The sequence below is a fragment of the Apium graveolens genome, chromosome 8 (genome assembly GCF_009905375.1).
Source record: "Apium graveolens cultivar Ventura chromosome 8, ASM990537v1, whole genome shotgun sequence".
Classification (NCBI taxonomy): Eukaryota; Viridiplantae; Streptophyta; class Magnoliopsida; order Apiales; family Apiaceae; genus Apium; species Apium graveolens.
The window spans coordinates 46,117,514-46,189,602 of record NC_133654.1 but is presented as its reverse complement, the minus strand read 5'-3'; the positions used below and the strand labels follow the sequence as shown (position 1 = coordinate 46,189,602).

Below are 72,089 nucleotides of genomic sequence, written 5' to 3'. Positions count from 1 at the left end.
ACTTAACCTTACCCTATGCCTGATATGAGGTCTATTGTAGCATCTAGCACAATTATGGCTCATGTGCTTGTGGAAGAACAAATATATGAACATCAACAAGGGCCTTCACAAACCGAGACCCCTTCTTCTTTACTATTAGAAGTTAGGAAACCAACCACTTCATCCTCTCAAAAGGGTGAGGTGAGTAAAAAGAATAAAAAGAATGTACCATTAACATTTATTATTGAGAATGGTGAGGAACAAAAAAAACCTGAGTCTCACCTGGTCAGAAATCCAAAGAAGACCAAGAAAATTGAGTTGACCACTCAGTTGGCCACCTCTGCATCTTCCCAAAAGGATGTAGTTGTAAAAGAGAGATTAAAAGAGACTCTAGAGGCATCCTCTCAATAGGATGTCTCTATTGAACAAAGCACTCTCCCGAGTACATCTTTTCCGCACCACAACTTGAGCATACTCAAGTTTATGAAATAAGAAATAAGGATGTCACACACACTGAGAGCACATCTTTTGAATTTCCCTCATCTATTCATGGGGAGCTGCCAACACTCAATTATCAAATCACAAATCTTATCTATCAAATTTCTTTTACCTATAATGAAATACTTAAATCTAATTCTCAAGTGTTGTAAAAATCTAGTGACACAGTTCAAGAGACTGTGCTCACCACCATTCTGTTGGGGAGAGGCTACATTCTGGGGTGGACCTTGATGACACCAACAAAAACACAGGGATTTCATCAATTTTTACTTTAGACCCTGTGGTAGTACCAAATGCACCTTCATGTGTAAATCAATCTTCACTGATAGAAAGGTTTGAGGTAGTACTTCTGGGGGGAGCTATCTAAATCCTCTCCAATTTAATTGGAGGTTCCTCATGTAGAGACAACTCCCCTTAAAATCCTGGCTGAGATTACTTTGTCAACTGAAGCTAGGAGTCCAATTGTCAATGAACCAACCATTGGGAAGATAAGTCAAGCATATTCAGGTGCCAGTTCTTTGCAAGAAGAATAAGGGTTTGAGGCCATGGTACATGATAGTAACCTGATCAAATCCCCCCAATTTAAATAGAGGTTCCCACTCTTGGTGAACAACACACTGTCATAACCACAATTTCTACTGTGAGTTCACTTGTGATTCCAATCACAGGGTTACCCATCAACTCTCAACCCTCCACCTCAAACCAAACAAACATCCCTTCTAAATCCAACGCTACTCAACAACCTTCACACCTCATCTCACAGTGGCTACAAGATGCTCAAACTCACCCAATTTCAATGAATAACCTCCTTGTGGACTAACTCTCTGGCCTTGCCAACATTACCCAACAGTTACTTACAACTGATATGTCCAATCAGGATTATCAGACAATCTAGCTGTCCTACAAAGAAGATGTTGAAAAACAGCAATAGAAGATTGTAAATGAAGCTGAGCAGGATGACAATGTTAATGTTTTGATGTCTAAAGATTTTAACTTGAAAATGGATGAGGTTTTGGCTAGGTTTAGAGAAGAGTGTGTCACTATCTTAGGAAGCAATGCCAAGACTCTCAGTCCACAGGAAGTTTATGATGTTATTATAGAAGTCTACAAGGCACAGCTCAAGGCTTTTTACCTTATTGGTAAAACACTACAACATACTCTAAATAGTCATCAAGACATAATCAGGAGATTGGTGAAGGACAAATTGGATGACCTTGTGCCACTCAGGTAGAAATAAAAAATAAGTTCAACAAATTTGCTGAGCAAATGGCAAGGTTTGATGTGACTAGTATGGAGCAGAGTATTAAGAACCTAAAGCAATCATTTCCAACTCTTCATGAAGTTGTCCAAAATCAAATCACAAACAACAATGACAGAAAAGTCAAGTTGGATCAACTACATCAAGCTAGATATGAACCCTCAACATTATTGATGGAAGACATCAGGGAATCTGTTCAAGCCACATTTGGTGCTCCTCTATCCTAGTAGACTCCCATAAATATCTACAAATACAGAATTTTGTTTCTTTGAGAGCAATTATAGGGGCCTTGAATGTTCCATTCCCAGCCTTTCCTGAAGCTGTTAGGCCAGAAATTCCAACTCCTCTACTCCTGCCTACTACCAAGACTAAGGGGGAGATAAAAGCTAGAATTCAACAATCCAAAGAAGCTGGTCTACAATCAAAGGAAGCTGGAAAATCTACTACTCACTATGTTCAAAGCTCTACACAAGTAAAAATCTTCCATGATGTTGGAAAAGACAGACTTCAAAAAGCTGCAGAAGGACCCTGTCAAGACAAGGAGTTCAATGAGCTATTAACAGTTCTAAGAGTTTCTCTTCACAACAACTACATCACTTACAAGAGAGATTTGGCCAATAAAATCAATTTTCTAAGAGTGGTGATAGTAAAGATTGGAAACTTTTTGGAGAAAAGAATAGTTGCCAATGTCAATGACTATGGTTTGGACAGGTGTCTACAGGTGGCTCTCCCAAATCTTCAAACCATGAGAGCATCTGAGCTGGATGTAATAATTGATAGAGTTAATCCAGTCATTCCAGAGGACACCCAATTGCTCAATGAACTCAAGATGCTCAGATAACTGCTTTTCCTGAAGCCTATCTCCAACCAAGCAAAGGGGTGGCTTACATATGTCCACAAACCAAAAAGTGCAAATACTTTACAGACCCCAAAAATTGTATGAGGGGAAATCTAATATTGATTATGATATTGGAAACTGATCTAAAGACCAAGAAGAACAAGACAGTTGAAGATGAGGAGATGATCACGATGTTGGGAAGATATCTTTAGAATGCTGAAACCATGTTACCAACTACTCAATTCAACACCAAAGATGACTTGGATGATGATGATGAGTATAAGAATGATGAGCAAAAACCTTTTGGCTCAAATCCAAGTCAATCTACTAAGGCAACTGACAATAAGGTGGATAAGAAGAAGAAGGATAAAAGGAAGAGAGAAGATGATAGCGGAAGGAGGAGAATGGGAGAAGAAGAAGAAGGAACCAAGAAACATGTTCAACAAATCCAAGTCTCACAAACTTAAACCACCAAGCCTAGCCAAACACTATCATAACCAAACCTACCTCAAAAGCCAAAATACTTGTATAAAACAACTGCAAACACCCTACTCAAGATACCAATTAGATCAAGCCATGTCACATTAAAGAAAATCACAAACCTACCTTCATTCAAGCCTCCAACCATAACTCACTTCAAAACTGTTGGAAGAAAACCAAGGAAAATACAAGTTGGTGATAGGGTCATCTGGAACTGTTTCAATCAAACTGACTTTCTGCCCCTAAACATGTGCATCAAAGATGATGACTTTTTCCAACAACTATATGAAGAAATTATCAAAATTTGTGTTGTATCTTTAGCAGAAGTCAGAATCTACTACATGGATGGATCCTTCATTTTGCTTAGCAGGACAGTAATGGAAACATTTTCAACTACAGAACTAAAGAGGGTGATCATATTAATGAAGGATAAGGACACAAGTATAAAAATGTAGAAGGCTGTGATGTCTGAAAGGTTAAGGGAAATGAATAAAAGACATGCAAGATTGAAGGCTAAAAAGGAGGAAAGTTACAAAAAATATATAAAAGAGATAGAGATGTTTGAGTAGAGATCAAATGATCTCAAGGCAAAGGGGTTCAGTATAATATCAAAAGATGGATATTTCCTGAACATTCAAGTTGGCAGATTCTCAAGATTCAGAGTTGGTTACTTAAATGGTGAATCATTGGATGATTGGCTCAAGCTTGTAGAGGCTCTAAGAGGGACTGAAATAATAGAGGAACTCCAAGTGCTTGTAAATAAAAACGATCTCATTAGAAAATAACCAGGCTATGAGAAATTCATTTGATGGCTGTAATTATTGAATAAATGTAATCATCTAATGTATAAAAGTTGTATTTGTCAATTTGTCAGTTTTTATGTAATTATTTTTAACTAAGGGTTAGTCTTGTTATCAGCCATGAATTTGTGATAAGCAATCTTCTCACAAATTGGGGGAGTTTGTTGTGCAAGACATGCATGTATAATAACAAGACTAAGTCACATTGACAACCCTAAGACTTAGTTATTTGATAATCAACTTTGTATTTTGTATTGTATTACTTGAGTCTGTAAAAAAGTTAGAAGATTAGACTGGAGTATTTTTCTGTAAACAAATTCAAGCTAATGAATAAACTCTGGAAGAAGATCAATCCATAATCATGCCTCAGAGAAAAGTGAAGAAGCTTGGAGTTAAATAAATTATTTTATGAAAAATGTTCTAAGTCAAGATATTGACAAGTCACAGATCAAGCAATATAGAGAAATCATTCGAAAAGTCCAGAATCACTTATCGAGAAGTCCATAATGGCTTATAGAGAAGTCTTAGAGATATCGACAAGTCAAATGAGGATGTGAATATTGGAGATATCGATAAGTCATTTCTGCATGTAGAGAACTCGGAGATATCGACAAGCCAAAATGAAGATGTGAAGATTTGTGATATTGAAAAGTCAATTTCTCATTACAGATCTCAGAAATATTGACACGTCAAAATGTATATAAAGATCTCAGAGATATCGACAAGTCAATTCTAAATTTAGAGATCTCAGACATATCGACAATTTATTCAACATGCAAAGATCAAGAGACCTCGACAAGTCAAATATACCTATAGAGAACTCAAAGATCTCGATAAGTCATTATAATTATTGAGATGCCACTTCTCTATAGAACAAACTGGAGATTTCGATGTGCCTATCTGTTAGTCCCTTAACAATATAACAAGAATTACAGAAGGGGGGTTGAATGGAATTCTTGAAACTTTTTCTTGAAATAAAAATGTTCTAACTCAAATATATATATATATATAAGTGAATTGATTAGCACAATACGGAATAAAAACTTAAATGAATCAAATCACAAGTAATTAAAAATAAGAGTCTTTAAAAACTTTCTAGTGGATTTGAATGATTCCACCAGAGATATAAAATATATATCGAGAGAACCCTGTGTGCAAAATGCTCATAGCTGCTTACAATAATTGAACAACTAAGGCTACAGAGAAATACTAAGAATTCTGCTTATAAATGTTTCTCTGCTATGTTGCCTAGATCGATAGTTTCTTAGTTGCTGCTTCTTGGTTTATATATCACCATGATTACAAAGTAATGAGACAGTATAATAAAACAAAAACTATATAGTCTATTATAATGCTACTTCATTACTCTATTCCAACATCTTTGAATATCTTCATAATAGCATGGAAATGGCAATGCTTCTTTGTTCTCGAAAACCCAGTTGAATAGGCTACCACATTCCATTTGCATCCACTCGACGCATGCGACTGTGTTGTCCCTCTCAACAGATGTTTGAATTCTTTATCCGTCGGGTTCATGATCATCCGCCGAGTTATTGATCATCCGTCGGGTTGTCTAATTGATCAGCCGTCGACTTCATTGTAGTTTATCCGTCGGGTAGCAATCTGGCACTTGACTTCATTTCATTTATGCAGAATTACAAGACATCATCTATGTACAATTAATCAACCTATTCTACATATCTAGTTAAAGTCAATATGACTTGAATACTATTTACAGAATATTTACAATGGTGTATGCAGAAATGTGCTACAGACTTATTGTTACATAAGCTACTCACTCGATGGATAATAAATCATCATCCGTCGGGACTATAATGAGTCATCCGTCGGGACTATAAATCTTATCCGTCGAGTGCTACATAATTTCACTAAGTAAAATCTATCAAGGTGTTTTGTTCATGAAATCATCAAGTACATAAAATATATACACAACAATCTCCCCCAATTTATGTCTACTGGAATTGTAGCCATAAATTAAGAGATACTTGATGATAACAAAACACCCTAAAAATATAACTTTAAAAGAAAGTAGATATTACTGAAAAGTGCTTCAATTAACAAAATGTACAAAGTTTTTGCTCACAGTCATTTTCAAGATGCTCCTCTAGCCTGAGCAGATTTATCTAGTTCCTTGAAGGTCTGGATCTCTTTCTAAGCTTTCTGTTGTTTTCTTCAATCTGATTTTGGAGCTGCCTGTGGAATTCCAGTTCATCAGATTTTGAGAGATTTAGCTTTCCTTGCATTTCCAAAAGAGTCTCATTGCTAGAGATGCTTAATTGGTCTTCTAATCTGAAGAATCTTCTCACACCTTTGTCATCCATGAACTCCATCAGCCAATAGGGCCTTAGATGCACTCTTCTCCCTGTGTAAGGGATGATTAGAGTCTTTGGGAGTGCATCTTTAGCTCTAACACTCCTTATCTTTTCAATCTTCTTCAGTACCAATCTTCTTGCAGTAATTTTGAACCCAAAGTTCTTCTTGAAGGATGAATAAACTTTAATCAGTACAGCTTAACTTTCTTGAAGGATCCTGTGAAGTGGCCACTGAATCTCCTTACCTCCTTTGTACTTGAACACTAACCTTTCAGGTAGGTTTCTGTATGCATCAATTCTCTCACTTCATCTAGTTCATCTAGATAGAGGTTTAGATCAGAAAATTCTTTGATGTCACACAAGTACATGTAATCTCCCTTACTGACTTTAGATTGAGCTTTGACTAGAGATTTGGATTTGAGAGGTGACAGCTTCACTTTCTTGACAACTATTGACTTTGTTCTTCTTGGCTTGCTAAGGATTGGTAGATTGAAGTCAGGAATTGGTATGTTCTCCCATTCTATTGGCTCATCCTTGGGCACAATAGGTTCACCATGAATATTCCTGTAAGGATCCACCACCCTGATATCTTCAAAAACCACAGAGGGCTTTGATGCTTGAGTTGTAGATGTTGTGAATTCCTTAGGAAATTGATCTTCCAATTCCTTGTCAGCAATATCCAGTTTCCTTTTAGTTCTTTTAGCCAATACCTTGATTCTTGGAGATTTCTTCTGTTGTTCAACTTGCTTCTTTGATTCAGTAATTTCAGATGGCTGAACAGGAATTTGTTGTGATAAATTTACAGCATGTAGCTTGGCTAAGATAGTAATTTGTTCCTTCTTCTGTTTATTATTTTTAGCATCCAGAGCATCTTTCTTCTTTTCTTGCTTCAATCTAGCCTTTTCTTCTCTCTTTGCTTGAGCAAATTGAGGATGTCCAGCCATCACACAAATTTATTTCCCATTCCTGAAAATTTTAGCAATTCTTCTTTTTGAAGCTGAATCAGCTGGATCTTTGTTGAAAATAATTGATCTTGACAGAAGTTTCTTCTCATCAGGCTTAGGTGTCTCATACACAGTATCCAAAGGGTTCTTCAATGATGATTTTGAATACTTTACCCTTGGTTTTATAATTATTTCAGCCTTTGGAGATTTGATAAAGGAAGGCTGTCCTCTTTCCAGATAGTTCATGCTCATCTCATTCATACTAATTTGCTTGACTTGAAAGTGATGAATGGATGATTTAACTGGCTCCTTGACAAGTTCAAACTTCTTCTGTATTTCCTCATCAATCTTCTCCCAGTTGACTAAACTCAACTTCTCCTTATCATCTGCTCTTATGTTGGCTGTTGCTGCATTGATCAGATTTATACTATCAGTAACTGATGGCTTTGAGATAGTAATTGAAGGCACAATTACTTTGCTGATTTGAATTTGAAGCCTCTCCCCCTCACTTGGTCCTTTCTCCCCCTTTTTGTTATCATCAAGTTGAGTAGATGAGGGGGTTTGAGCAGCCACTAGTTTGTGAAGTAGATCTGTCTGTTGGGCTTGATGAAAATGAATGGCAGTTAAAGATGCTTCCATGGCTGACATTATTGTGTCGAAGGCATCTATCTTGGTTGACAGATCAGAAGTTTTCCTTAATTGCCTCTTGATGTCAAGCATTGTGGCTTCTGGAAGTTTGGAATCTATCCTGTCTGAAAGAGCCTTCTTCATCTCCTCAATATCACCCTTCATGGTGTTTACATCTCTAGCATGCTGGAAGCCCTGGATTTGTTGAAGTTGCAGGGAGGCTAGATGTGCCTGAAGGAGCTTCTTGGTACTGGCATTGGTAGTGGTTTGAAGAGCAGTATTAGTCTGATTGATTAATTGGATCAGGGTTGTCTTGAAGTAATGCTCATCATAGTGCTTTGAGAAGGCCCATGATGGCATACCTGATCTTGAACTTGAGCCTACTTCTCCCCTATGTCCATTGCTTCATATTCACTATCCCCACTCCCATCTCTAAAGAAATCAGCTGAACCACAAGTCTCATAGTCCACATCACCAACTGTAGAAGGCAAAGCTGTGATGGCATCCTTAGCTTTCATCATAGACTGAGTGGTATGCACCAAATTCAGCATCCTTTCTGTATTGTCATTGCCCTGTTCAGCTAGAAGTTGATAAGCTGGAACAGGGTGAGTAAATGCCTCATCATCAAGGGAAGTGGAATCTATAACAGCTTTAGGATGCTGAGATAGTCCTACCCTGTCTGCATCCTGGACATTCATTGACTCACTAGCAATGACATTCATCCTTATTGCTCCAGTACCTGCATTTCTCTCGTTTTCTCTCTTTTGTTGCATCAGGGTCTCACCCTGGCTCCCCATCCTCACACCCTCAGCTTAACCTACTAAGGTGGGACTCCTCTCACTCTCTTTTGACAATCCTGAAGAAATGGATTGCAGAGTTTCACTCATTTCCTCTCCTTTTTCCTGGGAGCAACCCAGACTTTCACTCAAAACACTCTTCTCTCTCAATCCTAAGAGTGACTGTACAACCACTAAATCTTCTGCACTTGAAATAAATGAAGTTTGAAGCTGTGCAGAGATACTCGACGGATGAGTGATATCCATCGAGTGAGTGGTTTTGCTATCCGACGGATAACTGCTGTCAAGCTTATCCGTCGGGATACAATCACTGCTCGACGGATGAGCAACATCCGTTGAGAGAGTAGAAATGAATGAGCTGGATATATAAACTATTATTGACTCTGTGCTGATTGAAATTATTTTGGGCACATATGATACAACAGTTCCTGAAAGAATTGGCAAGTGAGCCAACAAATCATCTAAAAGATGATGCTCACTTACACTAGATTTTGGCTTCCTCAACAGAGTTAAAGAAGGGGAATCAGGAATTGATGTGTTTATCATATCCATATCCAGAGAATTTGTTGGTGAGTTGGGTGTTTGAGGTGCTTCTATAACTAGAGATTTTGGCTGTGACTTCACTTTTCTGGGAGCCAAATCAAACTGAACTTGTGAAGGTGCAGTGACTGTGTCTGTTGCGCCAGTTTGCACTGTGTGTGTACCCTGTGCATCCCCAATGGTTTTTGATTTCTTCTTTATGGCATAAGTTTGGGGTGAGCTTGTGTCCCTAACCCTCTTAGCCTGTGCTCTTGGTTGAGAGCTTTGTTCAATAGCTACATCCTTTTGGGAGGATGTAGCTAGAAATGAGCTTTTGTCCTTTTTAAGCACTGCAGTTTGTTGGGAAACTGTAGTGTCGCTAGGCTGGGATTCACTCAACTCTCCAACCTTATTCTTGGGGTTTTTTTATGTTCACCCCTTCCCTCACCTAACACCCTCCTTCACACTCCCCTCTTTGGCTTTAGTGGATTTTTCAACTGGCATCTTTTGGGAGATACCAGAGGGGGCTTTCTTTGATTTGGATTTTGAAATAATTGTAGGTTTGGTAGCTTGGGTAGGCAACTATTTGGTCATTGACACAGTTTCCACGACCACACTTAAACTCAAAGAAATTGTTGAGGTTGGAATAGTTGTAGGGATAGGTGAACTTACCTCACTTACCTTAGGTGCTTGCATTACAGGAAAGTAGAACATTGGCACATCCTTGTGATGATTGGCCCTGTTCAAATCTGCAATGAGTCTTCTCTCTTGAACCCAACAATCTAATTTGTTGTTAGGGTTCTCAAGCACAATCTCTTCACAAAGGTGGTTAGCTAACATTATAAGAAATCTAGCATAATACACATTTTTACCTCTTTTATTTAACTCTCCTAATTTAAAACCTAACTCAAACAAGACAAGGTCACTAAAATTAAAATACTTATTTGTAACTAGCATGTAGAGCATGTTAAGCATGGAAATATTCACTGAATCAAAATTACTGATCTTTCCTGAGAAAACCTTTGTAACTACTTCACACATGAAACTCCATTCTTTCCTAAGACCCATTCTCCTAATGTCACTCAGTTTAGAAGTAGGAAGTGCATAGTTCATGGAATTAAGCATATTGATTATATCAGTGTCAGTGTGTAGTGAGGTCACATTGTCATCAGGAATTTTGAAACATGCTTTTATCACATCACTATTGATACATAATTTTTTACCTTTAATGGTGAGTGTGATGGTCTTATCTGTAGAGTTTTAGGTAGCAGTGGTCCACATCTCTTCAACAACTTCACAGAAGATTGTGGGTGATTCCAGCATGGCGTAATTGAGCTTGCAATTCTTCACAAAGTCCATCATCTTGTGATAATCACCAGAATGCTGAATACCCTTGTTCACTAGTGTAGTGAAATTGTTCTTCTCATAAATGAACCCAGTTTGAGACATAATCTTTACAACAGGTGCCATTGTTAGAGAATAAGAGCTAGAGAAAGAGAGTAAGTGCTTTGAGAGAGAATGAAATTAGAGCAGTTGAATTGAGAATGATAAAAGAAAAGCAATTGAAATGAAATAAGCTTTTATACTATCTCAAAAATAACTGATAAAAATAATAAAGTAAAATAAAGTAACCAATAGAAATTGCCTAAAATAGCCGTTTAAAAATAAACTGTAAAAATTCCACCCATTATCCGTGTTATGCTTACAAACTGTAAGTATACTCGATGGATAATGTACAGGGAATTAACGGCTGAGATTAAGACAATTCGACGGATGAGGATAAACTGTTATCCGTCGAGACATAAAATATTCCAGAAAAATAATTGATTTTTATTAGCAAATAATATACCGACGGATGATCAAACTCGATGGATAAAGATTATCCGTCGAGATGTAAATTTTGATTTAGCCAAAATTTCATCTATGACTGAAAAATCAATTAAATTTTTGGTTGCATTTCAACTTGCAAATTAACTCATATAGATTTAAGAGTAATTAAGCATACCTAACTCACTTACCAACCTTGAAAAGGTGGATTCATCCAGTGGCTTGGTAAAGATATCTGCAAGCTGCTTTTCACTTGGAACAAAATGTAATTCTACAGTACCATTCATTACATGTTCCCTTAGGAAATGGTACTTGATATCTATATGCTTTGTCCTTTAATGTTGTACTGGATTTTCAGTGATGGCAATTGCACTTGTGTTATCACAGAAAATAGGAATCCTCTCAACTTGCAAACCATAGTCTAGCAATTGATTTTCATCCATAATATATGTGCACAGCAACTACCAGCAGCAATATATTCAGCTTCAGCTGTAGAAGTAGAAACTGAATTTTGCTTTTTACTGAACCAGGACACAAGCTTTTTTCCTAGAAATTGACAGGTTCCTGTTGTACTTTTTCTATCAATTCTACAACCTGCATAATCTGCATCTGAATAACCAGTTAGATCAAAACCAGAATCTCTAGGGTACCAAATGCCAAGTTTTGGTGTTCCCTTGAGATATCTGAAAATTCTCTTAATAGCTATTAAGTGAGATTCTCTAGGATCAGCCTGAAATCTAGCACATAAACATGTAGCAAACATTATATCTGGCCTACTAGCTGTTAAGTACAGAAGTGAGCCAACCATGCCTCTATAACTTGAAATATCCACAGACTTTTTAATAGTGTTTAATTCAAGCTTAGTTGCAGTGGTCATGGGAGTTTTTGCAGATGTGCAATCCACTAGATCAAACTTCTTTAAAAGATCAAAAATGTATTTAGTTTGACTAATGAATATTCCATCACTAACTTGCTTAACTTGTAAACCAAGAAAGTAAGTTAGTTCTCCCATCATACTCATTTCATACTTACTTTGCATCAGTTTGGCAAACTTTTTGCAAAGTTTCTCATCTGTAGAGCCAAAAATAATATCATCTACATAAATTTGAACAAGTATACTAGAGCCATTAACATTTTTGAAAAATAAAGTTTTATCTACAGTACCTCTTGTGAAATGATTTTCCAAAAGGAACTTTGATAAAATGTCATATCAGGCTCTAGGTGCTTGCTTCAGTCCATAAAGTGCTTTCAAAAGATAATAGACATGATCTGGAAAATTTGGATCTTCAAAACCAGGAGGTTGACTGACATAGACTTCTTCCTCCAAATCTCCATTCAGAAAGGCACTTTTGACATCCATTTGATAGACCTTGAAATTGGCATGGGCTGCATAGGCTAAGAAGATTCTGATGGCTTCAAGTCTTGCAACAGGAGTAAGTGTTTCATCAAAATCTATTCCTTCTTGTTGACAGTAGCCTTTAGCAACCAATCTAGCTTTGTTCCTGACAACTATGTCATTTTCATCCATCTTGTTTCTGAATACCCACTTGGTGTCTATTGAATTCTTTCCTTTAGGCTTGGACACCAGCTTCCATACATTGTTCCTTTCAAATTGGTTTAGCTCCTCCTGCATAGCTAAAATCCAATCAGGATCCAACAAAGCTTCTTCTACCTTCTTTGGCTCTTCCTTGGAAAGAAAGCTACTGTATAGACATTCTTCTTGATTTGCTCTCCTTGTTTGAACTCTAGAAGAAACATCACCAATAATGAGCTCAAAGGGGTGATCTTTTATCCATTTTCTTTGTTGAGGTAATTTAGCTCTAGATGAGGAAACCTCATTGTTGTCTTGATGTGTGATTGAGTTTTGATTGTTAGAAACTCCTCCTGAGTTTGTGGATCTTTGATATGAGAAAGGGGAACTTTCCATAGGTGATCTATCTTGACTTCCTGCTCCTTTTGATAACCCGACGGATGGTGAATTTTGAGTACCGACGGATGAAGCTGGTTGTCTCCCGACGGATAACGCAGATTGCCTCCCGACGGATGAAGCATTGTGCAACTCGACAGATGTTGAGTTTTGTGCTTCATTGGTAGTAGATTTGTCTGCATTATCCTTAAACACTGTTTCTTGATCACTTTCGTCATCACTATCATCACTAACCATCTCCACATTGTCGAATTTGAGGCTCTCAATGTAATCTCCTTCCTTCAGTCCTTCAATCTTTTTATCATCAAACACAATATGTATTAATTCCACAACAATGTTGGTTCTTAGATAGTAGAGCCTATATGCTTTACCAACAACATATCTAACAAAAATTCCTTCATCTGCTTTAGCATCAAACTTCCCATTTTGATCAGTTTGATTTCTCAGAATATAGCATTTGCAGCCAAAGACATGAAGAAAATTTAGAGTTGGTTTCTTGTTCTTGAACAATTGATAGGGAGTCATGCATCTTGCTTGATTAACCAGAGAAATATTCTGAGTGTAGCATGCAGTATTTACAGCTCCAGCCCAGAAATAGGTTGGCAGTTTAGATTCTTCAAGCATTGTCCTTGCAGCTTCAATAAGTGATCTGTTCTTCCTTTCCACTACTTCATTCTGTCTTGGAGTTCTTGCTGCTGAAAATTTATGCAGAATCCTATTTTCCTCACAAAATGCTCTCATGACAGAATTTTTGAACTCAGTTCCATTGTCACTCCTGATTCTTCTAACCTTGAAATCAGGATGATTATTGACTTGCCTTATGTGATTGATGATGATTTCACTAGCCTCATCTTTAGACTTTAGGAAATATGTCCAAGAGAACTTTGAGAAATCATCTACAATTACTAGGCAAAATCTTTTCCTTGAAATGGACAACACATTGACTGGTCCAAACAAATCCATGTGTAGCAATTACAAAGGTTCTTCAATTGTTGAATCAAGTTTCTTCCTGATGATGCTTTAATCTGCTTCCCTTTTTGGCAGGCATCACACAGTCCATCCTTAGAAAACTCCACTAGTGGAATGCCTTTAACCAGTTCTTTTTTTACTAGCTCATTCATGGTCTTAAAGTTTAAATGGGATAGCTTCTTGTGCCATAGCCAACTTTCATCCTGACTTGCTTTACTGAGAAGACAAGTAACAAATTCAGCATTAGATGAGTTGAAGTCAGCTAGGTACACATTTCCTTTTCTCACACCAGTGAGAACCACTTTGTTGATTCTATTGTTAGTCACAACACAACACTACTAGAAATATGGGATCAGACATCAGTTCTGAATCGATGTTAAAAAAACTGAACCGATGTCTTCACGTGTGATGTTAAATGTCATCAGCCTTTGACATCGGTTCACAGCCGATGTCTATTACAGTGCTATACATCGGTTTTAAGAATAATTCTGATGTCTATGCAACAAATTTCAGCTTATATTACAGTATTTCTAGGTGAATATGAGTATATTATGGGGTAATTATCCATTAAAACATGAAACCTACAAGCTCTAAAAGACATTTTTTTTAAAATCTTTCAAACAAACCGATGTGAAAGTCTAGATCAGACATCGGTTATGTTGTCTGACCGATGTGAAATGGTCCATCAGACATCGGGTACTTTTATCAACCGATGTAAAATACTGGGTTAGACATCGGTTTCGTTCATTTGGTGATGTTAAATCCTTTTGTTTAACATCAGTGTTTTTTTCTAACCGGTGTTTAATCTTTAATATTGTAAAATTTAAGACATCGGCTATTGAAAATTCGATGTTATTTGGCTTAAAATACATTGATTTTTTTACAGAACCGATGTCAAATGACTATTTAACATTGGTTTTTGTAGTTCTTTTTCTTTTAATATTGTTTCACCTGATGTCTTTTGTTCATTTTTACATCGGTTTTAAATTACCATTCTGATGTTAATGTACTGTAAATTGCATATGCCATCTTGGTACTATTAATAGCCCAGGGAACCAATTGCATTTTCAACCAGAAAAATACCAACAATATGCAATACATCCAACCAAATTTGTAAAAACATAGAGGTATACATTGATACCAAATTTACTAACATTCAATCCAACAAGAGCTCAATTCGGACATTACTTTCCAAGTCTAAAATAAACATCCCAACTAAAAACAATAAAACCTAAATTCCAAAGTTATTACATCCAACATTCTAAACATATTTGACTAGTTAATATGTACCACTTGTCAAATTTCGACAATTCCAAACATAAATCAAAAAGATGGATGTAATTGTCACCAAACATCCGTTAATTAACCACCAACCACTAGCAAACACATCATCAATTCACATAGTTCAGAGGAAAGCTATATATATAGATACTTAGCATTTTTACATCTTGTCTTGGATAAATTCAAGCACCTCCATCCGTACCTCATCCAGCTCCTGCCTTGTGTAGGACTTTTGAGTTTTGGCTGCCCACTATAAAACACAAGTAAAAATTAGCAACCAGAATATTATTAACCAGAATTGCCATATGTATAATTAAATATAAACAGAACCAACTATTTATAATTTAACCAGAAGAGGACCTTTTCTATATTTAACTGTAATTTTCTTCGTTAATCCAAAACTATACCAGATAGTTCCTTATCACTAATAGTTATCTACATTACTAATAATAAAAACAAGATCCATCTGGAAATCACTAATAATAAAAACTGATAATAAAAATGGCACTCATATTTATCTATTCTGAAAAACTACACAAAAAAATTCTACATGCCATCTATCGGAAATGATTTGCATATATACCTTGGTAGTAAAAGATAGCTCCTTATCAGCAATGATATCTTTCATGTATCGCATTATAACATAGCCACATTCAACCCCTCCTGGTTGTTTGGGAGATCCCTGTTACAATATAAAATCTGAATTAGCTCCAGAAATTAATTAAAATTACAAAGTGATAAAAAATACAAAAAACTTACAAGAAGATTCTTTATCTGAGGAGCTTTATTTCCCCTTCCAGTTTGAGCATTGTAGGATTTCATCGCTCTACATTGCAGAACAACAATAATATACATGATTATTTTTCAAAAGGGAGAATATTTACTATATATATTTATATATAGTAAACAGAAATATATTACTCTGTTAATGATTTTTCCAGCTCGTCAAAATGTGTTGGATGTGGCAGAGGGTTCAGAATATAAATGTCGCCATCCCAAATTACAACCAAAATCCAGTGGCAACTATGTTTATAAAAAAGAAAAAAAAACACAAGTCAGAAATTTTAAAAAAACTACCTAAATATATTAATTTGTAAAAGCATGTCTAAATTAAAAATACTTACTTATGATTATGTGGCATGAAGTACATGCGATAGGGACTACTCTCTTCCAACCGATTAACAAAATAAGAATGAAAAGATTTGTTCAACGTAAATGTAGCTCCTGGATCGAAAAATCCATATAAGACCACATCATCATTCTTCCTCTCAATCTTAATCAGTCTTTGCAAGAGCCTACCAGGGAGTGAATTACATTACTTATAATATCCGTATAAAACATGAATATTGAATATGTAACGATAAAAAATTAACTTACGCCATATAAGCAGATATTGCAGCTTGTCCAATCATATCGAACTCTAACAATGCTTTCACATTTTCATGCAATATATAAATTGTTTTCTCAGTCCCAAACACGTCCGAATCACACGGAATCGGTATTGACTCCCCAGTGGCTTTCATGAAGACTGCAGCATGTTTGTATAACACCTTGTACTGCTTTGGCACATTCTTGTTTAGCTTCATTTTGCTATAATCATCTTGAAGTTTCTGCAACTCATCTTTCCGCTTAGACTGCCCCTGCAACACTTCCTTTTTCTTTTTTTACACAGAATTAAATAAAATAAGAATAATCGGTTATTATTGACATAACTACTATAGAATGCAACAATCAATTCAGAGTATATTGACATAATTTTTATATAACTTACCGCCACAGTTGGGTAGATGATCAATTCACGAGGCCATGCTACGTGAGAGCCAACTGCTTGGCGTACAACCTCAATTTCACCAGGTATGGGCACTGGAACCGACGCCTCTGGCTGGATGTGTCCGTCAACCGACACACGAACATGTCCGGGCTTTAGAGGCACTCCATGTACTGAAACATTCATCTCTTCATGATCATCAAAAACTGTTCCAAAAGCAACCTTGTTCTCTATACAATCCAGTGCAAGCTCACATGACTGTGGACCCTACATTATAGTGAGGGATCAATTTAATTTTATTGCATAAATCCCAAGTCTGTAGGCATATATCTAGTAGATCTTAATAATATTTTACCTTCTTTCCGCTCAGAGGAGAGGGGTCAAAACCAACAAAGTCTTCATCATTTACCAACAACTGTTTGGCACTCAGCGGCTTAACAGCAACTCTAACATTCCGCTTATCAGCAGCTCCCTCTTTATTAACAGGTACTTGATAACTTGATTTGTCAGAGAACATAGGAGAGTGACCATTCGAAGCATTAACCAAGGCCTTAAGTTCAGCCATCTCCCGCTGATTTCTTTCCAATTGATCCAACAACTTTGCCTTGGTAATTTTAGTCTTTTTCGCTTTCGGCAAATTGAAGAATGTTGTTGGAGTGACAAAGCCGCCAACCCCTCAAACCCTTCTTGCGTGCTCAGGAGTCTGAAGTGCCGTAGTCAACACATCTTCTGTTCCATGTGGAACAAATTCACCCTTCTCCTTCATTTCAAGTAACTCAGCCTGTAAAATAAATGCAAATAATTAGTGCATTATTTATGACACAATTATCTTTGAAGGGAATGCAGTATTAAAAATATCACTTACAATTCTCGTATTTATTTCCGCTTGCTCTTCAGTAAGCTCATCAGGATTCTTTGGCATCCTAGCCTTCCACCAAAAAATTGCACGATCAGGTTTCTCTTTCCACTTTAAGTTCCCTTTCTTTATCTGTTAAAAAAGAGAAAATGTTTATACTCCCTTAAAAATTAGAATTGCAAAGCCAAATAGATATGGTTCTTACTTATTCTTCTCGCAAACCAATATACCCCTTCCTTGACAAGTGGTGATGATATTTCCGTTTACCCACTCTATTGCTCTGTAACTTACGTTGTTCCTGCACCAAAATAAATTAGTAAAAATTAATAAATATTATTTAACCAAAATCTATTTAATCATTTAGTAAGTAAAATGGTAATCCTGTATATTTTATTAGTAGAATATATTCATACCAGCCATTTGGGGCTCGTCCTCTCTGCAACAAATTTCTTCCAAGGTTCTTTACCAACAAACGCATACTTCTTCGGAGGCTTCATCAATTTCTTCTTTTTTCCAATAAATGGCATCACATATTTTACAGTTAAATCAGCTTTAAACTGCCTCCATTTTTCACCTGCCGATTGTAGCACAAGCTTCTCACTTTCTGGGGCAATTTTGAATGTGTCCTAAAGGGCCACATAATATAAACTAGCCACATAATTTACAGTCACAATTTAAATAAAATGAAGAAGTCAACAAGGGATATAATTTACCTGGACATCATCCCATAATTTTGCTTTTAGATCACAATCCACTTTTGGCCAGTTTTCAGTGTTGATTGGAATCATTGTCCTTGCGAGCATTCCTATGTAAGACTGTAAAGTAGGCCTGGTATTTCCGATGGGAACTCCAAATTCATTGTATCTAACTTTAAATTTCTTTCCCCGAGCTTTCTTCACCACTACTTTGTGAAGAGCTGAAACACCACGCGCACCTCCTAGCCTTTTTTTTGCAGATTTAGAAGTGGTCATCGTTTCTTCACCACTACTTTGAGTTTGATATTATGGAGGGACTTGAACCAACTTATCATTACAAGTCTCTGAAGTTTTGACATCAGGAACCATCTCATCCTCAACCTTTTCAGAGTTATTCTTCCCGTTATTTTCTTCGAAAATTACTTTCTTGGCTTTTTGCTTCTTTACCATTTTGCTCCCTTAGTCTGCATTAAATTGAATAATAAAGCCATCAGTTGAATAATATATTTTCAGTCCGTCATTAATTACAGTCAAACATAAATAATAAATTATAAAATCAGCAAGTACGAATACAACTATACAAGAACAATAATTTACCTAAACTGCAATCAGTAATTAATCACATCCGAAATAACTCTAAAGCATTTTATAGAAGTACAATTAAATAATGCAAAATAATTAAAGAAAAAATAATGCCATCAATCAGTAATTATGGATGAATTACTTATATGATTATAACAATGCAAAACAAAAGAAAAAAAAAATAACAATATATTTTACACATTATAACACAATTAAAGGCAAATATATATGGTTCATTCAGTCATCCAAATTCCCATTAAGATATATATTTTACATAAAGCTACATCATCAGTCAGTAACGACATTAGGTGCAGGGGTTTTAGTAGCAGTATTTTTAATCCAAATTCCCTCAACATTAGGTCTAGCAGTATGAGCGACATCATCAGTAGTGACATCAGTTGCGGGGATTTCAGTGCAGAATGGGGGATGTTCCATGATCGTGTCTTCTAAGTCATCTTCATTATACAATTCATGGTAGTCTCAAGTTGTGAAGGACAGAACAATAGACCAGGTAGCATCAACGGGATCTTCAAGGTAAAACACTTGCTTGACTTGGTCAACAGAAATATATTTATCTTTTTTGTGACCTTGTCGACTAAAATCCACAAGTGTGAACCCAAGATCATCAACCCTTATTCCTTTATCATTACTTTCCCATTTACACAGGAACAAGGGAGCTTTGAATGCATGGTAGTCTAGTTCCCATATCTCTTGTATGATACCGTAAAATGTCAAATCACTTTCTACGGGGTTCAAGTCCTTGCCACTAGAAACCTGGACCGCTTTAGCAATGACAGACACCCCGCTGTTTTGAACAACGCGTATGTCATCTTGTTCCTTTGTAAAATATCGCACTCCATTCACTAGATAACCTTGATAAGTTAGTACTGAAAATGATGGCTTGGCAGCGAGCCATCTTATCGTATCTGAAACACCTTTGTTGTTCTCCCTTAGTTCATCATTCACCTACAGATATGATAAGAAATTTAAATCCTAAATAGTTAATAGTCGTCATTACACTATAGATCAAAGAACCTAATACAACACTGACTTTGTTTTGAAACCAATCAGCAAAGAGCCGATTGTGCTCTCTCATGAGCCAATGTAAGCTTTTCCTTTTCCCTCGGTGAATTTCTTCAAGATATTCCTTATGCATTTTGAAAAATGCATATGGAATTGTATATTAAAGACACATTACAAGACTAATTACTGGATAATGAGGAATTGAAAACAACAAACTGCATAAACTCACAGAATATATGGAAACACTTCAGCATTGTTTAGAAGGACATGTAGATGTGCTTCATCTCGCTCCTTCTCTTCTACTGATTTTATTATCACAGCGGATAATGGACCTGATATCTTATTATTTAGTCCTTTGGAAGACCGGCAGTGGAGTAATTCTGACTAAGAAACTCGGTGCAGAATTCTACGGACTCTTCTCCAAGGTAACTCTCTGCCATACAACCTTCGGGATAATAACGGTTTCGAACATAACTCTTTAGTACTTCATTAAACTGTTCAAACGCATACATCCACCTATAAAATACTGGTCCACATAAGCGTATTTCCTGGACCAAGTGGACTACTATATGTACCATTACATCAAAAAATGACGCATGGAAAACCTTTTCTAGATCGCACAAGGTTAGTATGACATCTGACTGCAGCTTATCCAGTTTTGACACATCTACTACTTTGTTGCACAAAGCATTAAAAAAGAAACACAATCTAATAATTGTGACCCTAACATGCTTCAGAAGAACGGAGCGTATTGCAACCGGGAGTAATTATTGGAGAAGGATGTGGCAATCATGTGATTTCAGCCCATAAATATTCAAATCAGGCATGGAAACACAATTTTTTTATGTTCGATGCATGTCCGTATGGAAGTTTCATCGACATTAATGATGACAAGAAAGTCCTTTTTTCTGCCTTTGGCAAAGTAAAGGGAGAAGGAGGCAAATAGGTTTTCTTTACTCCTACTTGGGGAGCCAAATCAGATCTAACGCCCATTTCCATCATATCACGACGGGCTGCCGCACTATCCTTTGTCTTATGGCGCATATTTAGTAATGTGCCAATCAGACTATCATATACATTCTTCTCGACATGCATGACATCAATACAGTGCCTAACATGGTGAAATTTCCAGTATTCTAACTCGAAAAATACTGACTTTTTCTTCCATGGACTTTCAACCTTCTTTGCCTTCTTCATTTTCTTCCCAAATTCAAATTTGATTTGTTCTTGCTCTGCTAACACTTCTTCTCCGGATAGGGTTCTACGCGGCTGCCCAAACTCTTGTTGTCCATTAAAAGCAGCCTTCTGCGTTCTATAAGGATGATGTAGAGGCAAATATCGACAATGCCCTTGGTAGCATATTTTCCTACACATTTTCCTACTATGAGTCAAATATTTAGCTACGGTGTCATCTCCACAAACTGGACAACACTTATAACCCTTATTTACGCAGCCAGATAAATTTCCGTAAGCAGGGAAGTCATTTATCGTCCACATTAAAACTGCTTTTAAAGTGAAAAATGATTTGTTATACGCGTCATACACATTTGGTTCCCATTCCTCCCAAAGCTTTTTTAAATCATCAATCATCGGTTGTAAGTATATGTCGATGTTATTACCAGGCTCATGCGGGCCAAGGACTAATATCGACAACATCATAAATTTTCTTTTCATACATAACCAAGGAGGAAGATTGTAAGTCACCAATATGACTGGCCAGCAACTATATCTATTAGATAGGCCATTATTGTGCGGGTTTACACCATCCACCGATAAAGCCAAACGAAGGTTTCTCGGTTCACTACCAAAGGATGGCCACCTATTATCTATATTTTTCCAAGATGGAGAGTCGGCTGGATGTCGCATTTTACCATCTTGTGTCCGCTGTTGCGCATGCCAACACATTAGTTCAGCGGTGGAAGGAGATTTAAACATACGTTTAAATCTAGGAATTATTGGAAACTACCACATGACTTTGGCTGGAAGATTAACCCTCTCTTCACCTTTCTTTGTCAACTTCCACCGAGAAAGTCGACACTTAGGACACTTGGTTGCATCAGTATGTACACCCCTGTACAGTACACAGTCATTCGGACATGAATGGAACTTTATATACTCTAGACCTAAATTGGAGAGGGTTTTTTTTGCTTCATATGCATTACTAGGTAACACATTATCTTTGGGAAGTAGAGACCCAACAGAAGAAAGGAGGTCAATGAAGGCACTATCGGTAATACCAAACCTAGATTTCCAGTTATGCAACTTCAACATCGACTCTAACTTAGTACAGTCACTACCCTCATATAGAGGTTGCTCAGCATCGGCTACGAACCTCCTAAACTGATATGAATCATTATCATATTGACCCGAGTTATATGCCGCTTCACAAACATCAACAGTTTCCGAAGTAACGACATGCTCCTGATCTTGCTCTGACGCTTCATCAGAGGCTTGCTCAGGAGGTGGGTCTGGAGCTTGCTCTTCAGGTGGATAACTAGCACTTGAAGATTTAGGACCCGTAGAAGCAGTCTCCCCGTGCCAAACCCAATGCACATAACCTAGATAAAAGCCATTGTCATAGATATGACCCCTGATTGTTTTTATAGAGAATTTTTTAAAATTGGCGCATCGTCCACAAGGGCAGGGAATTTTGTTATGATCTTCGGAATTTTCTTCAGCATATATCAAGAAATTTTCCACCCCCATTTCAAATGCTAAAGAAACCCTATCTTGCAAAATCCATGTCTTATCCATCAAATTTCCCTACCTGATAGCCACTATAAATATTAAAAATCCAACATATACCTATTTATAATTATTTAATAAAAGGCATATCAAATTTGTGTTGGTTACTGTAGGGATTAATTATATAAACTTAGAAAGGAGTAAATACCTTGATATCCTAATAATTTATAATACTAATTCATTACTCTAAGATCCTATACATATACCCAATTAATTACAAAACTAGACTAAATTTATAAACTAGACTAAATTAAACCAAGATAATTAAAACAAATTAAACCAAGATATTTGAAAATATCACATAATTAAAAACCAATAATTCCAACATTCACAGCCCAGACAATTGTTAAATTTCCTTCACATAAATAAAACTCAGTGAGAACTTGAGTATTGAAACAAATTCAGCCCATAAATAAATAAATTAAAATTATCTATTACTTGTATCTGTGAGAAGGATAATTATACAAAACAATTACTATAATACAACACAAGTAACAGATAGTTCATATCAGGAATGCAGAGACTTGTTCATATCAGAGAAATGACTATCATACAAAACAAGAAATGCAGAGACGTGTTCATATCTGAGACCTGTCCCAAAACACACTAATATGTATGAACAACCCCCAGAAAACACATAATTAAAAACAGAACAGAAATATTTACATTTACATCAATGTACCTAAAACATTGAATTACATTAGTGTACCTAAAATATTTAACACGACATAAAATTCCCAAAAACAAGACATAAACCCCCCAAAAAGAAACAAACATAAAACCCCTAAAAATATAAAACATTTACATGCACAAAGAAGATAAACAGTAAAGAAGAAAAGAAGATAAACATAAAATATTTACATGCACAAAGAAGATATTAAACATAAAAATGAGGGAGATAAACAGTAAAGAAGTAAAGAAGAATATACCTCCGGATGCTTTCAATGTTCCGAAACCCCAATGTTCTAAAACCTCAGTGCTTCAACCTCCAGATGTTGTCTACCTCCAGATACTAGCTCCAACCTCTAGATACTAGCTCAATTTCAAGTTTAATTTGCTCTAATTTGAAGCTCCAAATCTTGAATTAGAATTGGGGCTAAAATTAGGGTTTCGGAGAAAAGAGAGAAGAGACGGTTAACAGAGACTAAGGTAAGAAGAGAGAAGAAAGGTAAGAAGACTAAGAGAGAAGGAGGGGAGAGACGAGAGAGACGAGAGAGGCGAGGGTCGGGGAGAGATGAGTGGCTCGCGGGAGGTTTTTTGGAAAAGGGGGGGGGGAAATATGTTAAGTGAATTTTTTGTTAAAATTAAAGGGGGAAGTGTACTGAAAAGCGGGGGGGGGGGGGAGTTAAGTAATTTTTTTTTAAAAGGCCATAGACAACGGTTAACAAAATGAACCGATGTCAAAGTTAAAAACATATTTGTGGCCTTTTTAATTTCTGAAGATAGACAACGGCTACTAAGTGAAACCGGTGTCAATATGCGTATTCAACATCGCTTTTTACAAAACCGATGTTAAACTGCATTTTAACATCGGGTGTATTACATGCCGATGTCTAAGGACCGATGTCGTATCTACTATTTCTAGTAGTGCAAGCTTCTAAGTTGAAGGTTACTGAGTTGCCTTTATCACAAAGCTGGTTGATACTCAACAAATTGTGTTTGAGACCATCCACTAAGGCAACCTCCACAATGATGACATTGTCCTTTGAAATCAAGCCATATCCCACAGTATAACCCTTGCTGTCATCTCCAAAAGTAATACTTGGGCCAGCTCTCTCCTTGAACTCTGTGAGAAGGGTAGAATCACCAGTCATGTGTCTTGAACAACCACTATCCAAGTACCAAAGATTCTTTCTGTTTCCCTGCACACATCAAAATCAAATCAAGTTGATTTTGGTACCCAAGTTTCCTTGGGTCCTGCCTTGTTAGCTTTCTTTTTCAGTTTCTTAGGCTTTATCTCATTTGATTTAGGGATATCAGATTCATCCTTGGTCATTTGAGTTTGGCCTTTGAAACCATTCATTGCAACAGAATTATCATGCATATTATTATTAACAGGGAATGGCATGCTATTAGTAAACATGTTATCAGGTGTGTAGTTATTGTGTTTGTTAATCCCTACTTTACCATTTCTATTATTTTTCTTTTTAGTCTCTGTTTTTACCTCAATCTTTTCAAGTCTATCACTTAACTGTTTGACAATCATGTGACCAACATTAGCTTTTTTCCCTTTCTTAACCTGACTCGATTCTCCTGAAACAAAGTTCTTAGAAACAAACCCATACTTCTCATTCAGCTTAACAAGTTTGGCTTTACTGAGAGGCTTGCTCACAGCCGACGGATGAGGATTTTTATTATTCAACGGATAATCCTTTTTGTTATCCGACGGATGATCCTCATCATCCATCGAGTCTGCATCTGTTAGCACTCCATCTACCAAATTTGGTTCTAGTTTCTCTTTGTTCTTTTTCCAGGCTGCATCACAGAAAGACTCAATTCCTTGAACTTTGGTGATTTGAGCATGGACATCCCTGGATGTTTTCCATGCCTTAATCACCTCTTATTCATGCTCGAGCTGGCTCTTTAAAAAAATTTCTTTCTTCAAGGACTCAGTTAATTCTTCCTTGGCAATTTTACACTCAATTTTTAACATTTCAAAATCAATGAACTGAGACTCAAGCACATTATTTCTCTCACTCAAAAACAAATTGTTTTCTTTGATTTTAGCATTTTCTTTAGTAAGAGACTTAAGTGTAACACACAAATGATATAACTCTGTAGATATGTCATTTATGGCATCATTACACTCAGCTTTAGATAAATGTGCAAGGTTTGTAGTAATTACCTGATTACTTGAAGAACTTGTCTCTGTTTCATCATACTTAGCCATTAGGGCTAGATTAAAATAGCTGACATCTTCATCTTCATCCAGACCATCTGCTGCCCAGTCATTTTCTTGTGTTATAAAAGCCCTTTCCTTTTGTTTGAGCAGTTCAAAGTATTTTTGCTTATCATCCACAGGCTCAAACTTTTTCTTGCTGGAATCTGACTTTCTACACTCACTGGAAAAATGCCCTGCCAAGCCACATTTGAAACATTTGAATTTTGATTTATCCACCATGTTTCTATTTGGCTTGGCTGCTCTAAAGTTCTTCTTGAACTTGAGCTTGGCAAATCTCCTGGAAAGAAATGCTAGGTGCTCATCAATGTCCTCCATGTCATCTTAGCTCAAAGAATCTTCACTTTCTACTGCAAGCCCCCTGCCCTTGTTCTCACAGACCCTTGAAGTTGATTCAACAACTTCCATCTTCACTTCCTTCTCTTTCTCCAGCTCAGCAACTAGTGCAATGGATCATCCTTTCTTCTTTCCTCTCTCCATCCTCTCATCTTGCTCTATTTCAAGCTCATAAATTTTCAGGATGCCATACAGTCTCTCCAAAGTAAACTCCTTATAATCTTGTGAGTTTCTTAATGAGACTATCATTGGTTTCCATTCCTTTGGAAGAGATCTAAGGAATTTCAGATTGGAGTCTTTTGTCTGATGAATCCTACCATGCAACTTTAGAGCATTTAGTAGTTTTTGAAACCTACTAAAAATATCAGTGAGAGACTCACTTTCTTCATTATGAAAATGCTCATATTGCTGAATCAAGAGCTACATCTTGTTTTCTCTAACTTGCTCAGTGCCATCACACATGATCTGTATTGTATCCCAAACATCCTTGGTAATTTTGCAGTTGATAATGTTGTCAAACATGTCTCCATCAACTCCATTAAACAGGATGTTCATGGCCTTTTTATCCTTCCTGACTTGTTCAATGTCAGGATCAGACCATTCATGCCTTGGCTTGGGGACTGATGGCTTGTTTCCTATTGCAGCTCTCATTGGAACATGAGGGTCTCTTTCTATACAGTCAACATAGGCCTCATCTTGAGAAAGCAAATGAAGATGCATCTTTACCTTCCAATAATGGTAATTATCTTTATCCAGAAAAGGGATCTTGACTCCAACATCCATCTTGTTCATCTTGCTGTATTGTTTTGATCTTTAAACTCTTTGTAAGTTAAGAGCTTGCTCTGATACCAATTATTAGGGGTTGAATGGAATTCTAGAAACTTTTTCTTGAAATAAAAATGTTCTAACTCAAATATATATATATAAGTGAATTGATTAGCACAATGCAGAATAAAAAATTAAATGAATCAAATCACGAGTGATTAAAAACAGGAGTCTTTAAAAACTTTCTGGTGGATTTGAATGATTCCACCAGAGATATATAATATATATCGAGAGAACCCTGTGTGCAAAATGCTCACAGCTGCTTACAACAATTGAACAACTAAGGCTACAGAGAAATACTAAGAATTCTGCTTACAAATGTTTCTCTGCTATATTGCTTAGATCGATAGTTTCTTAGTTGCTACTTCTTGGTTTATATATCACCAAGATTACAAAGTAATGAGACAGGATAATAAAACAAAAATTATCTAGTCTATTACAATGATACTTCATTACTCTATTCCAGCATCTTTGAATATCTTCATAATAGCATGGAAATGACAATGCTTCTTTATTCTCGAAAACCCGGTTGAATAGGCTACCACATTCTATTTGCATCCACTTGAAGCATGTGACTGTGTTGTCACTGTCAACAGATGTTTGAATTCTTTATCCGTCGGGTTCATGAACATCCGTCAAGTTATTGATCATCCGTCGGGTTGTCCAGTTGATCATCTGTCGACTTCATTGTAGTTTATCCGTTGGGTAGCAATCTGGCACTTGACTTCATTTCATTTATGCAGAATTACAAGACATCATCTATGTACAATTAATCAACCTATTCTGCATATCTAGTTAAAGTCAACATGACTTGAATACTACTTACATAATCTATACAATGGTGTATGCAGAAATGTGATACAGACTTATTGTTACATAAGCTACTCACTTGATGGATAATAAGTCATCATCCGTCGGGACTATAATGAGTCATCCGTCGGGACTATAAATCTTATCCGTCGAGTGCTACATAATTTCACTAAGTAAAATCTACCAAGGTGTTTTGTTCATGAAATCATCAAGTACACAACATATACACAACACTATCAAATACAGAATGCAAACAAATTCAAGATTCAAGATTCTCAGTCAACAATCGATCTATCAATTAGATTGAAAAGTCTATAAAGTAGCTGGAGAGAATACAAGATCACGAGCCAAGATTAACTAGACAAAAGATGGTCACAGACCTGCAAGATTCTGCACAGATTTGCTAAGCTAGAAATGGAAATAGAAAAATGTTGCTTCAGAAAAGAGTTTAGTATATTTTAGTGCAAGTTTTGTAAACTCGTGCTGCTAGTGTATAAGGCATGCAATATCTCTGGTGGAATATTGTGCTTATTATTTTAATTTTGCTTACACAATATCTCTACAATTAAACTGTTTTGTTCATACACAATATCCAAACTGTTCAAAAAGGCTAAAAAAACACATTCATCCCCCTTTGTGTTGTACTCAATATCTAACAGCTTGTATATGGAACTTGTTAGTCCCTAAAAATGCAACAAGAATTACAGAAGGGGGGTTGAATGGAATTTTTGAAACTTTTTCTCAATTATAAAATGTTCTAACTTAAAATATATATGTCAGTGTTTTGATTTGCAAAGTGCGGAATGATAAGTTAAATATGAATGAAAACACAAAGTAATAAAAACACAAGTCTTTAAAACTTTCTGGTGGATTTGAATGTATCCACCAGATATATATATATATTTATATATATATATATATATATATATATATATATATATATATATATATCAAGAGAACTCTGTGAAGCTTGAATAGCTCACAGCTGCTTACAAATAAGAAAAACTAAACTTACAGAGAAATACTATGGATACAACTTACAATTGTTTCTCTGAGAGAATACTTGCTTAGTCTTATTATTGTTCTATTTGCTACTCTTTACATAGTAATAAGACAGGATAATAAAACAAACCTATCAAGTCTAATACTATGCTACTTCATTACTCTATTCCAGCATCCTTGAATATCTTCATAATAGCATGGAAATGTCAATGCTTCTTTATTCTCAAAACCCAGTTGAATAGGCTTCCACATTCCTTTTTTCATACACTCAACGCATGTGACTGTGTTGTCACTGTTAACAGATGTTTGAATTGATCATTCGTCAGGTACATGATCATCCGTCGAGTTGCCTTGTTGATCATCCGTCGGATAGCTTTGTTGATCATCCGTCGGGTAGCTATTTGGCACTTGACTTCATTTCATTTATGCAGAATTACAAGACATCATCTATGTACAATTAATCAACCTATTCTGCATATCTAATTAAAGTCAACATGACTTATATGCTACTACATGATCTAAACAAAGGTGTTTACAGAAATATGCAACATGACTTATTGTTACATAAGCTACTCACTCGATGGATGTCAAATCATCATCCGTCGGGACTATATTGAGTCATCCGTCGGGACTATATTTGCTTATCCGTCGAGTGCTACATATTTCACTAAGTTAAATCTACTAAGGTGTTTTGTTAATGAAATCATCAAGTTCACAACATATTCACAACAATCTCCCCCAATTTATGTCTACTAGAATTGTAGCCATAAATTAAGAGAAACTTGATGATAACAAAATACCCTAAAAATAAAAATTTAAATGGAAGTAGATAAAAACTGTAAAGTGCTGCAATTAACAAAATGTACAAAGATTTATTCACAGCCATTTTTAAGGTGCTCCTCTAGCCTGAGCGGATTAATCTATTTCCATGAAGATCTGGATCTCTTTCCAAGATTTCTGTTATTTTCTTCTATCTGATTTTGGAGCTGTCTATGGAATTCTAGTTCATCAGATTCTGAGAGATTTAGCATTCCTTGCATTTCCAAAAGAGTCTCATTACTAGAGATGCTCAACTGGTCTTCTAATCTAAAGAATCTTCCAACTCTTTTATCATCCATGAATTCCATCAGCCAGTAGGGCCTTAGATGCACTCTACTCCCTGTGTAAGGAATAGTTAGAGTCTTTGGGAGTGCATCTTTGGCTCTAATACTCCTCAGTTCTTCCATCTTCTTTAGAACAAGTCTTCTAGCTGTCACATTGAATCTAAAGTTCTTCTTGAAGGATGAATAAACCTTTATCAGCACAAACTGGCTCTTTTGAAGGATCCTGTGAAGTGGCCACTGTATCTCTTTTCCTCCCTTGTACTTGAATACTAACCTTTCAGGTAGATTCCTGTAAGTATCAATCCCTCTAACTTTTTCCAGTTCATCTAGATAGAGGTTTAGATCTGAGAATTCCTTGATGTCACAGATGTACATGATGTCTCCCTTGTTGACTTTGGTTTGAGCTTTGGTTAGGGACTTGCATCTGAGAGTTGAGGGCTTCACTTTCTTGACTGCTCTGGTCTTTGTCTTCTTTGGCTTCATGAAGTGAGGTAGATTGAGTTCAGGTATTGGTAGACTATCCCGGTCTATTGGCTCATCCTTTGGAATGATAGGTTCACCATGAAAATTCTTGGATGGATCTATCTTGAATTCTTCATGTGCCACAGAGGGCATGGATATTTAAGTTGTTGCAGATGTAGACTTTTTGGGAAACTGATCTTCCAATTCCTTTTTATCAAAATCCACTTTTCTCTTTGCATGAAGCTTGTATCTAAAACTTTTTCTCTGTTGTGATTCTTCTTACATTTTCAGCTCCTTAGATTTAGTGGTTTCAGGTGACTGTTCAGGAATTTGTTGTGTAGGTTTCACAGCTTGCAGCTTGGCCAAGATAGCAGCTTGCTCCTTCTTTTATTTGACCTTTTTAGCATCTAGAACAACTTGCTTCTTTTCTTGCTTCAGTCTTTCCTTTTCTTCTCTCTTTGCTTCAGCAAATTGAGGGTGTCCAGCCACCACAAAAATTTCCTTACCATTCCTAAAAACCTTAGCAATTCTTCTTTTCAATGCTGAATCAGTTGGATCCTTATAGAATGCAATAGATCTTAACAGTAGTTTCTTCTTATCAAGCTTTGATGTCTCATACACTGTGTCCAAAGGATTCTTTAGAGAAGATTTAGGATAGTTCATCTTTGGCTTCAAAATTAGCTCAGCCTTTGGAGATTTGATGTAGGATGGCTGTCCTCTTTCCAGATTATTCATGCTCATATCATTCACAGAGATTTTCCTGACTTGAGAGTGATGAATGGCTGATTTTTCTGGCTTCTTTGCTAGCCCAAACTTCTTTTAAATGTCCTCATCAATTTTCTCCCAGTTGATTGGGCTTAACTGCTTCTTTTCAGCTGCTCTCAATGTGGCTACTGCTTCATTAATCTGATCAATGTTGTCTTTAGTTGGTGGCTTAGTGAAAGTAATTGTGGGCATAATTATTTTGCTAACTTGAATGTTAAGTTGATTCTCCCCCTCACTTGAGCCTTTCTCCCCCTTTTTGTTATCATCAAGTTGTGTGGGAGGGAGTTGAGCAGCCACCAACTGTTGGAGTAGTGCAGCCTGAGCTTCTTGATTGTTAAGTATCTTGGCCATTGACTTCTCTACAACAGATAGTCTTGAGTCCATGGCCTCAACTTTCCTATTGAGATCAGCCTCCTTCCTTAGTTTTTGAACAATTTCAGTCATGGTGGTTGCAAGGAGTCTAGCATTCATCCTTTCTATAACATCTTGCTTGACTTCAGAAATTTCTTGCTTGATTGCATCCACACTCTGACTGTGTTGAAGGGCTTGAATTTTATGCAGCCGGAGTGCTTCAAGATGTTCTGTCAGGAGCTTCTTTGTGCTGGCATTAGTAGATGCCTGAATGGTTGTATGGGTGTCATGAATTAGCTTGAATAGTGTTGATTGGAGATGTGAGTAGGAGCATTCCTTTGTAAGCATCCAGGCAGGAACATCTGCATCTCCCCCTATGTCCATGCTATCTTCCTCATCATCCCCATCAGCCTCCTCAAAAGAAGTTTCATCCAGTTCAAAATCACTACCAATGTTGGAAGGTATAGTAATGATTGCATCCTTTGCTCTTTGTAAAGATTATGTTGTATGCACCAAGTTCAACAATCTTTCAGCCTCCTCATTGCCCTGTACAGCTAGAGTTTGGTAAGCTGTCACAGGGTGAGTAAATGTCTCAGCATCCAGGGAAATAGAATCTATAACGACTTGATATTCTTGCTGAAATAGCCTTTCCCTTTCTGCATCATTGACATTCATTGACTCACTTGTAATGGTTTTCATCCTTATCACTCATGTACCTGTATTTCTCTCATGATCTCTCTTTTGTTGCATCAAGGTCTCACCTTGGCTCCCCACCCTCACACCCTCACCTTCACCATCTAAGGTGGGACTCCTCACACTCTCTTTTGCTAGTCCTAAAGAAATGGACTACATTGGTTCACTCATTTCCTCTCCTTTTTCCTGGGAGCAACCCAGACTCTCACTCATTTAACTCTCTTCCCTCAATCCCAGGAGTGATTGCACTACTACTAAGTCTTCTGTACTTGTAATAATTGATGAAATTTGAAGCTGTGCAGAGACACTCGATAGATGAGGAATATTCGTCGGGTTAGCAGTTTGACTATCCGACGGATAACTGCTATTAAGCTTATCCGTCGGGATACAATCACTACTCGACAGATGAACAATATCCATCGAGTAAGTAGAAATGAATGAGGTTGGAGTGGAAACTATTGTGGACTCTGTGCAGATTGATGAAAATTTTGGCACAAATGTCTCAACGGTTTCAGAAAGAAATGGGAAGTGAGCCAACAAATCATCTAGAAGATGATGCTCACTTGCTTGGATTTTTGGCTTCTCCAAGAGAGTTAAAGATGGAGAATTTGGAAGTGATGTGTTTATCATGTCAACATCCAAAGAGTGTGTGGGAGAATTTGGTGTTTCAGGTGCTTCTATTATTAAAGATTTTGGCTGTGACTCCACATTTATTGGAGCCACATCAACTTGACTTTGAGAAGGTGCAGTGACTGTGTCTTTAGCACCAGTTTGCATAGTGTGTGAACCCTGTGCATCCCCAAGGGTCTTTGATTTCTCCTTTCTAGTGAAAGTTTGGGGATGAGCTTGTGTCCCTTACCCTTTTGGCCTGTGTTCTTGGTTGAGAGCTATGTTCAATAGTCACATCCTTTTGGGAGGATGCAACTAATACAGTTTGTTGGGAAACTGCAGTGTGGCTAGGATGGGAAACACTCACCACTCCAACCTTATCCTTAGGGTTTCTTTGATGTTCACCTTGTCCCTCACCTTTCTTACCCACCTTCACACTCCCCTCTTTTGGTTTGGTGGATTTTGCAACTGGCATCTTTTGAGAGACGCCAGAGGGGGCTTTCTTTGTCTTTGTTTTTGAAATTTTGGATTTGGTAGCTTGGGTAGGCAACTGTTGGGTCAATGACATAGTTGCCATAGCTACACTAGAATGCAAAGAAGTTTGTGAGGTTGGAAGAGTAGAGACAGTTGAAATTACCTCACTTACCTGAGGTGCCTCTATAACTAGAAAATAGAAGAGTGGCACCTCTTTGTGATGGTTTGCCCTATTCAAATCTGCAATGATTCTCCTTTCTTGAACCTAACAATCTAATTTGTTGGTTGAGTTATCAAGCACAATATCCTCAGAGAGGTGGTTAGCAAGCATCATTAAAAATCTAGCATAGTAAACATTTTTACCCCTCTTATTTAGCTCCCCTAACTTAAATCCTAACTCAAATAAGACAAGATCACTAAAGTTGAAAAATTTATCAATTACTAGCATGTAAAGCATGTTTAGCATAGAGATATTAACTGAATCAAAATTGCTAATTTTACCAGAAAATACCTTAGTAACTACATCACACAGATAACTCCATTCCTTCCTAAGACCCAACCTCCAAATTTCACTTAATTTAGAAGTAGAGAGTGCATAGCTCATGGAGTTAAGCATATTAACAATGTCAGTGTCTGTGTGTGGAGAAGTTACAGTATTATCAGGAATTTTGAAACATGCTTTGACAATATCACTATTAACACAGAATTCCTTACCTTTAATAGTGAAAGATAGTCATATCATTTGAGTTGTATGTTGCAGTCGTCCACATTTCTTCAACAACCTCACAGTAAATGGTGGATGATTCCAGCATGGCATAGTTGAGTTTGCAGTTCTTCACAAAATCCATCATTTTGTGGTAGTCACCAGACTGCTGAATCCCCTTGTTCACTAGAGCCGTGAAGTTGTTTTTCTCATAGATAAATCCAGTTTGAGACATAATCTTGACGACTGGTGCCATTGTTAGAGAGTGAAAATTGCAGAGATGGATGATAATTGCTTTTGAGAAAGAGAGAAGTTAGAGAAGATGATTTGAGAATGATAAAAGAAAAGCAATGAAAATGAGTTATGCTTTTATACTATCTCAAAAATAATATAGTAAAATAAAGTAACCAATAAGAATTGCCCAAAATAGCCGTTTAAAAAATAAACTGTAAAAAATTCCATCAATTATCTGTCGTGTTATGTGTTGTGAATATGTTGTGAACTTGATGATTTCATTAACAAAATACCTTAGTAGATTTTACTTAGTGAAAAATGTAGCACTCGACGGATAAGGAATATAGTCCCGACGGATGACTCAATATAGTCCCGACGGATGATGACTTATTAATTATTATCCATCGAGTGAGTAGCTTGTGTAATAATGAGTCTGTAGCACATTTCTGCATACACCTTGTTTAGATTCTGTAGTAGCATATAAGTCATGTTGACTTTAATTAGATATGCAGAATAGGTTGATTAATTATACATAGATGATGTCTTATAATTCTGCATAAATGAAATGAAGTCAAGTGCCAAATAGCTACCCGACGGATAAACAACAATGCTACTCGACTGATGATCAACAAGGCAAACCGACAGATGACAGTGACAACACAGTCACATGCGTCGAGTGTATGCAAAAGGAATATGGAAGCCTATTCAACTGGGTTTTTGAGAACAAAGAAGCATTGCCATTTCCATGCTATTATGAAGATATTCAAAGATGCTGGAAAAGAGTAATGAAGCAGCATAGTATTAGACTTGATAGGTTTTTGTTTTATTATCTTGTCTTATTACTGTGTAATCTTGGTGATATATAAACCAAGAGTATCAATTATAACAACAAGAAGACTAAGCAAGAAAATTCTCAGAGAAAAATTTGTAAGCTGTATTCTTAGCATTTCTCTGTAAGTTTAGTTGTTCTCATTTGTAAGCAGCTGTGAGCTACTCAAGCTTTACAGAGTTCTCTTGATATATATATATATATATATATATATATATATCTCTGGTAGATACATTCAAATCCACCAGAAAGTTTTAAAGACTTGTGTTTTTATTACTTTGTGTTTTGATTTATATTCAACTTGTTATTCCGCACTTTGCAAATCAAAACATTGTTATATATATATTTTAAATTAGAACATTTTATATTTTTGAAAAAGGTTCAAGAATTCCATTCAACCCCCCCCTTCTGTAATTCTTGTTGCATTGTTAGGGACTAACAATTGGTATCAAAGCAAGCTCTTGAAGAACAAAGAGTTTAAAGATCACAACAAACAGCAAGATGAACAAGAAGGATGTTGGAGTCAATATTCCTTTTCTGGACAAAGATAATTACCATCACTGGAAAGTAAAGATGCATCTTCATTTACTTTCTCAAAATGAGACCTATGTAGACTACATAGAGAGAGGCCCTCATGTACCAATGAGAGCTGCAACTGGAAATGAGCCATCAGTCCCCAAGCCAAGGCATGAATGGTCAGATCCTGATATTGAACAAGTCAGGAAGGACAAGAAGGCCATGAATATTCTGTTCAATGGAGTTAATGGTGACATGTTTGACAACATCATCAATTGCAAAACTGCCAATGAAGTTTGGGATACAATACAGATTATCTGTGATGGCACTGAACAAGTCAGGGAAAATAAGATGCAGCTGCTAATTCAACAATATGAGCACTTTCATAGTGAAGATAGTGAGTCTCTTACTAACATTTTTAGTAGGTTTCAAAAACTACTAAATGCTCTGAAATTGCATGAGAGAGTCTATTAGACAAAAGACTCCAATATTAAGTTCCCTAGATCTCTTCCAAATGAATGGAAACCAATGACAGTCTCATTGAGAAACTCTCAAGCTTACAAGGAGTTTACTTTGGAGAGACTGTATGGCATTTTGAAAACTTATGAGCTTGAAATAGAGCAAGATGAGAGGATGGAGATAGGAAAGAAGAAAGGAGGGTCCATTGCACTAGTTGCTGAGTTAGAGAAAGAGAAGGAGATGAAGATAGAAGCTGTTGAGTCAACTTCAAAAGTCTGTGAAAACAAGGGCAAGGGGCTGGTAGCAGAAAATGAAGATTCTTTGAGCCAAGATGATATGGATGACATTGATGAACATCTAGCATTTCTTTCCAGAAGATTAACCAAGCTCAAGTTCAAGAAGAACTTTGGAGCAGCTAAGCCAAATAGAAACATGGTGGATAAATCAAAATTCAAATGTTTCAAATGTGGCTTGGCAGGGCACTTTGCCAGTGAGTGTAGAAAGTCAGATTCCAGCAAGAAGAAGTTTGAGCCTGTGGATTATAAACATAAATATTTTGAGTTGCTCAAACAAAAGGAAAGGGCTTTCATTACACAAAAAAATGACTGGGCAGCAGATAGTCTGGATGAGGATGAGGATGTCATCTATGTCAATCTAGCCCTAATGGCCAAGTCTGATGAAACATAGACAAGTTCTTCAAGTAATCAGGTAATCACCACTAACCTAGCACATTTATCTAAAGCTGAGTGTAATGATGCAATAAATGACATGTCTACAGAATTATATCATTTGCGTGTTACACTTAAGTCTCTTACTAAGGAAAATGCTAAAATAAAAGAAAAAAATTTATTTTTAAATGAGAGGAATAATGTGCTAGAGTGTGCCCCTTTTCAAATTCAATAAATTGAGACTCTAGCACATTATTTCTCTCACTTAAAAACAAATTATTTTCTTTGATTTTAGCATTTTTCTTAGTGAGGGACTTAAGTGTAACACGCAAATGATATAATTCTATAGACATGTCATTTATTGCATCATTACACTCAGCTTTAGATAAGTGTGCAAGGTTAATGGTGATTACATGATTACTTGAAGAACTTGTCTCTGTTTCATCAGACTTGGCCATTAGGGCTAGATTGACATAGCTGACATCCTCATCCTCATCCAGACTATCTGCTGTCCAGTCATTTTCTTGTGTAATGAAAGCCCTTTCCTTTTGTTTGAGCAACTCAAAGTATTTTTTTTTATAATCCACATGCTCAAACTTCTTCTTGCTGGAATTTGACTTTCTACACTCACTGGCAAAGTGCCCTGCCAAGCCACATTTGAAACATTTGAATTTTGATTTATCCACTATGTTTCTATTTGGCTTAGCTGCTCCAAAGTTCTTCTTGAACTTGAGCTTGGCAAATCTTCTGGAAAGAAATGCTAGATGTTCATCAATGTCATCCATATCATCTTGGCTCAAAGAATCTTCATTTTCTGCTACCATCCCCTTGCCCTTATTTTCACATACCTTTGAAGTAGACTCAACAGCTTCTATCTTCATCTCCTTCTCTTTCTCTAACACAACAACTAGTGAAATGGGCCCTCCTTTCTTTCTCCCTTTCTCCATTCTTTCATCTTGTTCTATTTCAAGCTCATAAGTCTTTAGAATGCCATACAAACTCTCTAGGGTAAACTCTTTGAATTTTTGTGAGTTTCTTAAGGAGACTGTCATTGGTTTCCATTCTTTTGGAAGGGAACTCAGAAATTTGAGGTTAGAATCCTTGGTTTGGTAGACTCTTCCATGCAGCTTCAGAGCATTTAGTAGCTTTTGAAATCTACTAAAGATATCAGTGAGTGTTTCACCTTCTTCAAAATGGAAATGCTCATATTACTGAATTAGTAACTGCATCTTATTTTCTCTAACTTGTTCAGTGCCATCACAGATAATCTGAATTGTATCCCAAACTTTCTTGGCAGTTTTGCAATTGATGATGTTGTCAAACATGTCACCATCAACTCCATTGAACAGAATATTCATGGCCTTCTTGTCTTTCCTGACTTGTTCAATATCAGCATCTGACCATTCATGCCTTGACTTGGGTACCGATGGCTCATTTCCAGTTGCAACTCTCATTGGTACATGAGGACCTCTCTCTATGCAATCAACATAGGCCTCATCTTGAGAAAATAAATGAAGATGCATCTTTACCTTCTAGTGATGGTAATTATCTTTGTCCAGAAAAAGAATCTTGACTCCAACATCCTTCTTGTTCATCTTGCTGTTTGTTGTGATCTTTAAACTCTTTGTTCTTCAAGAGCTCGCTCTGATACCAATTGTTAGTCCCTAACAATGCAACAAGAATTACAGAAGGGGGGTTGAATGGAATTCTTGAATTTTTTTCTCAATTATAAAATATTCTAACTTAAAATATATATGTCAGTGTTTTGATTTACAAAGTGCGGAATGACAAGTTAAATATGAATCAAAACACAAAGTAATAAAAACACAAGTCTTTAAAACATTCTGGTGGATTTGAATGTATCCACCAGATATATATATATATATATATATATATATATATATATATATATCAAGAGAACTCTGTGAAGCTTGAATAACTCACAGCTGCTTACAAATAAGAACAACTAAACTTACAAAGAAATGCTAAGGATACAGCTTACAATTGTTTCTCTGAGAGAATACTTGCTTAGTCTTATTGTTGTTCTATTTGCTACTCTTGGTTTATATATCACCAAGATTACACAGTAATAAGACAAGATAATAAAACAAAACCTATCAAGTCTAATACTATGCTACTTCATTACTCTATTCCAGCATCTTTGAATATCTTCATAATAGCATGGAAATGGCAATGCTTCTTTGTTCTCAAAACCCAGTTGAATAGTCTTCCACATTCCTTTTTCATACACTCGACACATGTGACTGTGTTGTCACTGTCAACAGATGTTTGAATTGATCATCCGTCGGGTACATGATCATCCGTCGAGTTGCCTTGTTTATCATCCGTCGGGTAGCTTTGTTGATCATCCGTCGGGTAGCTATTTGGCACCTGACTTCATTTCATTTATGCAGAATTACAAGACATCATCTATGTACAATTAATCAACCTATTCTGCATATCTAATTAAAGTCAACATGACTTATATGCTACTACAGGATCTAAACAAAGGTGTTTACAGAAATGTGCTACATGACTTATTGTTACATAAGCTACTCACTCGATGGATGTCAAATCATCATCCGTCGGGACTATATTGAGTCATCCGTCGGGACTATATTTGCTTATCCGTCGAGTGCTACATATTTCACTAAGTTAAATCTATTAAGGTGTTTTGTTAATGAAATCATAAAGTTCACAACATATTCACAACAGAACTCCAGCTGATGCTATTGATGATTATGTAAGAATTGGAGAAAGCACAACAATTAAGAGTTTGAGAAGATTTTTTAAAGCAGTTGCTGAAATTTTGGTGAAGAATACTGGGACGACCGACAAATGAAGATGTACCTAAGTTGTTGGAGGAAAACATAAATCGCAGCTTATCTGGAATGTTAGGCAGTAACGACTGTATGCATTAGAAGTGGAAAAATTATTTTTAATAAGTGATGAAAATCCTAATTTTTAATATGACTACAAGGTAAATGGGCAAATTAGTTTAAATGTACATTTTGTTCAATAGCCCATTATTTTAAATGATATTAAATATATGGAGATGTTACTTTTGATACAACTTATAAGGTAAATAATTATGACGTGTGTTTTGATATATTTGTTGGAATTAACAATTATGGAAGAACAATATTGTTCGGGCGTGCTCTCCTTTATAATGAAGCAATAAATACATTCCAATAGGCAATGATGGTAAAATAGATGTTTTCTCTCTTTAATACTATTTACACACACATTTATGTATGATTAAGACATGTTTATATTGATGGTTTACATATTTATACTAAATTTATTAGAAAGCCACCACAACCTATAATCTCTAATCAAGATGGATGCATAAAGCAAGCAATCAAAACAAAAATGCCTTCCACCAAATATGCATTTTGTATACTGAACATAACCTCTAAATTTAGTACTTAGTTCACCTCTCTTTTTAAAGATGAATATTTTATTTCGTGTGATGATTCTATAAACTTTATAAGTTAAATAACATTGAAGAATTTGTGTGTGATAAACAAGTACAATTCAAAGTATGACTTCGAAGATTATAAACACATCAAAAATTTGTATAAAGTGAAATATTTTTTGGTTCCATATTTAATCTGTGGTTATTTCTTTGGTAACATGACAAAGACATGAAGATCTGAAAATATAAACAGTTTTGTGAAACATTTTACGAATTCAAGATTATGTTGGACTCAACTTATAAAACATGTATACTATATATCATAAATTATAATCCTGAATTTAATTTTAATGTGCATGAATTTATTATGTTTATTAAATTTAATTTTTTTAGGTTGACCTTTCCATTGAAGATATTGGACACACAAAGTTACATCATAATATATTAGACACCTATAAAAATTCTTCGTCAAGTATATTATCATTACGAGAAGAACAAGTTCATAATGTTATTAAAAATTTTGCTTTCCAAATATTTAATTTGAATGTGTAACTCAAGACACTGTTTTAAAGTTAGTTGATGAGTTTTTCGGGTGCATCATTATAAAAATTTAGAGGCATAACTCATAAATGCATCAAGTTAACTGGTATGATGATATTGTTAGCTGTAGTTGTAAGAACATTAAGGTTTGTGGAATTATTTGACGCTATATCTTAAGTGTAAGTAGGGCTGTAATTCGAGTCGAGTCGAGCCTATTTTGGATGATACGAGTTCGAGCTCATATTTAAGTCAAACGAGTCGAGCCGGGCTAAAATAGTACACGAGCCGAAAAATATGTCCGGGTCCGGCTCGTTAATTTCACAAACTGGGTCGAGCTTAGTCGCAAGTTTAAACGAGCCAGGTTTGAACGAACCAGATTCCGGTAGCCCGTTTAACTCAACATTATAAATAGCCCAATACATCACAAGTCTGGTCTAAAAACAATTTTAACATGATGATACCTAATTTCATCCTTTTTGTTAAGTCTGTTTGTGTTTTGGCATTATACTGAAGTAAATTGGGTGAGGTGGCGGCGACCCCAACGCAACGACAAAGACGGTGGTGGCAGGTGGACGGTGGTTATTTTGGACGGAGGGTGAGATAGATATGAGAGATTAAAAAGAGGGTGGTGATATGTTGTGGACTGGCTTGCTCTCTGTGTATCAGTGTATGTGTCTTACAGTACATGTGTGTGTGATAGTGCGTTTGGATTTGAAGATGTTGCTTGTGGTGTGTATGGGTTTGTTCAGTGTAGAGACACGACAGAGAGATAGAGAGACACCGGGAAAGATAGAGAGACACTGGGAAAGAGAGGGAGACGCTGGGAAAGAGAAGGCAGTGAATATATTTTGTTGGAGTATGTATTTTGATGCTTGTTTTTGTAACGAGTTCGAATTCGAGTGGGGTCAAGTTTCGGTTATCGAGTCGAGCTCTATTCGAGTTCGGCACATACTCGCTTCAGCTCGTTTAGATAAATGAGTATAAATGTGTTGCTGAGTTTAACCTGTTTTCAGGTCCGAGCCGAGTTAGGTTTTACTAAATGAGTTCGAGCTCGAGCTGCTGACGCGAGCAGCTCGACTCAGATGACAGCCCTAATTGTAAGTGTGTTTCTGCATGAAGACTATTTTCAACTTTTAAGTACATATTTGCCTTGACAGCTTGAAGTATAAACTATTTAAAATCCTGAAATATTAACCGTTTAGAATAAGTGGTTCAGATTTGTCAAATAGCCCCTATGTCTAATGCGAGGATGTCAATGAGTGGGAAGCTGGTAAAATTGTGCTAACCTAATTTTAATTACTAATTTTTTTAATGTAGTAACTAAAAATGAAAAGACAAAAAGTTGTAGCATTCGGAATTGTGTAAAGGAGCCCAACTCCATCGCCAACCAGAGAAACCAAAAGGCCCATTACTCAAACTCAACCGATCAGCCCTTTAGTACCCTACTCAAACGACGCCGTATCCATCTCAACAACTTACAAATAAACGCTCACTCACCTATCTCTCCCCACTTGCATACCTGAACCGCACCATTTTCAACCTCCCTTCACACAGCGAGAGAGAGAGAGAGATTGGGAGAGACGGAGAGAGAGAGGAGAGAGATGAGTACATACAACTACGTAGTGACGGCGCACAAGCCGACGAATGTTACTCACTCATGCGTCGGAAATTTCACTAGTCCTCAAGAGCTCAATCTCATCATTGCGTATGTTTTCTCTATCTCCTTCTCGATTACTGTTTAACTTGTACGGTTTAATTCTCGTTTCGATATCGTAATTTTTGTGAATTTTGATTACAGGAATACTGTAAATTAGGGTTTAGAGTTTCTGTTATTGGTTATCTAATAGATTATAACTGTCAAGTTTTGTTATTTTTTGGTTGAATTGGTTTTAGTTTCCCATAAAAAAGTCGAAAATGAAAGGATGTTGAATTGATTAATAAATATATTTGATTGCGATACATTCAATGTAAAAGAGACTTATAACAGTGTAAAGGTTTGATTTTTCTCGGTTTTTTGGGGGGTTTGGGAGGATTTGTTTTGTGGAAATTTTGGTAATTGGTGTTATGAGCAGATAGTGAACATACAAGATCTCTTGTTAGCAAATACAAATGGAGAGAGTGGTCGTAACTTTTAATTGTATTGCGGTTTCGGATTGAAGATGATTTTGAGCTGTCATGGTATTTATTCGGTGTATTAATGCTATTTCTCTCCCTTTTGGATTGATTTTAATCTGAATTCTTATAGGTGCATACTGCATAGTTTCTTATTTACTGATATTCGATCTAATTTCGTAGGGTGGAATTAATAATTCTTGTGCGGTTAGATAAGTACGTAAAGAAGAAGAATATTTTCTAGATATTCTACATCATTAAGGACTGTATTAACTAGAATCGAATAAACGAAAATAGAAAAATAGTTACGGGAATTTTCAAGAAGCTTTCGGAAGTCACACGGGACTTCCTTGTGGTATATAGATAGTAATGTTATTATTTTTTTTGAACTTGTTTTTTCATAAATAAACAAGAAATGGAATTTTTGGGTCATGGCTTTCCTCGGACTTTTTATATATAGATTTTTTAGTTATTTGAGTGATTTAGTGCCAAGCTTAGGGAAGGGAAGTCATTTTTTACCTTTGCTGTGTGTATCACTTATGATGCGTACCCCCTATCATTGCTATGCTGCCTTTCATGTTCCATGGACTAATTTTTGATGCTAAACTAAAGTTACAATGTGTTCACAGAAAATGCACTCGGATTGAGATTCATTTACTTACTGCACAAGGTCTGCAGGTGAGTTGTTTCAAGTCGCATTGTATTATTATATTTTCAGACAGTTTATTGTATCATTGTTCAAACCTCTATGGTCTTTTTGGAATTATTAAAACTTCAAAGAAACTAGTAGTAGTTATCCGCGCTAGGCGACCTGAAGTACAGTATATCGATATGGCGCTAAATTCTAATGGTTTTAAATGTAAACACCCATTTGTATAAATATGTGTATCAGTGTATATGGCAAAGCAAAATCGAGAATGTTTTCCAAGTGTTGTTCCACCGACCTGATCCAGTTTGAGTACCTCACCACCTCTACAAAATAGACCTTAACAAAAAACTGAGGAGTCTGCAATGTGTTTGAAGTTCTTTTGTATGACCTAGGAAAATTTTATCCAAGCAAATAGACAAGTGACAATACCACAATTTTATGTAATATAGTCAAACTAATTAGCAATTTAGGACAGAATTTATAAATGAACATTATATTTAAGTTAGAAGGTCTCTTTCTCTTGCAAAACATTATCATGAATTTCATACTTATGAATTTAATCACTCTAGTAGCTCTAGTTTGCTAGTTTCAGACTCTCAGTTCAACATTATAGGTTATTGTTGAGTCCTTTGTTAAGTAGAAACAAAATTAACATGTTGATTAAGAAACAATGCTTTCTATATAGCGGCATTTGCTCACTCCGTTGCAGCGAAGGTTCCTAATCCCCCCAACAAGGTTCAGTGCCACGCTATTGCGAAGCTCTAATAAGGTTTTTAACCTTGGACAAAGTGTATAAAACACTGTGCTATCAACAAGCTTAGATAAGAAATAGTATATATATATATATATATAGGCATTCATAGTAAGTCAAGAGGAATTAACTGCTGGGGCCACCTTTGAAGAAGCCCTGACCATTAGAGCAAGAAGCATACTCAGTTATTTTGAATTAACAATAAAATGCCCAAAATGCTCACTAAAGTAATTAAAATAGAGTATTATGTTCTTAATGCACCAACAAGGATAACTGGCTGGTATTGCTTGTGTAACATATTTTTTTTTCCAACTTTGCATCGCGTATTTATGCATGATATAGGTGGTGTGTGGTGAGTCTTGGTGACACATGCTCTTCCTGCTTGTTTCTTACAACTTTTTACATGGGCGACACCTCCTCGGTGCCTCCTTAAGTATGATAATCTGTCTTTAGGGATAATGTTTCAATTTTTCCATTCTCCTGTTTGGCCTAAAATCTGAAGTTAATTATATGCAGCCCATGTTGGACGTGCCGATATATGGAAGAATTGCAACCCTTGAACTGTTCCGCCCTCATGTGAGTTAAATAACTTTTTTTATACTATATGTTAGTAGGACTTCTTTAATTGTCATGACTTACATTATTTTCTGTTCTTTATTGGCAGGGTGAAACACAAGATCTTCTATTTATTGCAACTGAGAGGTATAAATTTTGCGTTCTTCAGTGGGATCCAGAGGCAGCTGAAGTTATTACCAGGTTTGAGATGCTACTGTGAACCTAGATTTAGTTTTCTATGGGCTTGATAGCTAGTTGCAGTACTCTGTAGATATTTCTTATGTTCTGAGTCTCCGAACAGTTTCATTCTACTGATACTCTTTATGAGCAGCACCGTAAAATTTATATAGTGGTCATTAGGCTAAGCAATTGTTTCTAAGCATGTGGTAACTGCTCAAGTTCTAATTATTACACTTAGTTTGTCTGAGAACTGCTTGCCATATACTCTCTGGAGCCTGTTAAATGTAATCAATGTTTGTTTCTTGACAATAAAATGCTTTTGTCATGGCAAGGATATCATTCTTTTTAGGTTTTTCTATTTTTCTGTTTTCTTAAGTGGTTATTTTCACATAAGTTTCTATTGTTCATCTGAATCCACAGAATAGACTGAGGACGGTTGAATACCCCAATGGTAGGAGCCTACTCCAGCCTGTGAAAGGTCGAGAGTTAGGTTCTTATACATTCCTCCCCAGCCCAATCTTCCACACCCTTCTCTGATTATCAAGAGAAGTAATAAAGACCAAATCCATAGATTCTTTCGTTGTTCTTATATAAGTGCCTTCTGTAATATCAGCTCTGGCAAGTATGGTTACATTTTTACTTCATATCAGTTGAAAATTGTTTCTACTTTAGGATTACATTTAGGGCACACTTGCTAACTAAGTGAATAAAATAAAATACGAGTCCAGGATAGTGTGCAGTAGTTTGTCTACATAGCATTTTTTGGGAGTTAATGGGCGTGGTAGCTTCAACAGCATAATTACTCGAACCACAAGGAAGGGAGTTATGTATCTTTGTCTAGACATAAGACTTGTTAACTAATGTGCGATTCTTATGAATCAACACACACACACACATATTTAATTCTTTCTATGGCATCTCAAACTTAATAATTTTAATATTGCACTGATGCAGTACGATATTCAATTAAAATCTTTCTAAACTAAGCCTGTCCTTGTTGTGTAGGGCAATGGGCGATGTCTCCGATCGTATAGGGCGTCCTACGGACAATGGTCAGGTATCTATTATCTGGTTGTCTGCCAAATATATAGCCTATTTATATGTTGTGTTATTCTTATTCCATGTATCATCCATTATGATTCCATGTTTATGTCATGTATCATTTGTCATGACTTGTTTGATTATTTTGTAGATTGGTATAATTGATCCAGATTGCAGACTAATCGGACTGCACCTATATGACGGGTTGTTTAAGGTGGTTGATTCTAGTTCATTGGAATGTTGTCTGATATTATTATGATATTTTAATTTTCAACCCAGTTTCTGCACATACTTATTTTTATCACTTAAATCTTTCTTTTGTTTATATTATGTTAAATCAGGTCATTCCATTTGATAATAAAGGCCAGTTAAAGGAAGCATTTAACATAAGGTATATACTCCCAAATTTAACTTCTTTATAAGTTAGCTGGTAAGTTGAAATGTTCAAATCTCTATTTATGTTTATATTCTGCAGGCTCGAGGAGCTTCAAGTTTTGGACATTAAATTTCTTTATGGTTGCCCAAAGCCTACAATTGTTGTACTTTACCAGGTGCAAATTTCGATACAACATACTTGCATCATTAAAGTTAGCACATTATTTCATGCATGGTTTACCTTTTGCACTTTATAATGGGCCATCAGCCGTCTAGTTAGAGATTTAGAAGAATATGTGTTAGTAGTTTATTGTTCTGTTGATAGTCTGCACCGTGTAACCTATGGGTACTGCAGTTGTATTGATTTTTATTTTTTGTTGCAGGATAACAAGGATGCTCGGCATGTTAAAACATACGAGGTCGCTTTAAAGGATAAAGACTTCATTGAGGGTCCTTGGTCACAAAATAACCTTGATAATGGGGCTGATTTACTAATACCTGTGCCACCACCTCTTTGCGGTGTTCTAATTATTGGGGAAGAAACAATTGTGTATTGCAGTGCATCTGCATTCAAAGCAATCCCAATTAGACCTGTAAGTTTCCGTGCTGCTTTATCATTTGACTCTGAAGTGGTTAACTTTATTATAGTATATGTTCTCAGTGATCTTTGTTTTGTTTCTTCACAAGAGTTATAATAGATAATTTGCATATGCTTAATAATTGATTATTTACCATAAACTATGCCATGGTTTTTATAGGCCATTACAAGATCCTATGGGAGAGTTGATGCTGATGGTTCTAGGTACTTGCTTGGTGATCATAACGGGCTTCTTCACCTACTTGTTATCACACATGAGAAGGAAAAGTGAGTGTCTCACATTCAGTTTTTTATGAGTTACGATTCTGGTCATTTCGTCGTACAGATCTATTTTCAATATGAAATAACTTGCTTTTCCCTTGCTTTCAATTTATATATGTATATTACTAGGTCTTTTAAGTATGACTCTTGCTATTTTGTAGAGTTACTGGACTAAAAATTGAGCTGCTGGGGGAAACTTCTATTGCTTCAACGATCTCATATCTTGATAATGCATTTGTATACGTTGGCTCAAGCTATGGAGATTCACAGGTATGTCAACACAAGAATGTTAAAGGCTCTCTTGTTCTTAACAGAAGTAGTAGACATTCCCAATTCCAACCAAATCTTTTGATTAAATGAGAGTATTACATAACTGATATCTTTGTAGCATGATTGTTTTTTGCCAATTTTCTTGTACAATTTTGGAGTAAAGTCGAAATTGCTGGTGGTTTCATGTATAACTTGAAATACATTGTTTATATTCTCAGTGTCCAGTAGAGAAATTGGGCTTGTCAAACATTACTAGTCTTCTTGTACGAAATCACGGTTTATAAGAATGTAGCATATGAAAGGTCTGAGATAACAGTGGACAATGAGACATGCTTTAATATTTTCTGCTTGATGAATAAATTCTAAATTGTTTCTTTGCGAACAAACTTGTGGCAGAGCTCTAGATAATAACATACGGTTTCTTGCGGAAGCACTTGATTCAGAACCATTGATATCATGTCGCTCGACTAGTCGGTTTGAGTAGATTGGCTAGGGAGGTTGACTTGCAAATTGTGTACTAGCCGGTCCACTGGTGCAAACTTTAAATTGAAAAAAAAATGAATTTTCTAAAAACTACTCAACAACAGCATACAAAACGCTGATATCAGTTTTTTTAATTTCCTTATTGCTTTTATTCTCCTATTGAAATAAGGCTGGCGTGTGTGTGTTTATGTATGTTTATATTGATTAAAACTTATTTATGTGTTTATAAAATGTGTATATGGGAGGAAAATATAGAGATGATCTTAATCACCATATCTATTTTGTAACTGATATACATACAATAAGAGGATGTTGGACTTTTGTTGTGAGAAATCACGACCGTAAGATTTATAAAATTTTGTAGTATTTTATTTATCATTACTAATTTATCGACTAGTCAGCAACTAGTCTATGAATAGTCGACTAGCTGGACCTCCATCTACTCGACTTGACTTATTGATGTGACAACCATGGTCAGAACTTGATGTCACGAGTATGATGGATGGATAGATGATAAACTGACCACATACCAGAAAAATCAAAGCTTTATTACGTTTGTAGAATTTACAGTATATAGTTTCATCATATACGCTGTAGTAATCATGTTGTGCATATTTTGATGCTTCACATGATGGTGTCCCCGTTGTAAATCCTGTATACCTTGTGTGTTATAAATTTTGTGTGTGCCTATTTCATTGTCTTTTGTATATTTGAGATAGTAAAGCCAACCCGTTCACATTTTACTACAGCTCATAAAGCTAAATCTCCAGCCTGATGCGAAAGGTTCTTATGTAGAAGCTCTAGAAAGGTATGTTAATTTAGGTCCAATTGTGGACTTCTGTGTAGTAGACTTAGAGAGGCAAGGGCAAGGTCAAGTTGTAACTTGCTCAGGAGCCTTCAAGGATGGTTCCCTTCGCATTGTACGCAACGGAATCGGGATCAACGAACAGGTTTGCCGTCTCAACTAGATTTGTTTTATTAACACCGTTTTTTTTTTCACCAAATACTATATTATGACTATGAACTAATGTGAACTCACACCGTTAGGCATCAGTAGAACTCCAAGGCATCAAAGGAATGTGGTCATTGCGATCAGCTACCGATGATCCATTTGACACATTTTTGGTTGTTAGCTTCATCAGCGAGACTCGGATTTTGGCAATGAATATTGAAGACGAGTTGGAAGAGACTGAAATAGAGGGGTTTTCCTCCCAAGTTCAGACTTTGTTCTGCCATGATGCTGTGTATGATCAACTTGTACAAGTAAGTGTTACGTAGTATCGTTTTAAACCCTCTTGCATTTCTATAACCTAAATTATCCGGTGAAATTGTTTGTAACTTTCAACAATCATTCATACTTGTTAATACATGATTAGAGTAATAACCGATCACATGGTATATTATTTAGAAATAATTTGTAAAATTAGTGTGGGTCATCTTTCCTTGGTGGTTTTAAAGTATGTTTGAACAGAATGCTGCAATATGTGTTATATGCTTATATTTAATATCTAGAATGTGGACCAAACTGTTATAGATTTATGTTTTATATACGAAAATCTTGCTTGTCTTCTGGTTAATAAGTTGGTAGATGATAATTATTAAGAAGATTATGCTGCATACCTCTTTCCCGGGAATCTGTAGCTTTGCCTTCTTTCTCATGTCAAAATAATAGACATGGGCACGAACTGGTATCTGCGTCCGATCCTCTATATTAAACGGGCCACTTAATCCCGCATTGATTGAATTCAAAAAATAATCGAATCCTCCAGGTCTAGTCAACTTTCTAGTCAACTTGTAGCAAGGCCTCTGAGATCCCCCTTTATTTATGTAAATTCTCTTTAAATTGTGATATATAATAAATATAAAGTGCATCTAATCAACTGGTGGTTTACACTTGCATAAAGACCTGATTTGCATCTCTGTATCCAAGAGCCTAAGATATTTTAAATTACCCATCTGGTGCTTGGTTTTGTACCTATGTTAACAATACACTCGCATCTGTATAACTTATTTGTAATTTTGGGTAGCTTCCTTTGAGTTCACTGTATCAGTATTAATTCTTAAAGTAACTAATCCTCTTCAAGCTAAAAATACTTTTGGAAAAAATTTAAGGGTCTTCTGTCGATTATCTTCCACGCTCTTCTTCTTTCCTTGGAAACACTGCTGGATATTTGTCACCAAATCTATTTTCTTGGGCTGATTTAATTTGACTTGTTATTTGTCAATATCGATTTATTTATTGTGCGATTAATTCTGCTTCGAACTGAGAGTAGATGTATTCCAGTAAATATGTTTCTTATGATATTGTAGAACAGATGTAAGATTAAGATTACAGAAGTATGCCTGAATAGAGGGAATAGCTGCTGTTGGTTGCTGCTTTCATAGTGGTTCTGTGCAAATTCTAATGATGATTGTTTGCATATTAAGTTGCATCCTCTTATTATACTATTGTTTATCCTACATGCCTGCTCAATCAAACTAAATATCTCTATTTTTATTGGAACTGCTTATAAATAAAAACTCACTCTTGCTATGGTTTCTAATGAATGTCGGTATCAGGTTACCTCAAGTTCTGTAAGACTCGTCAGTTCGACTTCTAGAGAGCTTCGAAACGAGTGGAAAGCTCCTGCAGGCTACTCAGTCAATGTTGCAACTGCAAATTCCACTCAGGTTTATCTTCAGTTTTTTTTGTGTGATTGCTTTAAGATATTATAGATCTCCAGTAGTTGAGTGGGGTTTCACACAAGTGCCAAGCTATTTTTCTGCTGAATCTCCTGGTAATACGAGCTTCTGCAGAAATTCCACCACTACGTTTCTGTGATAATTGATGTGAAAACATATTTTATTCACTTGATAGAGTTGTAGAAATTGAAAATGAGATGGTCTGTGGTTGGTTCGCATGCGTTCCCATTAGTGTTCTGTTCTTTCTGTTCTCTCAATTTCACTCTCCTTCTTTTCATGTTCGAGTAAATTTGGTGTAATTTTATCTGCCATTTTACAGGTTTTATTAGCTGCTGGCGGTGGCCATTTGGTTTACTTGGAAATTGGTGATGGGATACTGACTGAAGTGAAACATGCACAACTGGAGTATGATGTGTCATGTCTTGACATTAACCCCATTGGTGGAAATTCCAGCTACAGTAGCCTAGCTGCAGTTGGAATGTGGACTGATATAAGTGTTAGGATTTTTTCCCTTCCCGATCTAAACCTCGTTACGAAGGAGCATTTGGGAGGAGAGATAATACCTCGTTCAGTTCTTTTATGTACGTTTGAAGGGGTAAGTCTCATAAAATATATTTTGGCACTTGGGAAATTCCTGTCCATGTTTTGATGCTTGGGTAACATGTTAGGGGTTATTTCTTGAATATGAATGATCCATGTTGAATAGTTAGGATTTTAAAGGTGTGTAGTCCATCATGCGAAAACACGTAGGTGCGCAATCATGGCAGTTTTGTCTTTTCTTGTATTGTTAATCTCATGCAGCCTAATTAACTTTGGAACCAAACAATCTTCATTGATAATTAATTCAGCTTTCAGCATAAGCCCATTTATTTTGTTCACTCATTAATGAATGGGCCAGAAGTAATGAATTATGGCGCATATTTGCAATAAGCAATTAATGAACCTTCCTCCGATGGCAGTTGTCTTCATGTATTGTTTATCGCGTGCAACCTAATTAACTTAGGAACCAAACAATCTTCTTTGATAATTAATTCAGCTTTCAGCATAAGGCTATTTATTCTGTTCAATCATTAATGAATGGGCCAAAAGTAATGAATTATGGCGCATATTTGCAACAAGCAATTAATGAACCTTCCTCCGAGCATTGATTTTATTTTTATATCAGCCTATACTTCTATACAAAAAAGTTGTTTGTGGCTGGTGACCTCGGTGCCTCCAATTCTGGCACATACTCTTGCTAGCATGTAATCATCAATACATCAGTGTATATGATTATTAATGCTCTTTGTTTTCTTGCACTCTGATCAAGTTTTTTGTTCAATGTACCAGATTTCTTACTTGTTATGTGCGCTCGGAGATGGACATCTTCTTAACTTCTTGTTGAACCTGACAACTGGTCAGTTAACAGACAGGAAAAAGGTGTCCCTTGGGACCCAACCTATTACCCTACGAACTTTCTCATCGAAGAACACTACACATGTTTTTGCTGCCTCAGACAGACCAACCGTCATTTACAGCAGCAACAAGAAACTGCTCTACAGCAATGTGAACCTGAAGGAAGTTAGTCATATGTGCCCTTTCAACTCAGCTGCTTTCCCTGACAGGTAAGAAATCTTTTCGGATTTTTGTAATTGTCAATCCATGCATTTTTTTTGTGGATTCATTAAATGGTTCGGGTCTTTTCATATTTTTCAATCAAATAGCTAGTTATTATCAATAAGAAAGTTATAAATTCATTTAAAGTAACAAAGAAAGAATTATGAGTATGTTTTAAAAATATTAGATATATATTGAAATATATTGAAATATTTAGGTATGATTTATATATGTATTTGATTGACAAGTCAAAGTTATGTGAATTTTGTTAAACAAATTCGAAAGAAATTTGAATATCAATGACCCTAATCTGATATGATGAGGGTGTTTGGTCGGTCATATAACTTCTTGTAAGAGGCAAGCCAAACGTGCACTATTTAATCCAAATGCTATAATATGCATAAGTGGGAAACAGCTGGAGGAGGACAGTGTGAATTCATATTGCGTTCGGTGCCGTTCGGTGCCGTGATGTGTCGACGCGGGTACATCGGCTGGGAAGTGTCAGGTGCCTGTCACAGTAACAGAGGCGCCAGTAAATAGTTTATGTTAGAGGGCAATTATGACAACTTTTTGTTCAGAGAACTGTTAATATAATAAATTGATCCAACTGCTTTCCCATTACATCATCATGATGCCTCTTACTTAGCATCATAAGGTCATAGTTGTACACTTCCAGATAATGTCTTTGTAGTACTATGATGTTTCTGCTGATGTCTTTTGTTTCTAAACAGCCTTGCAATTGCAAAAGAAGGTGAATTGACAATAGGCACTATTGATGATATACAGAAGCTTCACATTCGTTCGATTCCACTTGGGGAACATGCGCGCCGTATCTGCCATCAAGAGCACTCTCGGACTTTTGCCTTGTGCAGTGTAAAGTATAACCAGTCAAGTGCAGAGGACACAGAGATGCACATTATTCGCTTGTTAGATGACCAGACTTTCGAATTCATATCAAGTTACTCACTTGACCAGTTTGAATATGGTTGCTCGATTCTCAGTTGCTCATTCTCGGATGATAATAATGTTTATTATTGTGTTGGGACTGCATATGTTATGCCAGAGGAGAATGAACCAAGCAAGGTAAAATATTGTTTTTGACCAATGCTTAACACTTACATTTAAGGTGGAATATGCACAGTTTTTATAGTGTAGACCAAGATTCGTGACATCACATAAGTTCTTACAAGTGGCCTACCTATATAGTTTTGTGCTCATAGTGGTTCTTGTTATTCCTGTTATGCGTAAACTAGTTTGCACCTAACGTCTATTACATATGTTGTATGTCAGCTGCCATCATAATATTTGAATGGTAGATACTAGTCTCATTTTAATACTCAGACATCTTTTAGTAATGTTAATGTAATGTCCCCGGATAAAGTGTAGGAGAGAAGAGTCAGTCTCTTCAGGACCAGTGACAGTTACATCCTTGATCCACTGGGTGTTTTTTTAATACTAGCTTATAACATGGTTTTTTGAATTTTATTTATATCTATAACATCGCTATACATAATACAATACTATCATCATATTCTCTATGATTGTATTACGAATCCTTTCTAATCATATTCTCTGTGATTGAATTACAATTCTTTTTTAATTGATTTTGGAGGTATTATTGTTTGTTTTATTTAAATTATTAAAATTGTTTCATATCTATAATTGTATTAGGTCTTATTATGGGTGTTAACATAAGTTAATTATATCTTATTTATAATACAGTTAGTATACACATATAGTTATTATATGTAATTTATAATCCAACGGATGATACTTTTATAATCAACGAATAGGATGATTTTGGTAGTACAGGGACCAAAAATTTGGATAAGATCTCCCTCACGCTTATATAAGAATATATATGTAGCCTCCAATATTATACCCATCTTGTTTTTTTGGCCAGTTTTTTCTCTTACGGACTGTATTATTCTCATGGTCAACAAGCTGCCTTGTAGCACAAACTTTGTTGTGTGTTTTCTGATTTGGGTCCTTTTTAAATATTAAAATCTCTGCTCCTTTGTCTGAATCTGACATTCATAAACTTTAGGGGAGAATACTGGTATTTATAGTTGAAGAGGGAAAGCTGCAGTTAGTTGCAGAGAAAGAAACCAAGGGTGCAGTTTACTCGCTCAATGCCTTCAACGGTAAACTACTTGCTGCCATCAATCAAAAGATTCAGTTATACAAGTGGATGCTTCGTGATGATGGTACCCGTGAGTTGCAATCTGAATGTGGGCATCATGGACATATACTTGCTCTTTATGTGCAAACGCGTGGAGATTTTATTGTTGTTGGTGACTTGATGAAATCTATTTCTTTGCTGATTTATAAGGTAGACTTTCTTGTCAGCACTTCAACAATTGACCTCTCTGATTATTTTTGTCTCAAACAAGAAGCTTCTTTCTAAAATTTAGTCAAATTTTAAATAGATTTGTTCACTGTTACCTAATGTTGTTGCTTATTATACTATCTGGTGATCTTTCAGCACGAGGAAGGTGCTATTGAGGAGCGAGCCCGTGACTACAATGCGAACTGGATGACAGCTGTTGAGATTCTTGATGATGACATTTACCTCGGCGCTGAGAATAATTTTAACCTTTTCACAGTCAGAAAGAACAGTGAAGGGGCCACTGATGAAGAGCGGAGCCGTCTTGAGGTGGTTGGTGAATACCATCTTGGTGAGTTTGTTAATCGGTTCAGACACGGTTCCCTTGTCATGCGAATGCCAGATTCAGATGTTGGCCAAATCCCAACGTGCATTTTTGGAACTGTTAATGGTGTCATTGGGGTAGTTGCCTCACTTCCTCAAGATCAGTACAGTTTCCTAGATAAGCTCCAGTCTAATTTGAGGAAGGTTATAAAGGGTGTTGGAGGATTGAGTCATGAGCAATGGAGATCTTATTCTAGTGAAAAGAAAACTGCAGATGCTAAAAATTTCTTAGACGGTGATTTGATTGAATCATTTCTTGATCTTAGTCGAAGTAAAATGGAAGAGGTCTCGAAGGCCATGACTGTACCAGTAGAGGAGCTTATGAAGAGAGTAGAGGAGTTAACGAGGCTGCACTAATGTTGCTTCCTGAATTAATGTATGCGTAGTTTTTTTGTATTTTAATCGTTTGGTTTGTAACTTTTACTTGGTTATACATGCATCTTAACATCACTTGATTGTACGCTCTGTAAGTGTTTGATGTACCTTTTTTTAATATTATTATTGTATGTCCATAAATTTACATTATTTTTCTCTGCAAGCTATAACTATAAGTTTTTTTGGATTATGATTATTACGTCGAAGGTTTTATTAGGGTGTCTTCTGTAGTCCGGCCGCTGCTATGCTCCTCGTTTTGATTACCCAGCCCCTGTTAAAACTAAATGAGTACACTTTAAAGAATATGATCTACTTGCTCTACTTTATTTTGCATAGTGGCATGGGCATATTAATGTGGTATGAATTCGGCTTGTTTAGTTGTACAACAAAATAGTGAATGTGTGCAGGAGACGTAGTTATTATAATTTAATCCAAGGAAAAGAGCCCAGAGACCAGAAACTGTAATGAAAATTTTAGTATGTGCTGGAATGTGTTTTAGTGTGGGAGAGAATGAGATGTTTAGTGATTAACGAAGATTTTAATCCGAAAAGAGATTATATATTTCAATAAAAAATAATTTTTGTAATGGGCTAAATACCTATTCTCACTCGTTCTGTGTTGGTGCTGGTGTGCACGTATATTACTATTATCATTATTTTTTTTTGTCAGAGGTGTGCATGCGTATTTATTCAAAAAACAAATCTCCCTTCAAAATCTTCTTAATAAAAAATATCTCAAGTAGATTAGATTTAATTATAAAATATATCTTATAAATATGGCCTTGAATAAACATCTTCTTAAGAACATCTGCTCCCCTTGAGTAGATTAGATAAAATCAATTCATTTTAGAATTTTAAAGTTTCTCAAATTAAAATTCTATGACAAACGGAAGTCTAATAGTTACACTCTTTTGACAATATTTTAATAATGATTATAATATTTTAAATAAATTTTATAAGTATATAAATAGATTTAATTAAATACAATTCGGTTTTGACCAAATCTTTAATAAAATAATTAAATAATAGGAATATTAAAACTTACATGCTTTTATTTAAATAACAAGTTTAGAATTTCACCAACACATTAAAATTAATATTTTATAATATTACTTTAATGTATAAATAGAGTTAAAATCTGACCAGAAAAAATTATTATATTATAGTTTTATATACTATACCATATATCCTATGTATAGTTGATGTAAATGGTTTGATGAATAAATTATAAAATTTAAAAAATAAAACATTTAATAGTAACCATGCATTATATGGATTATATATTATAAGCTAAATAAATTAAAATGAAATGAAACAATATCATATTAATTACGTCAACATATTCTTTGATTCTTGAAATTCTATAAATTTCCGGTCATCCCTAAGCAATTTGTAACTTTTTCAAAGGCAACAATCATTTAAAATAGATCAAATGAGCAAGCCCATACAATTTAATAAGATACCGACTAGGAAAAACAGGATTCAGAATCCTGGAAGAATTAGACCCTTAACCTAGTCCAGACGAAACTCATATATATAACACTTGGCAGGATTTTATTGCAGAGATACCTCAATCCTCGTACCCTTGTTCATAAATCTGTGTTGAAAAGCTCGAAAACCTTAGATCAAATATTTTATTTAATCTTGTTGTTTACTTCCAGCATAAAGGTATGGAGGGAGAGGCTGGTAAAAGAAGCAAGACCACAATTGCATGCATTCATGATTCTATTTTCATCAAAATCTTATGTTACCTTGCTGCAGACTCTGTCATTCGATGTCGCTCCGTTTGCAAAAACTGGGCTTCTTTGATATTGTCACCTGATTTTGTACAAGCTTATTCTTCCAGCCAAACAGTACCTTTTCAATTCTTGCTTCATGGAACTGTTGGTGTCATACAAGAACATCGACAATTGTTTTTTGCTCATCTTTCTGAAGCTTCTTGCAACGCTGATACTCCTCGTTTTGATTATCCAGTCCCGATAAATTCCAAATCAGTATTACCTCCTGCACTTGAGATTAAATCTTCTCCGCATGAACTTAGAATATGTTCTGTCTGTAATATTACAGGTTTTATAGCGGCTTATGCATATCCCTGTAGAAGAGATGATTTAGGGCATCCGTACCATATATTTAACCCCGTAACTAGTCAGCACATTGTCGTACAACAAAATCGTAAAAACGAGTGCTGGAAAAAATGTGCTTTAGTCTTGGCTCACAAAACCAACCAACTGAAGCTGTTGAAATCTGTTCGTCAACCTGATAGAGACCTTCTAATTATACAAACAATTGGCACAAGTTCGTGGAGGACGGGAGTTTGTTCGCTTCTTCATAATGTAGTCAACTTTGGTTTCCCCTGCTTTTTGAATGGAATTTATTATTGGGGCTGGTCTTGTTCGAACAATGGAGGACTAGTTTGTTTCGACCCCGATGATGAGGCATTCTTCCATATCCCAACCCCGCAATCACCATACATTGAAAATTATCATCATGCGTACCTTGGACTTTTAGATGGTTGTCTTTGCATCTGCAAGAACACATCATCTGTGAATGTTAATGATTATGAGTTTTGGGTGATGAATGAAAATGGTGTTACAGAATCATGGACTAAGAAGTTGGTGATACCTAAACAGTGGGAACAAATTACTCTATCACGGCCTCTAAGATTCTGGAAATATGGAGAAACTGTAGTTCTGTGTGACAATTACGATGTTATTTGTTACAATCCGAGTACAGGAAATCGTACATTTGTCACATATTATGCCAAGGATGATAGTCTTCTCTCGTGTGTACCAAGTCCATACGTTCCAACTTTCAAAATATTCTTGTGCAGTTGATCCGTAATTAGTAAGATGCAGAAACGAACATGCCACGCCTTTATTTAGGTCACAGTCATATGTAATCAAGATGATATTTTTTAATTTTAAAGTTCCACCAACTATATTCTTCTGCTGAGAACTTTCTAGTAGCAGACTTTCTTTTTGTGTGTGTGTGTGTCAAGTTAATAGCAGAAAATTGCTTGATAATAGAATTACTTGGAAGGGTAACTTCTCCTTCATATGCATTAGCCCTACCATTTTTGCATCTGTACAATGATTTTATTGTTCCCGGTGAATGATATATAAGTATGGTGTTCCTGATGGCGGATTAAGAAGTTAATGACTAATCATTTGAAAATCCGCATCTTATCGTAGCCTCTATGATTTCTGGAGGAATTTAACAATCTCCACCATTACCTTGCAAGTCATTGAACACCTCAATTGCTTCTTGACAATTGGAAGAACATTTAAGTTGCTTATAAGAACATGTGATGTTGGTAGTTCATGTAAACATCAACAAGTCATTTTCTGCTCATCTTACTCATACTTGCAATTCTCGTACTCTTCCTTATACGAGAATTGTTTACATTTCAAAATTTTTCAAAAATAATAAAGTTTTTATAATTTTTAAAATAACTACAATCACTAGTTCCCTCCACTATACCCATTTTATACATATAATATTAATCGGTCCCACTACTTTACTCACTTTTTTAACTTTCTCCGCTATTTTATCATTTTTCTTAAACTTCGTGCCCAACCCAAATATAAACATTTGGGAGGGACGGAGGGAGTATAAATTATTGACTATTGGTTTAATATGTCCTCATCTTCAACCATACTGTTTAAATTGACTTCTTAATCATTTTTTATTACTAAAAATATTTTGAATTCACAAGAAATAAAAGTAAGTGGAAAGAAAGCGATAATATTGTTAAGCATATATAATAAAATAATAATTAAGAATGAAATTTGATTCTTAAAATTGAGGAGGGAAATGAAACTCTTAAAGTTAAGAGTGGATTTAAAGAGTCTGTTGGAGCACTATTTTAATTCTCCCTAAGAGCTTGCATAAAGAGTGTGTTGGAGATAATCTAAGTTATAACTGTCCATCCCTACTAATGGATGTATTCTTGATCCAGGATATAGTTTTTAGCTTATAACAATCTCAATCTGTACTGTCTACCACAATCTATAGATTTACTACCTAAATATTGACAGGGAATTTGATGCTTATTGTATAGGAGGGATTTTAAACATTTGTGATAATAATTTTAAATAAAAAATATGAAAGTTTCTCTTATACGAGAATTCCTCTAAATTAATAATCCTTATCCAGCCCAAAATAATCAATTTAAAAGAGTTCTACTCTGAAACCAAAGAAAGAAGGTTAAATTTTTGATGAGTTTAGAATGTATCTAAAAATAACTAAATGCGAAGATAGGCCTGTAAAATTTAGGAGTCCTGTGCAGAAGCGTATTTAAACGTGTACAATCCGCCCTCTATCACATGAAAATTTTACTGCCATTATACAAGTGCTGTGCACTCCTGTTCGTTACTTTTTCTCTTGTTATACCTAAGCATGGAGAGTTACGAGAACAAGACAACAATTCTACACATTCATGAATCCATTGTAATCCTAATTCTATGTTACCTTCCTGTAGACTCCGTTTGCAAAAACTGGGCCAATTTGATCAAATACTTTTACCTGCTTTCGAATCTTCTTCACATATAAAAATATGTTCTACTTGTAATTCTACAGGCTTCATAGTAGCATATGCTTATCCCAGTAACTGGGATGAATTTGGGAATCCGTACCACATATTTAACCCGATGACCGGTCAGCACTTTGTTGTAAAACAAAATAGTACAGACAGTTTCTGGAGAAATTGTGCTCTGCTCTTGGCTCACAAAACCAACAAACTTAAGCTGTTAAGAGCTTTTCCCGGTAGAGAGTGCCATTTGGAAATACAAACAATCGGCACAGATTCGTGGAGGCCTCTTAGAAATTCTACTTATCTCAGTCATAGCCAAAACTGTTGTAAATCTCACTAACAAATATAGCAACATAGAAGTAAGTGTATAAAGAATTTAGTAAGTTTAGGCCAAGACCACAGTTAACAAAACAAAACATGCAGGTAAACAAAATCAGTAACTGAAATAACGAGGAGAGAAAGAAAGATGTACCCGAAACCATAGCTTTTAACAGTGACTGAAATAAAGGTTTACAGATACAAAATGCCAAGAAAAATGATCACAGCTGAGTCATCAGGCCTTGCTCGAAGTCCTGACTGCTCTTGAAGAGAATATTGCCCCTACCTGCTGCGTTTAGGATGCGCACAATATCTCCACCAGGATAAAACAGCTCGGAGTTTATGTTAACAGCAGCAACAAAAGCTCCACTTCGACCAGCACCTCAGTCGCCGGAAAATATCAGCACTTCAGGACTTGTGAGAGAGAAATGCAGAGAGGTTGAAGAGAAGAGAAGAGAATGTAGTGTGTATAATACATTCACTTTAACCTCTATTTATAGGAGAGGAGAAAATGAAACTGTCCACTTACTTAATGTCTGAATTAAACTGCTTCATTAATAAAAAATCAAAACTGATCAGATTTTGAATTTAAATTACTTGTAACAGCTTTTCACATTAACACCCATTAAAGCCCACATTATTATCAGAACTTAAGTTAATTTCTGATCTGATATCAGAACTTAAGTTAATTTCTGATCTGATATCAGAACTTAAGTTCTGATTTTATTCATCAGTTACAGATCATATTATATTAGTCCAGGTTCAAGGTATTTAGACTAAGCCCACTAACAAAGTGACTTTCAGTATCAAACCCAGCCCAACAATTTATAATAATCCAATCACTGATAAATAAATTCGAATTAAAATTAATTCTCAAATTAATAAAATCCTCGCCCAGGTCGCCTCGCGTACGCGAGACGTCGAGACATTCGCCCAAATCGCCCATCGACCCGGTCCGGTCCGGTGCGGTGCGGTGCGCGTGTGTGTGTGTGTGAAGCACATAACAACACAATGGACCATCACACACCTTAGTAGTTGTATACTACTCATGTGGGTAATACCATATAAAGCACACAACCCCCTTTATTTATTTCAATGTGGGACAAACATTCTCAAATTTTTCCAAGCTTTTCCAAGCTACTTTCAACTCTCATTTCATATGGATTTCATTAAGAAAATTCTTAAAACCATACATGAAAATTTAAGTTCAAATATCATTGAACAATTTCCAATCATTAGATTTTAGGATTAACATCAAGAACATAATTAAATTAAGCTCTAAAATCCTAATTTTCTAACAATCCCCCACAAATCCATACAGAAATGCGATCAATTTCCCATCATGACTTGTTTTTCAGAGTCGGTACCCTTCCGGGTTTGAACCCTCCTAATTCCTCTACTTCAATGGCTATCGGACTCAGATGGAATGTTTCACCTTGAATCTTAATCCGTTTAGTATAACCATATTCCATAGACGACGACAAGTCAAAGGTTATGGTGCCAATCTACGGCTTTGAGACATTAATGGTCATGTCTCGATCCTGTTCGTCGAATAATTCAAGGATTAACCCTATCCTCTAATTGCGACCACCAATTACATTCGCTTAGCTGGGCATCTCCAGAGATATACTGCCTCTATCTCGTCAAATGACTTGATCCCATTCAGAGTTTTAACACTCTTGCTTTTCTGGCAGTGTCCGTACCTTCTAGGTTTACAGGGGATAGACTCAGATACTATAGTATCATCTATGTAGCAAAGGTACTACCAACTCATCCTTACAGCTTATTATTACCCATTGAATACACTTTGAGGGATCTCCTCTCATGTGTATTGGGTTCCCACTGTTGATGAATTATGATGGGTTGACAGTCCCATCCCCAACCTTGACTTAAGGACCACTGCAGGTTCCAGTCCTTTAGTAAGAGGATCAGCTATATTATTCTGAGTTCCTATGAACTCTATAGCTATGATCCTATCAGTCACTAAACCCCTTATAGACTTGAGTCTAACTTGGATGTGTCTCTTAGTTTTAGCATTATGCTTTTTACTGCTAATCTTGTCGATAGTTGTTCGACTATCACAGTGAATAGCAATAGCAGGAAGCGGTCTGCTTACTACAGGTATTGCAGACATAAGTCCGTGTAACCATTCAGCCTCCGTCCCTGTGGCATCAAGTGCACACAACTCAGCCTCAAAAGTAGACCGAGTAACAATAGTCTGTCTGCTTGACTTCCAGGATATTGCTCCACCAGCCAAGGTGAACACGTATCCAGTCACTCCATTGGAACCAGACTTCTTAGCTATCCAACTTGCATCACTGTACCCTTCAAGCACACCAGGAAATCTCCTGTAGTGTAAACTAAGGTACATTGTGCCTTTTAGATATCTAAGTACTCTATCAAGAGCATCCCAATGAGTTCTGTTTGGACAGCTTGTATATCTAGCCAATTTAGACACAGAATATGAAATATCTGGTCTAGTGCAGTTAGCAAGATACTGCAAGCTCCCAATAATATGAGAATACCTTAACTGAGACACAGACACTCCTGAAGTATTCTTGACAAGGGCAACTTTCGAATCATAAGGTGTACTAGCGATTCTATACTGTGAATAACCATATTTCTCAAGTATAGATTTCTCTATATAATGAGATTGAGTTAAGGTTATTCCTTCAGTGGACTGAATCAGTTTGATTCCAAGAATCACACTGGCCTCACCCATATCCTTCATTTCAAAATGCCTTTTCAAGAATTCTTTAGTCTCGTTAATAATCTCAATATTGGTTCCAAACAATAAAATGTCATCCACATATAGGCACAAAATAACACACTCATTACCTTTAACTTTAGTGTAGACACACTTATCACTTTCATTAATCTTATAACTGAAAGGCAATATAGTTCATCAAACTTTTTATGCCAATCTCTGGGAGCTTGTTTCAAGCCATAGATGGACTTGATCAACTTACATACTTTCCTTTCATTGCCTGATGCAACAAATCCATCAGGCTGATCCATATAAATCTCTTCTTCAAGTTCACCATGAAGAAAAGCCGTCTTTACATCCATCTGATGGATAATAAGACCATGGACTGAAGCCAATGCTATAAGCATTCAGATTGTTACCATTCTTGCAACCGGAGAGTATGTATCAAAATAATCAATTCCTTCCTTTTGCTTAAAACCCTTAGCTACCAGTCTAGCTTTGTACTTATCTATTGAGCCGTCAGGGTTCAACTTCCTTTTAAAGACCCATTTGCACCCAATAGTAAAACACCCAGGAGGGAGATCAACCAACTCCCATGTTCCATTAGAAATAATAGAGTCAATTTTACTCTTGACAGCGCCCTTCCAGTGCCTTGACTCAGAAGAATCCATAGCTTGCCGGAAAGTTAAAGGTTCATCCTTGATATTGTAAGTGATGAAATCACCTCCAAAATCCTTGACTACCTTTGCAAGCTTACTTCTCCTTGGTTCCTCTAGTTCCTTAGGACTAGAGCTACTACTAGGTTTCGCCCCCACATTTGTCATTTTTTCCACATGATCAGGAATAGAACTTGATGTGTGAGTAGGATCTTCCTCAGAAGTCGTTTCAGGTATTCCAGTCTTCATAGGGTAGACATCCTCAAAGAATGTCGCATCTCGAAATTCAACTATCGTGTTTGCCACTATACCATCTATGTCAGATTTTAACACTAAAAATCTCATAGCTGTAGTGGTTTCAAGATAGCCCAGAAAGATACAGTCAACAGTCTTTGGACCTAGTTTCTTTCTCTTGTGTTCAGGAACAAGCACCTTAGCAAGGCACCCCCACACACGAAGATACTTAAGACTAGTCATCCTGCCTTTCCATAACTCCAAGGGTGTTTTATCCATGTGTTTCAGAGGGACTCTATTCAAAATATGACAAGCCGTATTTAGAGCCTCCCCCCACATGTATTTAGGCAACCCAGAGTTAATAAGCATACTATTAATCATATCTTTAAATGTTCTGTTCTTTTGCTCAGCAACCCCATTAGACTCTGGTGTGTATGGTGGAGTAACTTCATGAACTATACCATTGTTTGCACAAAATTCATTAAAAGCATTACTCGTATACTCACCACCTCTATCAGATCTCAACCTTTTAAGTAACTTACTAGTTTGTTTTTCTACTTCAGTTTTATATATAATGAATTTACTAAGTGCTTCATCCTTATGTCTAAGTAAATAAACATAACAGTATCTACTACTATCATCTATAAAAGTAATGAAGTATCTAAACTGGTCCTTGGTCAACACACCACCAAATTCACAAATATCAGTGTGTACTAAATCTAACAAGTCTGAATCCCTAACAACGTTATGAAAAGGTTTCCTTAAGTAACCCTTGCCAAAGAATGTACCAGTGTGAATAAGAACTACTTTATTACACTTGAACGAAATTTCAAAACCACTAGAAACTAAACAGCTTCCACTTATTATATTTCTACGCATGTTGGGAACATGATGCACTCTCGTCAGAGATAGAATACGTCCTGAAGGGAACTTCAGATCCACGTTTCCAACTCCATGTACTTGAGCAACACTAGCATTCCCCATCTTCACAGTCAGGCTATGACTCTGTTGATAAGATACAAATAAACTAATATCAGTACAAATATGTACATTAGCTCCAGTATCTATCAACCATTCATTTGACAGATAGGTAGAAAATATTACAGGGTTGTAGGATACATACCGGTCAACGTCGGTTTCAGAAGCCGTAGCCTCACCAACAACCATGTTCACTACAGGCCCACTTGCGGTTCCAAGCACAACATTTGCTTGCGCTACCTCGGTTTTCTTCGCTTTCTTCGTAGGGCAGTCCTTACTCCAGTGCCCAACCTGCCCACAAGACCAGCATGGTTTATTTGCCTTGGGTTTCTTGGCCTTGTCCTTGTCACTCTTAGGTTTATTACTATTAGCTTTCTTAGCAAAAGCCTTCCTCTTTTGTCCTACAGTTGCTATGTGTACCTTCGAGGTACCGTGTTCAGTTGGCATCACATGTCCCTGTTTGGACTTGTGTTGTTCTTGCACCGAGATGTCCAGCATAAGGTTGGTCCAGGTGATCTCTCCTTTCTGTCTTTTCAGGGAGAGAGAGAACTCTTCCCAAGACTTCGGGAGTTTTTCAATCACACTCATCACCTTAAACTTCTCCGGGAGATTCATTCCAGACTCCTTCAAAGCATGCACTATCATCTCGAATTCATGCACCTGCTCAGTCATGGACTTATTATCCACCAGCTTGAACTCGAGGAACCTTGCCACATAATACTTTTCTAGACCTTGTGAGTCAGTATTATGTGTCTGGTCCAGCTTCTCCCATAAGAGTTTTGCAGAGTAGGCATCAGAAGAATAGACATCAAACAAAGTGTTTGTTAGTGCCGCCAGAATGGCCGCTCTAGCCACTCCATCCTTCTTAGCCCACTTCGCAAAAGCCTTAACTGTGTCAGCCTTCTCTTGATCCACTACTGGTTTCTCATATTCCACAACCGGCCACAGAGCCTTTATAGTCAGCCATAACTTCATCCTTTTCTGCCAGCGAGAAAAGCCAATGCCACAATTTCTCCGATAAACCGGTTAGTTCAACAGCCTGTGGGAAACTATAGGTGGTCCAATCAATGGCCCCAGCAGTTGCACCCGAACTACTACCACCACCAACGATAACCTCACTTTCGTTAACCATTATGCTAAATTCTATATAACTAATATTCTCTTCAAGAATGTTGTAAATCTCACTAACAAATATAACAACATAGAAGCAAGTGTATAAAGAATTTAGCAAGTTTAGGCCAAGACCACAGTTAACAAAATAAAACATGCAGGTAAACAAAATCAGTAACTGAAATAACGAGGAGAGAAAGAAAGATGTACCTGAAACCATAGCTTTTAACAGTGACTGAAATAAAGGTTTACAGATACAAAATGCCAAGAAAAATGATCACAGCTGAGTCACCAGGCCTTGATCGAAGTCCTGGCTGCTCTTGAAGAGAATATTGCCCCTACCTGCTGCGTTTGGGATGCGCACAATATCTCCACAGGATAAAACAGCTCGGAGTTTATGTTAACAGCAGCAACAAAAGCTCCACTTCGACCAGCACCTCAGTCGCCGGAAAATATCAGCACTTCAGGACTTGTGGGAGAGAAATGCAGAGAGGTTGAAGAGAAGAGAAGAGAATGTAGTGTGTATAATACATTCACTTTAACCTCTATTTATAGGAGAGGAGAAAATGAAACTGTCCACACACTTAATGTCTGAATTAAACTGCTTCATTAATAAAAAATCAAAACTGATCAGATTTTAATTTTTAAATTACTTGTAACAGCTTTTCACATTAACACCCATTAAAGCCCACATTATTATCAGAACTTAAGTTAATTTCTGATCTGATATCAGAACTATCAGAACTTAACTTAAGTTCTGAGATATCATATCAGAACTTAAGTTCTGATTTTATTCATCAGTTACAGATCAGATTATATTAGTCCAGGTTCAAGGTATTTAGACTAAGCCCACTAACAAAGTGACTTTCAGTATCTAACCCAGCCCAACAATTTATAATAATCCAATCACTGATAAATAAATTCGAATTAAAATTAATTCTCAAATAAATAAAATCCTCGCCCAGGTCGCCTCGCGTACGCGAGACGCCGAGACATTCGCCCAAATCGCCCTTCGACCCGACCCGACCCGACCCGGTGCGTGGCGGGGCGCGCGGGTGTGTGCGCGTGAAGCACATAATAACACAATGGACCATCACACACCTTAGTAGTTGTATACTACTCATGTGGGTAATACCATATAAAGCACACAACCCCCTTTATTTATTTCAATGTGGGACAAACATTCTCAAATTTTTCCAAGCTTTTCCAAGCTACTTTCAACTCTCATTTCATATGGATTTCATTAAGAAAATTCTTAAAACCATACATGAAAATTTAAGTTCAAATATCATTGAACAATTTTCAATCATTAGATTTTAGGATTAACATCAAGAACATAATTAAATTAAGCTCTAAAATCCTAATTTTCTAACAAAAACTTCGGTTCCCCCTGCTGTATCAATGGAATTTATCACTGGCTTTATTCTATTAGACGGAAAATAAAATTTATCTAAAAATTTTAACTAAATTTTAAAAAAAATTAAAAAAAAAGAAAAAAGAAAAAAATGAAAAAAACTTTAATAGAGAGAAAGAATGAAGGAGAGAGGATGAATAAAAAAAGTAAGCCGGCAACACCCCAAATTGGGGTATTGGAAAAGTTCAATTTTTATATTGCAAATTAACTACTTTCAACCGTTGATAAATCCTCACAAAATCCAACCCTGACAAACTTTCTCAAACATGGTTTTCTTGAACCCATCCCAAACCAGCCCAATCCACTCCCTCCCAACCCCTATCCAAATACAGCCGTTAGCTCAATTTTCAGACTATTTCACTCAGATCATTGGCAAATAATCGTCACAAAATATAGCTATACTATAATTAGCTGGTCTAATTGGCAGGACAAATTCCTGACGTGTAATCGAATAATTGTAAGAAAAAAAAGTAAATGCACATAACATCAATACATTAAAACTTCTAGATTACGGAGATGATTGTACATTAGTTAGCTGGACATATGAGATAAATCCTCTAGAAGGTGCATGTGAGGAAAATCTTATAGATTATCTCGGCTTCCTTTATAAATCTTGTATCAATAGGATCCAGGCTGCTTTAGATGCTTCATCGCAAAAAGTTGTTTAGTTTAGCATGTTGCCAAATATAATTGAAAATGACGAACATGGAGCAATAATGATTAGTACTAATGTGTCATTTGGATCTCTATTGTGTAAAAACTAAAGTTTTCATGCAGTGCACAATATTGTATTATATGCACCATCCATAAATACGTGCAACTTTGTTGTGTTAGGTATTGAATGCTTGTCATGTTATGTGATAGATGAAAAGTTCTCAACTTAAATTTAATGGAACTGTACAGATTTGGAAATGAATGATGATACATAATTATTAAAGTGAAAACTATTTCTCAGCTGAAATACTTTGATTCAACGACATAATAAAGGACCCTTGATTTCAAGAAAACAAATTTTCTTACAAATGGCGTTTGGTGTCCAATTGATTATCATGGCATGTTTTTAGGATGGAACACGAGCCAAGGGGTAAAACCAACCGACTCTCCAGGATTAATGAGCTTTTTAAAATGCTAGAGTTCCCAATGTCGTTTTTTAATGCTAACGTAGAAAGAACATATTTGATAATTTTCTTAAAAGTGAGATATGACCCGCATGTATTCATATACATTCAGCCGCCCACAAATTAGAATGGGATAAATATAATGCCACATGTGTTGATTATTGTTAGAGCTGCCGAAATTATTTTTAATGCATCTATCAAATACCCACCAGGGTACATTCCATATGTTAATTTCTGCGTAGATTTCTTTATAAACTCAAGAGAAATTATAGACTTGGTAACATGAACCCTGCGTTACTTAAGTGTCGAGATGTCATTCTAGAATAAGCCCCATTAGTTCGTAAACGAATGGGATGCTTCTCATATCAGACTAGGCCTCTCCAGCTGACACACGATAAATGGTTGAAGCCTTGAGAAGCCATTCTTTTTGATCCAAATTCAAAATACAATAACTGTGGTGTTAAGGATTATTTTTTGTGGTTTCAGAATGTGGATTTGTTGCTACTTGCTAGTATATCCAATACAGATACAATATCAAGACTTGTTTTTTTGCTAATCTTGCTCTAACTCGTAGAAACGTAAAAGAAAAGTATCAAATACATGTTGTATATTCCTACTTAAATTATTAAAACAAAAATAAATTTGATAATTATTTTCAAAAATTATTGTCTTGAAATTACATGACAAAAAAAAGGCCAACATCACGTGAGTACGTATTTAGGCGTATCAAGTTCAACGATAAATATAAATTGACCTAAATTCAACAACCTAAGTTACGTGAGTATGTACGTCGCGGTTTAAGTTATGTGAGCACGTACTTGAGAGTTTAAGCCCAACGATAAATGTACTTTTTCTTTTGGGCTTGTGTGGAATGTAAAAATCAAAGCCCTATGCCAGCACAAATATAACACTCCTGTTATACCACGTAAACAAATTGTAACAGACCTCTTAAAACCTAAACATGAACAGAATCAAAACCAGACAAGGATTTTACACATTCATGAATCTATTTTCTTTAAAATTCTATGTTTCCTTCCAGCAGACTCCGTCATAAGATGTGGTTCCGCCTGCAAAACTTGGGCCACTTCAATCTTTTCACAATGTTTTGCACAATTTTATTCTGCTAGTGCAACACTACCTCTTCAGTTTTTGCTTCATGCAACTGTTGGATACGTATCGGATAATCATAAACACTTGTTTTTGGACGATCTTGATAATAGTCAAACTAAAACTTTACTGTTAAAATAACGAATCAAATAAAATTATTTTGATTTGAAAATTTGGTTATATCATCAAAATAAATTTATTTTGACATCCATACGGTTGGATCAATTAGAAATAATTTTAAACAAGCCGAGATACTAATACAAGACTAAACACTAGTTACTGGTACTAGTCAAACATTAGTTTGACTATTAAAATAGCAAACCATATAAAATTATTTTGATTAATAACTTTGGTTATATCAAAAAAATGTATATATTATCACATCCATATGGTTGGATCAATATAAAGTATTTTTAAAATAATCAAGCTCTTAAAAAAAATCATACCTATATAAAAATATTCAGGATATATTAGATTTTTTTTGAATTTTAACGAGTGAGCTCGAGCCGAGCTCGAGCCGAACAAACTAAAGCTCGGCTCGAGCTCGATTTGCTTAACGAACACATTTTTCTGTTCGTGTTCGAGCCCGAGTTTGTTAACAAGCCGAGCCGAACGAGCTCTTAACGAGTCGAGCTCGAGCTTGTTGACGAACAACTCGGTTCGTGAACAGCTCTAGTACCAGTTATAACCAAATCAGTTTTACCTGGTTCCAGATCTTCTGCCCCCATACTTAAAATATGTTTGACTTGTAATTTTACAGGTTACGGGAATGAATTTGGGCATCCGTACCACGTATTTAACCCCGTAACTAGACAACACATTGTTGCCCAACAAAAAAGTAGAAACACGCATGGGAAAAATTGTGCTCTGGTTTTTTCTCACAAAATCAACCAACGTAAGCTGTTGGAAGGTTTTAATAATTTTGGTAACATGTTTGGGGTGGAAATACGAACAATCGGCACGGGTTGGTGGAGGACATGTTTTTACCGAATCTAGTAGGTTAAATGCTAAGGATGACTTAAAGTTTGATTTCTACAATGTAGCTTAAATAACAAGAATGTAAATGAAAACGACACAAGAAATTAATGACGTGGAAAACCCCGAGAATGGAAAAATCGCAGGTGGGATTGTGTACACAATCTAATGGAATCCACTAAACGTTTGATGAAGAATACTAGAAATCATACAAAATTTGTTTAACTAATTACATATCACCTCTATCACTATCAATGAATTCTTGTATTTTTATGTTTAGATGCGTATGCATGTGTATATAGACGATGTATGTTATTCTCTCTCCTCCCCCCTTTCTTCCTTCCTGTGTCTCCTACTTATATTCCTTACTCCCCCCGGTTTCCCCCTTTTTTTCTCCTTTGTTTTTGAATCAAGCTTATTCTTTTAACTACCCAACCTTCCACCATTTAATCATGCCTTAAGAATAGGTCTTGCTGTTAACGTTACTCCCCAGAAATAGGGTTATCGTTGGACTCAGTCTTCGAGCTTATCCCTTCAGGCGATCAACCGTGTAATTCCGGAATTATCGACTAGTTTGCATCATGTCTAAAGCTTAGTCTCCGTCTTTCCATGTTTCCATGCTTCTCGTCATGTCATGATCATGAAACTCCAGTAATAACAATAACCCCTGATTTTATTGAATTAATATAATTAATCAAATAAAATCTCCATAATGGAAACAAAACATTTGTACACACATGTGATGCCGTGTTAGATATGTGAACCTTTCACCTATCCCTTCTTGGAAATCACGTACATCATAAAGAGATATGCATGCATTGGCGCTTTAGTTATCAAGAAATCTCTTCAAAATCTTATCAATCCTCCTTTGCAATTCCCTATATACTCTCCATAATTCCAGTACTTTATTCTCTTAACTTCTTTTTCCCCAAATTTGTTATCTTCTTATAGAAACGTAACTTTATCAAAACCTTTACCGCTTTTACACTTATGGCTAAGAAAAGTTCCAAGCATGTCGAAAGCCCTAACACCAGCCCCATCGCATCCTCCAATACTTCTGGATGGATCGTCACTAATTTGTTGAATACTCATGATAGTCAAATCAGTTCCATGAAACCCGAGAAGCTCGATGATGCTCAATTATTGTTTCCGTCTAGAGCTCTAGCTTTTGTTCTGGACGTTGATGTTCGTACAAATTTTCACAGGATTAATTGGGTATGCTTCTATTACTACCCTATCGATATCAGTTTCACTTTTCCCTTTCCCAAATTGGTTGTTGATGTATTGAAGACCCTGAATATCTCTCCAGAACAACTTATGTCATATGCATGGAGGACCCTCGCCTGCCTTGACGTGATTGAAAACAAGCATCATTTTCAAATCGATGTTGAAGTAATTAAACATGCCTATAATATCAAGAAGTTCAGCAATTGCCATTCGGCTTCTCAAACAGGAACACCATTGATCCCTTGAACTTGAATCATGACACCGTGAACGACAGGATTTGGAAGAAGTATTTTTTCTTTGTAGACAAGAAATCTCTTGGAGACAATGGTGCCTATTTGTAAGAGCGTCGGAACAATACAGGTAAAACTCATCATGTCTTTACTAGTACTTCTTGCCATTGTTTTATCTTGCCTAGCATACTAGTATCAAAATTTTGATATTCGCCTAATTTGTTGTTTATTTAGATGTTGTCATTGTACTGAGTCATTCATACCATTCTTTTACATGTCTAATTTATTTTCGCATGTGGCTCTTCTATATATGATCTGTTATTCCCGTAGTTTTATAACTTTGACTTTTTATCGTCCCGCTTATCTTTTTGTAATGCTTCTCGTAATTTATCTCGTCATATCCTT

General features: G+C 36.1%; 3 protein-coding genes across 3 annotated transcripts; 2 read left to right on the top strand and 1 right to left on the bottom strand.

Annotated features, from left to right (window-relative positions):
* Nucleotides 1–19,266: 19,266 nt before the first annotated feature.
* Nucleotides 19,267–21,936, bottom strand: LOC141679551 (uncharacterized). Its single transcript, XM_074486023.1, has 4 exons — nucleotides 20,837–21,936; nucleotides 20,577–20,724; nucleotides 19,566–19,944; nucleotides 19,267–19,433 (listed from the first exon to the last, which is right to left on the bottom strand). The coding sequence occupies exons 1-4, from the start codon at nucleotides 21,934–21,936 to the stop codon at nucleotides 19,267–19,269; spliced, it is 1,794 nt and encodes a 597-aa protein (XP_074342124.1).
* Nucleotides 21,937–41,938: 20,002 nt separating this feature from the next.
* LOC141681032 (DNA damage-binding protein 1) lies at nucleotides 41,939–55,230 on the top strand. The gene is made up of 19 exons (XM_074487095.1): nucleotides 41,939–42,147; nucleotides 43,184–43,232; nucleotides 44,471–44,530; nucleotides 44,619–44,710; nucleotides 45,695–45,746; nucleotides 45,882–45,944; nucleotides 46,072–46,121; nucleotides 46,206–46,281; nucleotides 46,489–46,698; nucleotides 46,864–46,970; nucleotides 47,126–47,234; nucleotides 48,467–48,667; nucleotides 48,765–48,980; nucleotides 50,277–50,387; nucleotides 50,719–50,994; nucleotides 51,729–52,003; nucleotides 52,727–53,078; nucleotides 54,043–54,327; nucleotides 54,481–55,230. Exons 1-19 carry the CDS (start codon nucleotides 42,044–42,046, stop codon nucleotides 55,060–55,062), a joined length of 3,270 nt encoding a protein of 1,089 aa, XP_074343196.1. The 5' UTR covers nucleotides 41,939–42,043; the 3' UTR covers nucleotides 55,063–55,230.
* A 1,519-nt stretch (nucleotides 55,231–56,749) lies between these two features.
* On the top strand, nucleotides 56,750–57,913 carry LOC141679550 (F-box protein At2g23160-like). Its single transcript, XM_074486022.1, has one exon. It carries the CDS (start codon nucleotides 56,750–56,752, stop codon nucleotides 57,911–57,913), a length of 1,164 nt encoding a protein of 387 aa, XP_074342123.1.
* Nucleotides 57,914–72,089: the final 14,176 nt, after the last annotated feature.

Coding starts and splice junctions, on each gene's coding strand:
- LOC141681032 (XM_074487095.1), top strand. CDS start 42,044: ATGAGTACATACAACTACGTAGTGACGGCGCACAAGCCGACGAATGTT. Junction 44,531..44,618: donor TTGAACTGTTCCGCCCTCAT/GTGAGTTAAATA, acceptor CTTTATTGGCAG/GGTGAAACACAAGATCTTCT. Junction 47,235..48,466: donor CAAGCTATGGAGATTCACAG/GTATGTCAACAC, acceptor ATTTTACTACAG/CTCATAAAGCTAAATCTCCA.
- LOC141679551 (XM_074486023.1), bottom strand. CDS start 21,936: ATGTTTAAATCTCCTTCCACCGCTGAACTAATGTGTTGGCATGCGCAA. Junction 20,725..20,836: donor GCATCGAACATAAAAAAATT/GTGTTTCCATGC, acceptor GAAGCATGTTAG/GGTCACAATTATTAGATTGT. Junction 19,434..19,565: donor TGTGGATTTTAGTCGACAAG/GTCACAAAAAAG, acceptor TGTATAATGAAG/ATGACTTAGAAGACACGATC.
- LOC141679550 (XM_074486022.1), top strand. CDS start 56,750: ATGGAGGGAGAGGCTGGTAAAAGAAGCAAGACCACAATTGCATGCATT.